At 42.9% G+C, this 66,140-nt stretch overlaps 10 protein-coding genes across 10 annotated transcripts; 4 read left to right on the top strand and 6 right to left on the bottom strand.

Moving 5' to 3' along the window:
* The first annotated feature begins 3,950 nt into the window (after positions 1-3,950).
* Positions 3,951-8,535, top strand: cdab (cytidine deaminase b). Its single transcript, XM_080729028.1, has 4 exons — positions 3,951-4,270; positions 5,986-6,097; positions 6,754-6,811; positions 7,701-8,535. Exons 1-4 carry the CDS (start codon positions 4,072-4,074, stop codon positions 7,839-7,841), a joined length of 510 nt encoding a protein of 169 aa, XP_080585154.1. The 5' UTR covers positions 3,951-4,071; the 3' UTR covers positions 7,842-8,535.
* Positions 8,536-12,103: 3,568 nt separating this feature from the next.
* On the bottom strand, positions 12,104-33,535 carry LOC308287759 (dnaJ homolog subfamily C member 16-like). The gene is made up of 15 exons (XM_080729012.1): positions 33,057-33,535; positions 30,388-30,454; positions 30,082-30,230; positions 27,879-28,054; positions 26,921-27,105; positions 26,404-26,508; positions 25,784-25,942; positions 25,294-25,424; positions 24,242-24,419; positions 23,000-23,182; positions 22,607-22,683; positions 22,364-22,444; positions 20,663-20,752; positions 15,364-15,534; positions 12,104-13,445 (listed from the first exon to the last, which is right to left on the bottom strand). Exons 1-15 carry the CDS (start codon positions 33,284-33,286, stop codon positions 12,932-12,934), a joined length of 2,496 nt encoding a protein of 831 aa, XP_080585138.1. The 5' UTR covers positions 33,287-33,535; the 3' UTR covers positions 12,104-12,931.
* Positions 33,536-34,843: 1,308 nt separating this feature from the next.
* Positions 34,844-36,118, bottom strand: LOC308287764 (dnaJ homolog subfamily A member 3, mitochondrial-like; the record flags this gene model as incomplete). Its single annotated transcript, XM_080729019.1, has 1 exon — positions 34,844-36,118. The coding sequence occupies one exon, from the start codon at positions 36,116-36,118 to the stop codon at positions 34,844-34,846; it is 1,275 nt and encodes a 424-aa protein (XP_080585145.1).
* A 3,052-nt stretch (positions 36,119-39,170) lies between these two features.
* Positions 39,171-39,806, bottom strand: LOC308287772 (Golgi SNAP receptor complex member 2-like; the record flags this gene model as incomplete). Its single annotated transcript, XM_080729027.1, has 1 exon — positions 39,171-39,806. One exon carries the CDS (start codon positions 39,804-39,806, stop codon positions 39,171-39,173), a length of 636 nt encoding a protein of 211 aa, XP_080585153.1.
* Positions 39,807-40,228: 422 nt separating this feature from the next.
* Positions 40,229-40,981, bottom strand: LOC308287769 (phosphomannomutase 2-like; the record flags this gene model as incomplete). The annotated part of the gene is made up of 1 exon (XM_080729024.1): positions 40,229-40,981. One exon carries the CDS (start codon positions 40,979-40,981, stop codon positions 40,229-40,231), a length of 753 nt encoding a protein of 250 aa, XP_080585150.1.
* Positions 40,982-41,942: 961 nt separating this feature from the next.
* Positions 41,943-42,926, bottom strand: LOC308287767 (26S proteasome non-ATPase regulatory subunit 7; the record flags this gene model as incomplete). The annotated part of the gene is made up of 1 exon (XM_080729022.1): positions 41,943-42,926. The coding sequence occupies one exon, from the start codon at positions 42,924-42,926 to the stop codon at positions 41,943-41,945; it is 984 nt and encodes a 327-aa protein (XP_080585148.1).
* A 2,927-nt stretch (positions 42,927-45,853) lies between these two features.
* Positions 45,854-46,606, bottom strand: LOC308287770 (ribosome maturation protein SBDS-like; the record flags this gene model as incomplete). The annotated part of the gene is made up of 1 exon (XM_080729025.1): positions 45,854-46,606. One exon carries the CDS (start codon positions 46,604-46,606, stop codon positions 45,854-45,856), a length of 753 nt encoding a protein of 250 aa, XP_080585151.1.
* Positions 46,607-47,106: 500 nt separating this feature from the next.
* LOC308287771 (NADH-quinone oxidoreductase subunit B 2-like) lies at positions 47,107-47,766 on the top strand (the record flags this gene model as incomplete). Its single annotated transcript, XM_080729026.1, has 1 exon — positions 47,107-47,766. The coding sequence occupies one exon, from the start codon at positions 47,107-47,109 to the stop codon at positions 47,764-47,766; it is 660 nt and encodes a 219-aa protein (XP_080585152.1).
* Positions 47,767-48,990: 1,224 nt separating this feature from the next.
* Positions 48,991-50,854, top strand: b3galt6 (UDP-Gal:betaGal beta 1,3-galactosyltransferase polypeptide 6). Its single transcript, XM_080729020.1, has 2 exons — positions 48,991-49,129; positions 49,673-50,854. Exons 1-2 carry the CDS (start codon positions 49,092-49,094, stop codon positions 50,706-50,708), a joined length of 1,074 nt encoding a protein of 357 aa, XP_080585146.1. The 5' UTR covers positions 48,991-49,091; the 3' UTR covers positions 50,709-50,854.
* A 3,081-nt stretch (positions 50,855-53,935) lies between these two features.
* On the top strand, positions 53,936-59,457 carry tmem167b (transmembrane protein 167B). Its single transcript, XM_080729029.1, has 3 exons — positions 53,936-54,082; positions 56,892-57,023; positions 59,322-59,457. The coding sequence occupies exons 1-3, from the start codon at positions 54,073-54,075 to the stop codon at positions 59,402-59,404; spliced, it is 225 nt and encodes a 74-aa protein (XP_080585155.1). The 5' UTR covers positions 53,936-54,072; the 3' UTR covers positions 59,405-59,457.
* The last annotated feature ends 6,683 nt before the right edge of the window (positions 59,458-66,140 follow it).

Here is a 66,140-nt window from a genome sequence, read left to right as displayed (position 1 = left end):
GCTATCTATGAAGCTATGAAAGGGTTTATATATTTTATAGAATATGTGGTGGGGGGGTCCCTGCCTCATCGCTTAGGGGGTCCTTGGGCTGAAAAACGTTGAAGACCCTTGCTCTAAAATGCACCAAGGAGGACTTTGGAAGTTTCTATTCATTATCATGGGATATTCTGTAGGCCTATGAGGATCAATTGTAGGGCCTTTTCTGTTCTCTCTATATATATCGTCGTTGTCGGGTGTAAACCTTGAATGTCCAAAATCGTTTGTTTTGTATTTATATTTTTTATAATGATTTAAACTAGTGAAAACAGACAATCTACAAGCACACAACGCCTCTCTAGCAAATCATTTTAACTGCCTGGAAGCCATCAAACGCTGGATGTCAACTAACTACCTCCAGATGAACAACAACACAACTGAGGCCCTCCAACCTCAACCGCCCGTCTCTCCCAAGCACTTGGCCCCCTGCATACAAACTCACAAAGGTATATTTGTTGCTCCTGTCTTTGGAATGCACTTTGGGTCAACTGCTGTTGTTTTTAAATGTGCTGTATATAAATAAACTTGACTTGACTGTGAACTGTATACTGTATTCAATGTGGTCACATAAGAATGCCTGGTTTTCACCTGAAGTTAGCCACGCCCACAGCTCTTGTAGTATGATAAAAATTATGATTTTAGTGTATCACTAAAGCAGTGTATTTTGATTGGGCCCTTTGTTTCAGAGGCTTTCAGCTTTCAGGAATAGAAAAACACACAGGGACAACACATTTGCATATTATAACCACACCAGGGTGTCTATTAGACTTAATGTTAACTCCATACTGCAGACACATACAAAACAGAAAAGGTACTAAACTATGGCACCACCTCTTTAAAGGTATATTCAGTGATTGTATTTCATTCAAAAAATATATAATTGGTACATTTTCCATTAATTCTCCTCACTAGAATGTGTGATGACCATATAAGGACTTCTAGATTCCGTTTTCAGAGGTGGCCAGCCAGTCCTCGACCAATCAGGGTAGAGTATGGCCGTAGTTGTTATGATGTTTAGTTATGATGGTCAAAATAAAAGTTTTGAGAACGTCTGCTAAATGCCTAGATTGTAAACTACTGAACTCATAAAATGCCACAGTCTCGTAGTAAATCAGTATCATACATATCCTGAAGCTGGAGACGTAGGCCTACCGATATTCAGTGATTAGGTCTAATGATCAAAACGAGAACATTATAATGTTGTGTAGAAAATATATAAAAAAACTAAACATTTCCACGCTGTGACAAGATGGTGTGTGTGTGTGTGTGTGTGTGTGTGTGTGTGTGTGTGTGTGTGTGTGCGTGCACATCGCGTGTGCGACTGTGCGTGTGTCTGTGTGTGTGTGAGTGTGTGTGCACAGGGCACACCTTGACCATCAATGCAGTTAGTTTTACAACTTAAACAGTTTGCTTTGTGATAAAAAGTGCCTTACCCAGTATATACAATTGCTGATAACCCTGGGGGGGGTAAAGCCTACCTACCGTATACTGTATATTCCAATGAACTCCTAGCTTCTGACAAGTTATGTAATTCATAACACATTTCCCCACAGCCGTGACAGCACACTGAGCACAGAGATAGCAGCACATTTACCAATACACCCTGAGCCAGTGATGCAAGAAGTACTCACATGTGTACCTGGGGTCCACCACACACAGAAGGACAGGACTATGACAGGAAATCTGGAAATAAACATGGCAGTGAGCTGCATCAGGGTCATGCAGAGGGAGACCATGGAGGGACAGGCCCTCACAGATCATTAAGGCTCACAATTAGGAGTCATCGCCACGTCCATGTTGGCTTGTGGTGGACATTTTTGTAAAAATTCAATTTTTGCTCTGGAAAATTAGTGGACAATAATGTTACCAGAAACACAAAAGAGATAGCCCTGAATGACCATAACAGGTCTGAAACTATTGTGGTTCAATTTGTACACTCAGAATTATAATTGGGTACTATGATCAAAATAAGAACATTATAATGTTAAAATGTAAAACAGAAAATCTAAAATGTGCCACGGACAAGGCCAAATCTTTGGACACCTTTGTCGATGTAGGCCTACAGACATATTGGGGTCTTTTGGGGTCCTTTTTTTGGGGTCCATCGTGCCATTTCACACATATGTAATACATAATTGGAAGCAGGATGTTCCACAATAACTTGGCCCATGTCATGCCTGCTATTACCCAGGGCTATGTCCTCCACCTCCCGCATCACTACCACAAATAGCCTAACATATGTCAAACTAAAGCCAGCGGACAGTTTACTTAATTATCACATTGATTGGAAATTAGCCTGAGTCTGTACAAACCAAGCTAACAAAAGCTCATGAGGTGAACATATCTCTGTTTTATTATAGCTAATCTGCACAAAATCAAGTATTAATGTGTGAGTGAACTTACCATGCTTGCTGAGTGCATATCAAGTTGTTTGCAGCTGCAAGAGTAACAGGTGGGAGGGGCACTATGACACCCAAGCTTTTATTTTGGCCATCGGGAAAAAATAAAATAAAGGTGAAAAGTGAAACTAAAACTGACTAGCAGCCAGCTCACTATTGTGGTTGACCTAACAGAGCAACCAGAATATAGTACTTGTCTGACTTTCTTTCCGGATAAACGTTATTTTGCCAGGCTATATCCCCACATGCAGTTTTAGCACGCACATAGGCCTATATCAAATCGACCGGCTTCATCGGGACTTGTCTGCTTGCATTTTTCTAAGAGATACGTTATATTATAGTTTAATTTGTATACATTTATTCGTGAATGAATTTTCTCCATTGACTTGAATGGGAAAATGCTACAATTCAACCTTTCCCAAATATGGAGATGACTGACATCATAGATGTCTGACGTCATTAGACGACATGAAACTGACACATAATGGGCATTCCAAGATATGGTCTTAATATTGATGAGGGAGCTCCATATATGGGTATAAAGGGACAAGGACGGAATTGTGTCACTGCAACCACACTTACAATTTCCCAGAATTGCATCTTTCTAGTTTTAATTATAATATCATTATGATAGGCTACCAGAGGACACAACAAGATAATGTGAATTTACCAGGGCAGAACAAGAGTTAACGATTCTCAAAGAACTGTAAATGATTGAATCTGACACAATCATCTTGATCAGCTGAGGATTCTCAGCTGATTTACTAAGACAGGCCTTCAGGGCAGGTGTTAACTCAGAGTTACCATATAGGACAGCATGACAAAGAGCACTGTCAATGGAAACATAGCCTCGGTACCCATTGCAGGCCGTTCCACTATGACCACCATGTGTCCAAATAAGGGACACATACTATCAAAAAATGTATACTTTTTTACAAACCCTCGGGTCCTTTTGGTTCCATTTGTACATTATCAGAGTTAGATACAACATTGAGGATTTCCCAGTGTAGACTGGGGTCTCAGGCTGCATTCACACTAAAGAGTGATATACTCTTTAGTGTCATAGTCTTAAAAAGACTATGACTTTACTGTGTGTAGGAAGCCTCAGAGATAAAATAACATAAAAAAGTAGCAAAATCCGCAGAACTGTGACCTTGTAGATCTGCCATGTTCATAGGATTTGAAAACTTTCGAAATGGGACATTCTGCGTACGGATGAGTAGGCAGTTTGGGTACTGGCCATATGCCTATACTTTCTTATCAAGTCAATTTTGAATAAACTTTTACTTGTAACTGACTAGCCTATTTCTACATTGTGGTAGGCCTACTTTATTTACTCAAGTAGAAGAAAATGTGAGTAAGTAATCACTGGAGAATCCTTTGCATAAAAATAGGGATGTCATTTCAGTACAAGGGTTTGGCCTCTGGTTTGGCTCTGCCGGCCCCCATCCACTCCCCACCTCCTCTCCCGCCTCCATTCCTCATTTACTCATAAAACTTGAAGAGGCAGGCATAGTTACTCATTTTTACTGTCAAAGAGACAGAGAGAGAGAGAGACGCACCACACACAGCAAATTGACAGAACAGAAGAACACAACAGAACTGACACAGAACCAAAACATTAGCAGCAGCAGTTATGGAGGAAGTCCAGTTGAGAAGGAAGATGATGGACAGCAGCACAACCACGGTCCACCTCCGCTCTTCACCAGTGTCACAGGACAGGATCGAAGCACTGATCCACCGGTCCCTGGAGGCCAAGGAACATGCTTACTGTCCCTACAGCAAGTTCAGGGTGGGAGCCGCGCTCCTGACGCAGGACGACAGGGTGTTCACAGGTAAGGACATTATTCTCCAAGTCTAGTACAGCATGATGATTGATTTTTGGTTGATTTGGTTTATTTCAGACACTGTTAACAAGACTAAGAATTACATGAAATAAGCATAATGAACGTAAAATAATAAGTCATGTTATGAAAACAAATAGTATGTAGAACTCCAAAGTGCTCAAAAAGAGCATAGCTATATGCTCACCTTATTGCTGATGGTTATTCATCAATCAAATAACATTTAGAAATGCAATTAATATGTATATATATATATATATATATATATATATATATATATATGCAAAATGTAATGAGAATACTATGGAAACAAGAAACAAACAGAAACAACAAAACAACTTCTTGTGTTCATCTTCAGAACTCATTATGATATCCTTTCATGTCTAATAATTAAAGCATCTACTTATTTACATTAAATATAACTTCTTCCTGCTTGACCTTTCACACCTGATACACTTTAATATGGAATGCAAGGCAGAATGAATGACAAATAAGAATGATTCATTTAAATGTGCTCTGGGTAGGCCTACTATTTGTACTAATGTGTGCACGTCATGAAATGTGGCAATGAACCATTCGTCATAGGAAAAGAACAAGAACAAAGAACAAGGATGAGATCATATTCATAACGTAATGGATTTTGTAACTTGTATGAATCATGTCTGTTCCTGGAACGCCTGACCAAAGTCTCTTAAAAACCCAAATTAACCAATAGTTTTGAATCTTGTTTTTCTTACAAAACACCCCCTACGCCCTAATAATCATTATCTTCATCAGATCTTGTTTTTGCACAGTCGTGTTAATGATTAATGATGGAAGACAAACCGACCATTTCACCTGATTCAAACTAAATGAGGAGATGTTCAGAGTTCAGTTTTTAATTATTCTTTGCCAGTTGGGTTGTTTATTCACATCATCATAACCTCTGTAGCACACTTTCTTCTTCTTAGTTACACCTGTAAACCTGTGATGATCTAACAATAAAGTTGATTGTTGATTCTTCTTAAATTAAGTTTTTATAATTATTTTATTATTTAAAGTTAGCTTCTTTCTTTGCCATGCCATAATCACAAATGAGACAATATATTATTAGTAGTATGTGGACTGAATGTACATGTACCGGTAGCCTACATGTCATTATAGTTCAAGGGCAAATTATGTTTTTGGACAGAGAATGGTGCAATGACAACGTCATTCTCTGTCCAAAAACATCTGTAAATCTGTTACATTGCCAGGTCAAAGATTGTCAGCAGCAGACCAAATACAAGACTTTCCAGACCGTTCGGCTTGAGTTGTGCAATGTTTAGCTTTATGTTTGACTTATTATGTCACAAAGGGGACAAATGTCTGAGAACATCGGTTGACAAACAGCTGAACGTGCCGAGGGCCACAAAAGCATCAAATCCCTGTTTATTCAGCCCTGAGTAAATGACGCTGTTGCTTTGGTGGCCATTTGTGTTCTCAGACATTTGTCCCCTTTGTGACATAATAGTTCAAACATAAAGCTAAACATTGCACAACTCAAGCCATACTGTTACCTGTCCTGTGCGTTTCATATTCCCTCATACGATCAATAATGTCTATGTCTATCAGATAGAGACATCCACTACTTTTGATACTTTTAAATTTGAATCCTGAAAAGTAACAGTTTTGGACATAGGCTATATGATATAGATAATACTGTATATGTTATGTGTCCTGGACAGGTTGCAATGTGGAGAACGCGTGTTACAACTTGGGCGTTTGTGCGGAGAGGAACACAATCTCCAAAGCAGTTTCTGAGGGCTACCGAAGCTTCAAGGCCATTGCAATCGCCAGGTACTGTATGTCCCTCTCTCTCAGTGTTAAAGAGTGTAAAACAACAGCAGCAAACACTGGGCAGGTATCTCAGAGTTCAATACTTCAGGCATACATTATGCCTGAAGCCACTTCCCTGAGACAGGTCTAAACCTGACCGTATAGCCTATACAGTATGCCAGAGACCAGCTTACTCTGTGTTTCTTCAACAAAGGACATTTTCCCAATACATAGTATTATAGCCCAGCTTGCATAAACTCCCAGACAAGCTATAAGGTTTCCTCTTATAACCACAAGTTGAGACCACCTTTCACCTTTTCACGCTAATATTATGTAATGTTCCATTTGCTACCTTTTTATTAAGCTGTATAACAAAAAAGTAATGATTGAATTAGCTGAAAGGGTCTTTGATCAGGCTGTAATGGTCAAATAACTCTAAATGAATGAATCAGACTATCATTTACTCCAATTTACTATTGTCTTCTTTGTCATGAGACCCCTGCAGCCCAAGTCCAAGCCCTGGATGCAATTGGTGTCCGACCTGAAAATGCAATTTGTGTAGTTCATCAAAGATCTGTAGAGACAGGGAGATATCGCCTAATGTATCAATTGATTTGTAAAAAGATTTATATATATTTTTTTGCTATAATGTAATTCTTGTAATATTTCTCTTGTAGTGACTTGAATGACCAATTCATCTCCCCATGCGGTGGCTGCAGGCAGTTCATGAGAGAGGTATGGTTTTGTTTGAGCTAAGGTCCCACCCAATATAATGGTCTATGTCAAGGTTGTGACCTAAGCCATTTTATGGCCTAAGTCACAAAGACAAATATGTGACTTAAACACTTGGCCTATGTCTACTGTCTGGAGTAAGTCACTTACTCCATTAATAATTTGTCAGTTTAACAATTGCCAGGTCAAGGCACAATTTGCCATAAGTCTTTTAAAAATGTTATGTTACATAACTGACAGACAACATTATGCGTAGGTCAGTAGTCATATTGCTATAAACGTCATTGTTGAAATGATTAAGAAATATCAGATAGGAATTGTTTTTGGTTCAGTTTTTCAGTTTTCTGACATAATTAAGCCATTATTTTAGCAAGGTGTCCATTATCTACCATAAAGATAACATTGTAGTCATTAAAATAGGTTCTGGGATCGCAGCTATAACATTTATTACTACAAGTAGCCTTGACATCGTAAAAAGGTTATAAAAATAAATATGTTAACTTGTTCAATCACGTCTGTTCTCGAAACTACACTTAAGGAAACCTCCTGTTTCCCAGAAGTAGTGTGAATGAGTCACAGGTTTCATGTGACAAAAACGAAACAAAAGAAAAACACAAAGTTACTCAATTACTTTTTATGGTGTAATTTTTAAACAGTTTTTCTTGCAAAACACACCTAATCATTATCTTGATCAGATCTCATTTTTGCACAACAACCCTGTAAATGATTACTGACGGAAGACACACAAAACCATTTCACCTGATTTTCACCGCCTACCTAAATCACAACATGTTCAGAGTTCAGAAAAAAAGGTTTTTATTGTATTCTTCACAGTAAGGGGATTTTAGTGATGTTATCCTCATTGTAATTGTGTTGTTCCATCTCCCTCCAGTTCGGGTCCAACTGGGAGGTGTATCTCTCCAAGCCTGACGGCTCGTATGTCAAGATGGACGTGAGCGAACTGCTACCTGTGTCCTTCGGCCCAGAGGACCTGTCCATGAAGAAAGTCTTCAGCATCCCCAATGAATACTGACCTGACCATGAAGAAAGTCTTCAACATGCCCAATGAATACTGAGTCTATGAACCCTATAGCGTTGCCTATTTCTGGGGCAAAGATTCTGCGAAAATAAGACGATCTACAATTTTGTAGATTGGCTATTTTTCGGTGAAGAGATTATAGTGGAAAAAGGAGAGGGCCTAGTATAGACCCATGGGGTACTCCGGTCAACGAAGGGTTTAAACCATTGGTTCTCAAAGTGGGATCATTCGCGGGGACCCTCAAAAGTGTAGACTGGTACACCATCCCAGTCCCGTGAATTCACTTTATCATGGCGTCTTCTGGAGGTCCCTCCAGAAGATCCCTCTACAAAACATTTTCCCTTGACAAGAAAACTGTTTGAGAAGCACTGGTTTAAACCTTAGGTGGTCTAAAGTGTCATGTGAACATGCATGCTGAAGGTGCATACTGTAAATACTGTATTTAAAAGGTATGCCAAATGTTTGCTCTCGTATGACAAGTTGGTTGTAAATAATGTTACATATTTAACTTCATTAGTGTCTATAAGTAAATTGTTATGTTGTCGCATTGGAAACTTTGCCCATCCTGTGCCTCAGATTCTTGATCTAATTGCATACAAGATTAACTTGAATACTTGTGTTGCTGATTTTACATTTTTATTAATTGTTACAGAGATTGTGGGTAAAATTAAATAAATATCAAAGCTGATGCAATTCTTTATCATCTTACATTTCATAAATATACTGTCAAACCGTTTCAAATAAAACGGTTCCTTTTCACAACAGTTCAACCTTAAAGAATTCAACAGGATTATTTACCTTCATAAATCACACACTTCCACTCCCAACAATGGCATTGAAACATTCAAAGAAACACACAAAGGATTCATTAAGTTATCGTTCTACTGCAAGCATTATCCACTGAGAATCCATTCATTCAGTAAAGGGTCAAAATCAGGCGGCATTTTGCAGCCAATAGACCAGGAAAACATCTGTGTCATTTTAGATTTGAGTTACAGTATATATTATGTAGCAACAACGGGTTTACAGAAAACTGTTAGGATTTAGACGTGTTTTCTGGGGGCAGAGACTCCCGAAATCTCCATTGTCTAACCTTTCGTGTTTTTTCATAAATGAATGCCCTACTTGATCATACTACAGTGTCAAACAAAGTACCTAAAGTAGCAGATCTGCACATTTTGTTATTGTAGGATTTGAAACCTGAGTGAAAAGTAACAGTATTGGACATATGAGGTTTCCACCTGACAACAGATGATTTCAGGTCTAAATGGATTAAAGGAGGTTATGTTACACAAAGCTTACAGTGCAATTAACCTTTTATTAGTGAGGTTTGATCTACATTACTTCATGCAGTGAGATTCACAATGATTTAAGGGCACTCAGGATGAAAACAAAAAAAGAAAACAAAACAAGTGGAACAGAGATGGATTAATTCAGTTCTCCCTGATTCAGACACAGACAATGAACAGTGAAAAAACGAATAAGAATAAAACGTTACGGGGGTGACAGGTGTGCAGTGTGTTCATTCTCAAACACCAATATAGCAAAATCTTACTTACAGACCAAGCTGAAAATAGTATACTTAAAAGGACTAGTTGATCCAAAAAACAACTCTATTGATTACACAGACACACAAACCATGAAGCCTTTTGTCGCATTCCTAAACCAACAATCTGATGACCTGCAGAGACTCTCCCACTGACCATATTATTGGCTCAGGAATGCATAAAAACTTTTAATAAAATAATAATCTGTGTAATTGATAAAAAACAAGGTATTTTTGGGGTCAACTACTCATTTAATACCAAAACAAAACTAAACAGATGCAACTTGGCCTGAGAGCACAAGCAAATATTACAAAGAACCCTATTCAACTGTAGCTGACAGCCAACATTTTTAGGACAAAAATAAAATGTAAAACATCTATACAGTATACCATGATTTCCATGCCCACCCCGAGACATGTTCTAAAGCACCAGTATGTAAAAAATGACTCTGCTATGATAGGATGTATGTGTTTAACATGTCTTCCCAGTATAAAAAGTAAAAATAATCTCTGGTAAAAGGAGCTGGAAGCACATCTGCTCTTTAACCCCCAATGAGAAAGATTCTGGATCTATGAATATTTGAATATCACGCGTCACCTTAAATGCACCCTAAAGTTAGTTTCAAGTTTCAGCCTGTGGCTAATTTACATACTTTGGTGATCGGTGACATCACACAGCCACCTCAAATGGAAGTATGTTAACTCACTTAGCGCCGAGCGACTTTCGGGGCGACTAACTAATGATGGCGTTTGGTGCCGAGCGACTCGGAGCGACTTTTATATAAAAGCATTGTTTAAGCTTTTAATTTGGGTTGATAGACGGAGCGGAACGGTTAGCTTACCTTCGACTAGCATACAGATGAAAACCGTGAAAAAAAAGGATACGATTATGACGTCACCTTTAAGCCATAGCTTCCTGTTTACGTAGGCCTCTGTTAGCCGCTAGGCTCAATGCAAACCATCCGACCCTCACGTAGCTTCACTAGGTCGGATTTTGATTCGGAAACTTTCTGTGTGGCATCTATATACGTTCCGATGCCCATACCAATGGTGGTTTGAGACGATCAAGCACGAATTGAGCAGTATTGAGCTCAAATGGCGGCCCGCGGCCTGTCCATTGAATGTCAATGGAGAGCATGTCATTGTACCATCCTGTTATGTCATGAACCTTGTTTTTTATTCTGACTTAACATGGGACCATGGAAAGTCTATGAGCTATGGCTCACTCTAGTGGTCATCTTGTGGCATCCGCAGGCACGTGTACCTGTTTATGTAATGTGATTTTGGGGATTCAATATAGCTATTTCCTGGCGTTATAAGCGCAGATTCATATTGAAATCTGGCTCGCTCGGCGCTAAGTGAGTTAAAGTCCTGCTCTGGTGAATTTATCATGGAGTTGTCATCCATAATACACTAGTAGGATGAATTAGGCAAATTAAGTACCACTTAAGTTTAAAGCATATTTCGAGTATCGCAATTATTTTTGCACAATAATCGTGACATCATTTTCATTTCAACCCATTCCTAGTGGGAAAACCCCCTCCAACAAACCCCTGCAAACTGTATGTGTTAGTAATACTGTATTACATTCTGTCTACCATACAACTTGGTGAAAATTAATGCTTTATTCATTCAGATAAGTTCCCGGATTATAGCTTTATAAATAGGCAAAAAGAAGGATGTCTAATCAATTAAATAACCAGGGCTTGGTTGAATAGGGCTCTCATAATAATTGTATTGTACAATAACAAAATATTTTCAATATATGTAGTCAGTGCAATGGCTTTGCTTTCTCAAGCCTGAAAGTCTTGAGTCCGTAATCTATTCTGCTCCTTATGACGTTGAATGGCGAGATCAGTGCATGAGAAGCAGATTTAACCCCTAAAAAAAGGCTATGTGATTTAAATGCTTTCAACTGTTTCATGGGTTTAGCTAACAACAAATATCTATTAACAATAAGCTTAATTTCAGCCTTGGATTAGCTCAGCCTCAGCCTTTTATGAAAGTAATATCACTTGGAAGTTAGTGGCAGGCTCGCATCAAAAAAACTGAAATTAAATTTATGTTACTTCCTCAAATGTACACGATATCTTAAGTTATCTTGAACCAAAAATAGAAAACACAGCTGATATGGAGTTTCATCAGCCTGGTGGTGGTAAGTCTTTTAGGTCTTATAGGGCACATAGTTAAAATGTCTGCACTGGGTTTTCCACCCATTCTCCATCAATTTATCTGTTCTAAAATAAGTTACACAGAAAACAAACTCATTAATATTATCCTGTAAACAGGGCTTTTCTACAATTCAGTGTTGCAAACAAACACAAAAATAACAAAGAACGTAGGAAACCAAGTGAAGCTACACTCCAAATTAGGGTTGGGATCCGGAAACCGGAGGAATCGGAGGGACCGGATCCAACATTGAGGAACGGGGAATCAGTTCCGTCACATTTGTAATAGGGCATTCACGAATAGTGATTTTTAGTATTCAAATTATTCGACCTCAAAGTATTCGAATAGTCGAATATTCAACAGGACTGGCCAAACTGTCAAATATTAAGTAAGCAAGAGGCGAACATTGTGAAAATAGCCGATCTACATGCTCACAACACCTCGCAACGCGAGGCGTTGTGAGCATGTAGATCGTCTATTTTCACAATATTTATCTGTGGAACCGAGTCACATTAAATGTAATACCTACAAGCTGTATAAACTATATATTTTTTAAAGAGAAAACAATAAAATAAAATAAGCGAATATTCGACTTTGGTGAACAACGTCGAATAGTGACTTTGATATTCGAATGTTCGAATATTCGAATATTTGGTGAATGCCCTAATTTGAAACTGTTTCCAGAACATGTTTTATCACGCTGTTCAGACCTGGTTATGTGGACTACGCCTTGTCTGCTATGCAATTAGAAATACGGATGGTATTATATTTATAATATGAAGGACCACCATAACTCTGAGATTGTACAAATGGAAACCTGATTCCATTTGCACACTCTCGCAGTCATAGGCATAGTTACGGAATCGGACCGTTAAGAGGGAATCGTTTATGAACTGGAAATCGTTTAAATTCCTAAAGAGGATCCCAACCCCACTCCAGATCGCTTACAGAGAATCAAAGAAATAAGAGCACAGCAGGCAGCAACCCCCTCCCTTTCGTCTTCCCTTTCAGCCCTGCAGTCAGGGGCGTCACAGGGGGGGGGACTGAGTTACTAGGGCCCGAGGTGGAGGGGCCTTCATTATTTTACACTTTAGCTATTGAATAGATTTGCTATTTTTCAAAAGTAAATATTTTGAGATGGGGGGGTTTGAGCACCACTGATATAGAAACATAGGTTTTTCAAAAAACCTTCAAAGACGTTTTTTCAGAAATAGCAGATCTACAAGCTCGCAGCACGGTGCCACGCTGTGAGCTTGTAGATCTGCTATTTGTCAATAGTTAAAGCACAAAATAACGCAGTGAATCCTTGTACCCGGGGCCCCGAATTTGGTGCGACGCCCCTGCCTGCAGTGAGCCAGCCTTGCCCTCCTCAGCTCTCTGGGGAGGTGGAGGTGTTGTTAGCGTCCAGAGACGGCCAGGCGGGGATGCGTAGCCTGGGCAGGGTGCCCTCGATCAGCCGCTCCATCCACAGCCCCAGGCGGTCCAGCTTGTGATGGACCTCCAGGCTGGTGGCCCTGGTGGAGCCCCTCCTCGACGACCCCCCGGACCCGGGCCCGTCCTCCCTGGAGCTGGAGCGAGACCGGGAGTGGGACCTGGAGCGGGAGCGGGACTTTCTCGAGGAGGAGGACGAGGCAGCGGAGGCGGGGGAGTCGCCGCTGGGTTCGTCTCCGGTGAAGACCGGTCTGAAGAGGCAAAAGTATTTCTTGTGGCCGTTGAGGGCCAACACGTGGCCGGTGTAGGATTCGGAGGAGGACTCGTCGTCGTCTTCAGAGAGGCCTCCTCCTCCCGGGCCGTGGGAGGCGTCCGGGGTGGACGCCAGGAGGGAGGGCATCCAGTAGCGGTGCTTGTCCGCGTTCAGGAAGGAGAAGTGAAGTGTCTGGCTCCTATTGGTTGGATATAGACAGGGAGCAGGGACAGCCAATGGAACCAGGGTTCCCAGTACACACTTCACAATGCATTTTCAAAGATTTCCCATAAACTTTCTAAAGTATTTCCCCCCATTTCCAGGCCTATAGCACTCAATGTGTGCAATAATGAGTCTCTTACTCCAGTGTGCTACCAATGCCTCAAGACAGTCTTGAGCGAAGGCGACGCGTGCACAACATATCACAGGGCAACGTTGTCGATCGATTATTCTGTAATTTATGGCTTACTTTACTTTTACTTGACTAAAAATGTATTCTATTTGACAAACGACTCCACTTATGAAACTGACAGCTGGTTTGATAAGAAACTAAAATTTCATCTTTGAGAATTGGCCTGAATTTGCAGATTGTGTAAATAATGTCAGGAAAAAGCCACCAGGTTTTTGGTCACAATAATCACAGAAAGCCCTGAAGGGGTGTTCTCCATTCCTATGGTGAAACCCCAAAGCACAGATTAATCTTAATTAAATCCTCTCTAGACTCTAGAGGCAGAAGCAAAATACTGGCAATCAGAACAAAAGTGCAGGGCTTCTTGCTGAGTCAAAGGGAAAACATACGATTCAACCAATCTGATCCATTTGTACACTCTTAGTTATGAGGGTCCTTAAAAATTTACAAGTTTGAGAACCACTGGCGTCGGTATTTCTCACATGTTCAAGTTCACTTAGCCTGGCATGGGAACTTCGGAGTGGAAGATGCATTATCAAGAGGCGGTTACCGACAGATTCAAACATCAAAGAAGAATCCCACTCTGAATAGTGGGCACTGATTGCTCACCCACAACTCTGGGGTGAACGAAATGTAATGCAAACTGAGAGTGCTAGACCAATCTGCCCAGGGCTATTTTTCTTTTTGCTGTGGCAGATTCATCTGATTTCCAGGCTAGAGTTCACTTGGTTGAACTGGGGTTCTGCATGTTAGCCTGCAGTGTTGTCGTCGTCTCCTTCAAGCCAGCCAACTGTCGGCAGTTAGGAAATCAACTGACCTAGTTTCTGTTGTTGCTTTAATGCTTTCTCACCTCCCACGACCTTGACTGCTACAGCTGGACTCTAGAGGCATGCATCTGGGAGCAGATCGGGACGTTTCTACATTGGAACTGTAAACCCCTCACACTACAGGATCATCTGGGCAGATAATCAACCTTTATGTGGTTATCTTAGTTAGTTTATAGTTTGTATGAAAATGTATTTTCTGTTTATTAAAGAGCTGGAGGGACTACCGGTACCGTTACTGAAGTGCTTTAACTTTCTAACAAAAGAATGTTTGGTTTCAAGCCCTTTAAATAACTCGAGAGCAAATCAAAAGTGTCTGGCTTTAACAGTTTTACTGCCAGCCCATTTCAGTGTTTTTTTATGACCACAAGAAAACGCTGTTTACACATCTATCCGTTCTGTCCATTCTTTTCAGTACCCTGGGTGACGCTAAATTCCACCATAGTTACACTCATACAACCATTCTAACAAAATGAGCAAATCGCTACTTTTGCGTCGGGCGCTCCACGCACGCGCTCCGTGCATGTGAACCGGGTTGCCACCAGCTGCTCAGATCTTTTTTCTGAATGAAAATCCGACTTACGGGTGAGGAGGAAAGTGTGTTTTTATGTATAATGCATTCTAACCAGAATCACAACCAGGCAGACCCAGAATGGACCGTGCACTTCCGCGTTTTCGTTCAGTCACATGATCTGCCACTGGAGGCAAGCGTTTAGGTTTCGTACGGAACCCTTGTTTGTTAAATAATGTATTTTCAGTTGTTTTATAACAAAAATAGCCTATTCTCGTCAACCTTCGTCTGTGGCTTGGTTGCCTAATTAATAATTCTCGTCAATCTACCTCTGTGGCTTTGAAAGAGTTAAGCCTATGGAGGCACATCTTACCCGGAGAAAGAGAACACCTCTTTGGCAAACTTCCTGAGCAGGGCGCTCTTGGAGGCGTCGGTGAGCACCAGCACCACGTTGATGTGTCCAGGCCTCAGTTTGACCAGGTTGCTGGTGTACGTGATGTCTGTGAGCTCCGTCACCTCCACAAAGTCCTTCTTGGGAGGCCGGCTGCGTGGGACAGAGGAGAAGGGTACAGTAGATGTCATCATGATGTGTGATGTTGCAAAAGAAGGGTAGAGGCAGGCAAGACAAGAGGGAAGCATAACGCTGCTGAAACCGAGCAGAAAACTCTTATCTCCATATTGTAACTCTTTCAGTGCCCAGAATCACCACTAGAGGGCGCCCAATGGCCATAGAATCCACCATAGACATACGCTGTATATGCACAAGCCGTGCGCAGCCATGACGCGCCTGAACACTTTCCTTTGTGCATGAACAGGAACAGGATGAAGTTAGCTTGAAGTTAGCTATTGGCTACCAAGCATTTTAGAAGCCCTATTTTCGGCGATTTAGCCGTGATTAAACCTTGCACACCTCATGGATATGCATGGAACAGAGAAAATGAGCTCTAAAGATCCTGGATTGCATGGATGGGAAATATCGGCGGCGCGACGCTCTCGCGGGCCGTGTAAACAGATGACGGCCGGCGGCCCGGCTCGAAAATTTAGCCCGGTGCTTTTTTTTTTTTTAAAGCCGAACTAGTTCGGGATCGGCACCCCGAACGTTAACTCATTCTCTGCCAAGTTCAACTTGCCTGTGCAATAGAACTGCCAAGGATTTCTGACGATTTCACTCATCTTGGAGGGACAATTGCGCATTGATGTTGAGGCATAAAATAACAAAACAAAGGCCTATTGGAAAGGCCTATTCGTGTGCTTTCCAGTGGTCCAAACCATACGTTTCAAACATGTTCGCTTATCTCAGAAAGTGGAAAAGTAAGGGCATGGTATGGGGTCTTCACAGGCTGCTGAGAAGACATTTTGAGTAAAAGCATGTTTTAGTTTTGAAAATGGAATAACTTATGAATAAAATATGATTGCTATTATAAACTATACCTTGCTGGAAAGGCAAATTCGTGCTCTTTCCAACGCTCTAAACCATACGTTTCAAACATGTTTGCTGATCTCGTAAGGTGGAAAAGTATAGGGTATGGTATGGCGAAAAAACGGCTTCTGAGAAGAGTTTTTTTTTGGGGGGAAAATTGAATAAATATGAAGGAGCTATGAATACTATATAAACTATACCTCTCTGGAAAGATGAAGTCGCCTTCTTTCCAGTGCTCCCATCCAGATGTTTCAAACATGTTCTGTTGTTTAGAAAATTGGCCATGTATCACCCAAAACACCTCTAGGAACAAACTGAATACATGTTTTAGTAAAGTAGACTCTCGATCAGAACTCCTTTCTGCCTTTTATTTTTGGCTTCAGTGATGCAGAAGATATTTACAGTGTTTTCAAACAAAAGGGAAAAATAACAATGAATAAAAAATAAAGTGATTTTACAGACTTCAAGTGCATTCACAGTTCTCAATAGTGCTTTTTGAAATGACAAAAACAAGTGTTCTCATTCTCTCAGTAGTGGTTCAAGTAAATGACAATGAATAAAGGAACATTTCAACCCCCCCCCCTCTGTAGTGGTTTTCAAGTAAACTACAAAATATGAACATTCCACGCCTTTTCAGTAGTGGTTCAAGTAAATGGCAATGACAAAAGGAACATTTCCCACCCTTTCAGTAGTGCTTCAAGTAAATGACAAAGAATAAAAAGTTCAGTTCTCACGTTCGCTGAGGGTTTCAAATGAAATAAAATAAAAATGTCAGGAACAGAAGAGCTGGGCAGTGAATCCACTGGCTCAGAAGCTGAAAAACACAATATAAAAAATAGGCTAGTTATAGTTTTTGCAAGGTAATATTGTGCACAAAATCAGTAGGCCTACATTGTTTCCATCCCCATCATGTCTCAATGTATGCATTTTGACACTTAGAATGAATGAAGACTTTTACAGTTGCTATGTGGATGTTTGGATTTTTAGATGGATAAAAGCATTGAACACAGATACAATAAATGTAGGCCATCTGTAACAAAAATAACCGTACCTTGACTAAAGCCAACCAATGATTCGCTGTCACCTGCAGATGGACCTGGCTCCTCACACTCAAGTGTCTAGATTGATCACAAAGAAACAAAGCACACAGATTTAGTACAAAACTAAACTGCAACATGCGTGCACACCCACACAGTGGCGCTCTCGCTCAATCTCTCTCTAGAGAAAGATCCACAATACATGTGGGCATACATTGTATATACTGTTTGTTCAGACTTACTGTTTTCTTTTTTGTTTTTCTTTACATATCTACTGCATAGTACTGTGTTCTATTTGTCTGTCATTCAATGTTATATGAGATACTTCAATGGTTTCCAGTGGAAATAAGCTTAGTCTTTTCATGGATAACCTTTTAGTAGACCTTGTACCAGTGAACTGTACCGTCATGAAACTGTACCTTTTCCTATGCAAACTTCTAATAAAGTCTTCAATCAATCAATACATGAGGAAAAACAATGCTGCCATTCGTTCCAAAAGCCATGTAACTATACAAATGCCACAATGTTTGGGCTCATTGCGCGCAGATCAGAGTGGGTATGGCAGGGGTATGCAGCTGCCATACCTTGGCTACAGAGGTAAATAATAAAAATGTAGGCTCTACTTTTCATCGTGCCTGTTGCTAAGGTATGGCAACATGACTGGTGTCTTGCACGCGTGCCCTGCACGCGCGCGTGCAAGACACCAGTCATGTTGCCATACTTTAGCTTGTTCTGAACTGACGCCACTGGGAGAGATGCACTCACTCCGTATGCAGAACACAGCGATCACATACAGTACAGAGAGAGAGAGAGAGACTGAAACACGATACAAATGCTGTTCCCCCCTTCTGATTTACCAAAGTCATGATTTACACAAAATGAACATTTGTATTTTATTCTAGAGCAACGAGCGCGCGCGCACACGCAACCTCAACTAGGCAACACAACGAGGAGCACAGATCCGTTGGGAAAGGCCTGGCGTTGTTTGCCAACGTGTTTGGGCTCATTGCGCGCAGATCAGAGTGGGTATGGCAGGGGTATGCAGCTGCCCGATCACATACAGTACAGAGAGAGAGAGAGACTCAAACACGATACAAATACAAATAAAATGCTTCGTACCACTGGTGTTGGCAGCATCCCTACGGCTCCATGTCGCCGTGGTCCGTCTCTTCCGAGTCGTAGGAACTTTCAGCCAGATCCCTGAACGCAGTGACTCTCAGGCTACGTCTAAGACCTGGAGTCGCTGCCATCGGTCTCCACTCTCCACTGCAGCAGCCGCGGGTGCCACAGGGCGCTGGCTTCTTCTTGGGCGCTGCGCTTCTGGAGCCGCCTGGACAGCAGGGTCGGCGACGCGTCGATCAGTTGTGTGAACATAATCGGCACCCGATTGTGCATTGAAGATGGAAGGTTTAGGAGGATTGTTCAAGTGAGCTGAATCAAACTCGTTCACGCCATGGCCAGAGCCCTAGAGTTGCGTCACTCCCGTTCACTTCATGGGGCCAGGTCTTCTACGCACACATCTATTGGCGTATAGTGACAAACGGCGAACCGGAAGTTTACAAAATGCATTGAAGTCTATGAGGTGTAAAGTGACAATGAACCACGTGACCAGCGCTGTTTCTGACCCCGCGGTGACACCACTCTCTGATTATACTGCTCTGGCCATGGCCAAGCATGCCTGCAGGGAGAAAAAAAAGAGGAGAAACCGATCGCTAACGGTCTGTTTGAGCGACCGTCATGTTTCAGGGTTTATGGATTATAAACTATCAGGTAAGGCTATGTTTTACAACCATTTATACAGCGATCTGTCTGTGTTGTTGTTGTTGTTGTTACTTTTGGCACTGAATTGAAATGATGTTGTACTGTCTGAAACAGAAAGCGGACTGGTATCTGCTTGCTGGATTGCTATAGTGTGTGTGTGTGTGTGTGTGTGTGTGGGGACATCACGATAGTTTTTCACTTCGACGTGCTGTGTTAGTTGTGTGAACATATCGGCAATGTTTTACAACCATTTATACAGCGATCTGTCTGTGTGTTGTTGTTACTTTTTTTTTGTCTGAGAAGGGTAGAGAGAGGTTTTGAATGTTGTACTGAAACAGACAGCGGACCACCCAGCTGATTGGCTGGCACACACACACACACACACACACACACACACACACACACACACACTAGCACGCCCACACACAAGCCACGGCTTTCTGGTTACCCGTCTCGCTCTCATTGTATAATTGGTTTCAGGTTTCTGAGAAGAGGTTTTTCTTTTTGGACAATTTAATGATGTTTAATTTCATGTGAGGCTGTGCACTTTTGTTTAATGTTGTAAAAAACACTGTCAGACTTTGAGGAAGTGTATCATATGTTGTGAGAGGCTGGATAAGGCTGAGATCTTTTGTGTACAGTATGTACAGTAAAAGACGTCCAGAAGACGTCTGGCACCGACATCCCCAGGGGAAAAGACGTTCTGAGGACGTTTAGCAGGGAGTGAGTTAATAAGGTCCAAATAAAGCCGAACTAGTTCGGGATGCGTTTACTTTTTTCGTAAACGAATACCCAAAAGTAGCAGATCCACAAGCTCTAAACGTAATGCGTACTGAAAAGTAACAGTTTTAGACCACCCGACAGAGACAATAAGAGTGATTGATGTTTTACGGTTGCGGGGTGAGGACAGAAAAGAGGGGGACAGATGTGTCACAATTATTACATAATCAGACCTTTCTCTAAGACCTTTCTCAAGCTTGAGAAACATCTGTCCTTTCTCAAGCTTGAGAAAGGTCTTACGACCGAAACGTTGCTCCATTATTAATAAACTCTCTAAAACGGACAAGAGGCAGTGTGCGGGTCAATCTGTCTGCTCGTCACATCTCCTCCTAATGTTTTGTCACCCATGCACCTGCTAGAGTGGAACTGGGTGTGCGAAAGCCTTCTCTTCATTATTCATAATGTTCACAATGTTCCAACGACAGAAACGCAATTTAATGTTAATTATTTGGGCATGAATTAAACACAGTCCCACAGGAAACAGGATGTGACGTGATGGAAAATCCGGATCTCTGTCAGCTTCCTGTTTTTTCATGGAAACGGTGGTCATAAATGCTGTGTCGATCAGTTTGTGAATGAAAAATATTTCTGCAATCAGTGATAGGATGTATTCATTTTGGTAGACATGTACCGGACATTGCAGGGAAGACGGATGGATGAATGGAAGGGTTTACCTTGAAGTACTCTGTCTGCTAGACGCATCGTCCTCATTGGCTGGTGGATCTTTTGGCTTGGGTTTCTGGGGTTTGTCTTCACCCGACTCGCTGGAATGGGAACAGAAAATGATTTTAATGAGAATCAGTGTCCTTCACAACGTGACATGTTGAGAGCTTGAAGATCGTCCCTTTTTTGGTAAAGAGATATGGTGTAGGCGGAAAAAAGCCATTCAAGTAGCAAGCTAACTCGACTTACTCAAGTCTATATCTTTAATAAACTATTCAAGATATCTCTTAGCAAGATGGAAGCACACCATTCCCGATGAAGCCGGTCGATTTGACAAGACATATGGCTTGAGGAGTAGTGTGCCAAACCTTGGGTCGTCTTTTTCGCATCTTCCCATTAAAGTCAATGGGAAAATTGAATTCACAAATAAATTAATACAAATTAAACTATTCAAGTCTAGACTGTTTAAGTGTTTAAAAGCTGTTATCAAAGGGAGACTGGAGAAAAATGCAATGAGAGCAACGTGCCCTTAATCTGAAGCCTTCTGAAACAACGACACCAGAGTTGGATTCAGTTTCGTCTAGAACCCATGGCTGCCAGTGAATAATCACAGCCACAATAAGACAAACCAGACTGTTGAATGTCTCAGTGAGTATGGATGGTAGGGATTAGTCTCACATAGCATCAGAGATCTGCACCTACTGATAAGTCTGTAACAAAGATCAGATTCTACATGTCGTCTGTGTCGGGTGGAGACCTCATATGTCCAAAACTGTTACTTTTTTTAAATTCAAAAGAAACAAAAGTGGCAGATCTACAAACTCGAAACTCTTGTGGATCTGATACTTTTGTGCTTTTGTGCGACACTGTAGTGTTATCAAGTAGGGGCGTTAATAAAAAATAAAATAAAAACACACACACACACAAAAAGTTCAAATATGGAGATAAGAGGTATATGGAGTAGAACAGGGATTCTCAAGGGCCATGGACATTTTCAAGGGTTTCAAGTGACTCCGTCCTATGGGGCTGTTAAGTCTGACATCATTTTGTAGGCAGAGGAGAACTTTTGGGGGCAAAAGGCCCCAGCGCCCGTGAATCTTTTTACTATTTTTACTATTTACAAATTTTTCTTCTCTTTGTTGTTGAAAGGAAAGTGGTAGAATTATACTTTAGTCGTTATTTTTGTCTCGGATCTGTTGAAATAGCGAGGGACAGATATTGATAATAAATCTGCTTGGAGGTCTGACTACAAAATGATGTCACGGCTTAAAAGCCCCATACCAATCCCGACAAACTGTCCCCGTGCTGACAGGTGCCACCCCAGCTCGTACTCGCTGACAAGTTCTACCACCCGGCCCGTACCAGCTCACCCTCTCCCCACCAGGCTTTCCTCCACCAACAACACGCGCCGATAGTGTTCATATCCATCTGTTTCCGTGGGAATTTACTGTAGAATTAGGTGTGGGACACATCCGGGTATTATTAATATAGGCTACTGCTTTGGCTGATTATGATTATGTTACACTCGGCTCGGCGGCGACGCAGCTGCTAACCGGAACTGACGCCCACCTTCTGCGCAATGCACGATGGGACGCTGGAAACTTGTGGATAGACACTCAATTTATGTAACATTTTATGGACAATAATGTTTTCTTATCTTAACGCACTTATTATTCTTGACCACTGCGCCACAACAACGCCCCTCTTCTTACCTGAAGGCCTGGATGATGACGGTGCCAAAGAGGATGAACAGAGCCGAGAAGATCAGAGACAGGATGGGCATCATCTCCCTCCTGGAAGAGAAGACGTACAGAATATACGGATTAACCACACCTTCACTTTGCTGTTCTGGATCCCTGAGTCTTAAAAGGCCACAGCCAGTGACAGAGAGTTAAGACACGTTAGGAGTCCTCCTGTCTGCCCAGAAGTAGTTGTCATTAAACAATGTTTCTTACCAGTTGGAGTAGAGGAGGTCATCATATAGCTGTATGAAGTAATCATACGCCGCGTTCATCCACTGAACCAGAAACATCTTGGAAAAACAGAAGGGAAAAAATAACCAAACTAAAAAGTTCGAAAGAATGACAGTAATAACAGTACTGTGTGTGTGTGTGTGTGTGTGTGTGTGTGTGTGTGTGTGTGTGTGTGTGTGTGTGTGTGTGTGTGTGTGTGTGTGTGTGTGCGCGCTGTATTTCATGCCATATGCTGATGATAAAGATAAAGAAACATCTGACAACTCGTACAATTCCAAGTGCTTGACAGGGTGGGGGTGGTGAGGTCCCAAGTTCAAATATTTTGGGGGGGGGGGGGGGGGGGGGTCGCAGGCGTCCTGAAAGGGTTGTACTTACAGGGGCCATCTCGTTGTTGAGGTCAGGCAGCGTGGCGTCCGTGGTCAGGTAGGCGGGGTCTCTCTGGAGGAGCTCCAGGTGCTCGTGGAGGCGGTACTTATCCTCCTCGCTGCCGTTCCAGCCGCCAGGCAGCGAGCGGTAAACCACCTTACCACTCTGACTGCGTCTCTCCAGGATCACCACCTGTTAGTACATATACACCAGTAAGGTAAGGGCGAGCTTGCACCATGTCTTGGCCATCTGGCCAGTGTGGCACAGAGTCACAGTGATGTCACAGTGATGTGGTCATCAGGGATCTCCATATACAGTATGGGCATAAATGGGTCAGAGTCACAGTGATGTCACAGTGATGTAGACATCAGAGATGTCCATACAGTATATAGGCATAAAGGGGACAGAGTTGCAGTGATGAGGACATATGGGATCTCCATATATGGGCATGAAAGGGATTTGTTCCCCTGCTGGCATCACAGTGAGAGAGCTCCAGTCTTCCCTCTCCTGAGCAACATTAGCCACTTCCTCCTGGGGAAATCTAATCCCCCCCTTCTGGTCCTTGGTCTGCCACTGGGTCTCTTCCCAGTGGGACATGCAGCGAGGACTTCCCTAGGGAGACGCTCGGGAGACATCCGTACTAGATGCCTGAACCACCTAACTACTCGTATTACATTATTTGTAACCATTATTTTATACTTTTCAAAACAAAGCAGAACTACAAGCTCACAGCGTGTCACTTCATGACACACTGTGAGCTTGTAGATCTGCTATGTTTTGAAAAAAACGTGAAAATGTTTTGCAAATCTTTGAATATGTATATATATTTTTTTAAAGCCTTATTTCTTTACTCAAATGGCTGCTTCTGGGTTTCCCTGGAAAAAATATATTTTGAGATGGCGGTCCATGTCCAAATACATATCATTTTGGGGGTCCTTGAAATGAACAATTTTGATACCACTGATACACAGCTACATGTTGCACAACATGCTTCCATAGAAGACACGCTGACTTCTATGACTCATTTACATGTAATCAAACCCGTGTTTCAGTAGCGATTCTCTCAGAATGTCTGAGAGCATTTTTTGTCTGAAGGGCGTGTTATCTTCCGACCTTGGTATTGTGTACATTTGGTATTGTGTACATACCTGTGACAAGTTGTTTCAGAGCTATTTGTTTGTACGGTTGGGGCGAATGACCCGAGCAGACAGTAGTTTTAGATCTGTTTGTTTGTTCCGTTGGGCCACTGACCTGAGCAGAGAGCACAGCGTGGTTGGGGAGCAGGGTCTGACAGAGAGGCTGCTGCCGCCGCTGGTAGACGTAGGTGAAACGCAGCACCTCCCTGGAGTTGGCCGAGGCAAAGTCCAGGAAGGCCTGGTTCCCCGGGACGAAGCCTGGGTCCTCCCCGGTGATCAGCAGCACACAGTACCTGGAGAACGGATATGTTATTATCAAGTTAATACAGGGGTTCTCAAACCTTTTTAGGCAGTGACCAATGATGAAAAACTCCCATACCTACTGGGAGAAATACAACAATGTCCGAACACAGTAGCAAGATTTGTGAACTGTTGCGACAAAAGAAGGCTAGAAACACAACCACCCTATAAACCATGGATTCAGAGCTCATACCTTTAAATGCATTTTGAGAAAAAAATAATGCTGTTATTTGTTCCAAAAGCTTTATACCCTGTATATAAAATGTCACAATGCGACATAGCTATGTTTACACAATGCTGTACCCCCTCCCAATGTATATATGTTCCCCATTTTCAACAGTTTTTATTTTATTTGTGACACTTGCTTTGGCAATGTAAATGTATGTTTTCTCATGCCAATAAAGCTCCTTTGAATTGAATTGACCCCCAAAATAAACATATTTGAACTGGGGACCCCCCACCCTGACAAGCACTTGGAATTGTAGGTATTACATTTAATGTGACTCGGTTCCACAGATAAATATTGTGAAAATAGCAGATCTACATGCTCAGTCACAACGCCTCGCAAGGCCTGGCTGCTCCTGTTATCAATCGTTTGAACTATGCTGTTTGGGCTCTTGGTTTTTCTCATGTTTATCAAAAGGTGGATGACTGAAAGCAGCGGCTCTCTGTATAAAAGCTGCTGCTTTTATCTGCCAGATTGGGACGTTAAAGGCATATTTTGCACCACATCACAGTACGTTCATCATTAGTTTGGAGCCAGCCGACAGCCTGCAGCCACTTTTCTGCAAACACTTGAGAACTACTGACGTAGAGGACTAAGGATTATGACACTGGCAAAAAAAAAGAATAATAAATAAATCGTACTTCCTGCGACGATGGAACTGCTTGACAGGACACAGTTCATCAAACAGCTGCTGGTTCACCAGCCGTGGGACGTTAAGGAACTTGTTGTTAGAGACAAACTCATTCATGACCTGTCGCTTCATCCCTCTGGCCTATGGGGGAGAGGAGAGAGAGAGAGAGAGAGAGAGAGAGAGAGAGAGAGAGAGAGAGAGAGAGAGAGAGAGAGAGAGAAGTGCATGTTACGAGAGAAAGGATGCTAGGATATAATAGTAGGATTTCCAATGTTAATTATCCATGGCCCAAATGAAATAGAATAATCCAAAGAAACTGGTCAGAACAAAGCACTGTACAACATTATTAATTTTGTGCCCAAGCTTAATTATATGATGTAAAAAGAAAGCCATCGCCTGTTATGTCATTCCAAATGTTTCCTGATAGTGTTACAACAAAATATTTAACTTTGAATGGTCAAGATTGCCCTCTGGTGGACAATATCATTCATAACAGGTACCTGGATGATGTCTGCAGGCTTCTCTGTGTTCTCCTTGAACAGCAGCATGGTTGGAGCGTACGTGTTGATGTTGAACTGGCGCAGCAGGCGCGTGCTGTACGTCTCGCCCTGGTCCACGTAACCGAAGCGCACATGGTCCCTGAAGGCAAACGCCGTCAACTACAGGATAGGGAAACAACACGTATAAAGTCCTCACGCAGCAGTGGTATTAATTTATCCATTTGCAGCTCAGAGAGAGAGAGTACACAAATACAGGTTTATTTGGTTACGTTTGCGCCTTCTCAGAATTAAATTACATGGACTTAAGCTAAAGAATCACAGTGATTACAGTGAAGAAACATAAACGCCTCCGTCCGTACAAATGCTGGGGAGATTATACTCTAATTGGAACAGCAATCAAATAATGGCCCGGTGCAAAAATAAATATAAGTCTGCTGTAAATCCTTTTAAACACCTGGGGTCCAAAATCGATTTTGCGTATTAAAGGCCCAGGCTACCATTGGGAAATATACAGTATTCAAATTCAGCAGTCGTGAAAGGCCAAGGAGGGGGAGAGAAAGGAAACAGTTTGCTTTTCTACAGTTTTGGACACACAGCTCCTCCCAGCCATCTGATCTCACCTTATACAGCAGAGGAACCACGGGTACTTGATCAAACAACAGAACGCTGGGCTTGTTCTCCACGTGCCAGCTACTCAGAAACGACAGGTAGTTTGCATCCGAGACCTGGACGAACAACCAAAAAACTAATTAAACTCAAGTGTGTGTCCTCTGTCTGTAATGGACACTGTCACGCACTCAATCTGTACAGAGTAGAACTCTGCACATATAAACAGAGCAGCTACCTTTAAACACAATTTAAATCTGAGCCTTTTTTGTAAACTATTTAAAATCGCTTTGAGAAAGAATGCTGCTATTTGTTTCAAAAACCTTTAAACCCTGTGTGTATATAACATGTATGTAACGACACAATGTGACATAGCTCCGTTTACACAACGCTGTACCCACTCCAACTGTATATACGTTTACACTTGCGTTGTATGTTTTCTCATGCCAATAAAGCACCATTGAATTGAATTGAAGTGTAGCCTTGTGTTTGTTTTTCTGCATAGTGTTTGTCCCGCTCCAGTTTCAATACCTTCTCCACGAGCCTCTGAGGCAGCAGGTCCTCCATGAACTGCCTGAGGTGTTCCCTGACCACCGCCTGGTGGAAGAAGGTCACCCTGCCGTTCACCAGGCCCACGATGGAGGGCGCGCGGTGGGCACCCATCTGGCTGGCCAGCCGCCGCTCCAGGCCCAGGTCCACGATGCCAATGCCAACGCCTGGAAAGAGAAGAGGGGTTCCAAAAAGAATAAATCCTATTACAGGAGAACAAGGCACAATCACCTCCAGTGGTTTAAAGTAACATTTACTCAAGTACATTTTGATTAACAGACTTTTCCTTGTAACAGAGTATTTCTACATTGCAGTATTGATACTTTTACTTACGTAAAAAATGTGATTCCTTTTTCCACCACTGCTCACCTCTCAAGTATAACAAAACAGTATCAACTTCTTTGTCTGATCCGGTCTACAGCGGATATAACCCACGGCCAAACCCAATTGGGGAACCAAAGATCCGCCTCCAAAATGATTCCCAGAGCTTAAAATTTGTTTAGTTTGGTACAATCGTTTTGTTTTTTCTGGTATTATAATTGTTTGGTGTGTCCATCTTTTTATTCTAACTCGTGGCACAACTAGCGAGACTAAACTAATGAATTCACATTATGCGGGGAACAAAAACAATGTGATACCAACTGGCCACCGGAACCCAATTTTTCTTTTCCTTTTTTCAAAACCGGATCACACGGCTCTGTTTTAGAATGAAAACCAGGCGTTCCTCCGAGGTGGTGATGCGAGGTTACTTGAACCCCAGCATCCGTATTCTCGGCGGGGGGGCATTGGCGAGACATTGGCCTACAATAGCAGATCTACAATTTGGACCAGACGGATAAAAGTACAGAACCTCTGTCCAGTTTCCGTGGTTAACGATGGCTAACAACATGTGGTGGAGAGACTGGCTGGTCATCAGCAGCAGCAGTCTTACAGTACTCACCCAGTGGCTCCAGCTCCAGCACTGTCTCCTTCCACACTGGCTCGATGTGCATGCAGGCGAAGCACCACTCTGAGGTCACCTTGATGAGGTACGGCCTCCGGTAGCTGTCTGGTAACACCTCGCTGTTGTACTGGACGTGGTGCAGCAGGTACTTGTTGTCTGAGAAGTCCCTGGACCTGGAGAGGGTCAGGGAACAAGGTTTCTGCGTTAAGACCCATTAAGACCTGAGGCCGATTCTACAAATGCCTTCTGAATTAATCAATAGTTCTCAAACTTTTTCCTGCTAAGGACTCCCCCAAACAGCAACAGGCACAACACAAACACTGTGACCGTACACTCTTTCAGTCAGATGAATGCCACGCTGTCTTTATGTTTCGGCAAAACAGACATGGAACCTTTCTTAGCGCCAATTAACTTACCTCATGTAGGCCTATGGTATTACACTTTCCCATTTCTTTGGGTTCCCTGCTTTAATGAAGCCACACTTTAGAGTGCTTTCCACAATCCATATTTTGCATGCCTGCCTGGCTGTTGCTCGCTACGCTTGCATGTGCTCTCTCTCTGTGTGTGTGTGTGTGTGTGTGTGTGTGTGTGTGTGTGTGTGTGTGTGTGTGTGTGTGTGTGTGTGTGTGTGTGTGTGTGTGTGTGTGTGTGTGTGTGTGTGTGTGTGTGTGTGCGCGCGCGTGCGTGCGTGTAGGAATACAAGTCGCATAGTCACGTAAGTTAGACAGGTCCTGACAGTCAAATACATCTTTGAAAATATATGTAATGTAAACATGAAGCCTTTATTTATTTATTTATTTTACTAGCGTGTCAGCCATGTCTAGGAACCGATAAGCGGTACCGAAATTAAATATATTTTTTGGGTACCCAGGAACCGCCATTTCCGGCTTGGTACTGAAATTCGGTACCCATCCCTAGAGGAAGGGAGGGCAGGGCTGCGATATCCAGTTTCCCTGAAAGGGTCACCATAAGGACATGGCCTGGCTGGCACAGAAATGACTTACAGCTATATTTAACCTCACAGACTGCTCCCCATATTGTCAACATTACATTGCTGTCGCCTGTCGGGCAGAAAACTCTTTTTGTGTATTTTCATAAATTAACGCCCTACTTGATCACACTACAGTGTCACACAAAAACATCAAAAGTAGCAGATCCACAAGCTCAAAACACGGTCTGCTGTTTTTGCTATTTTAGAATTTGAATCCTGAAGAGTCACAGTTTTGGACCGCCAGACAGAGAGGATGACCCATCACCGATGACACAATTATATATTCTGCATAATTGTTAAAGATTTGTTTTATAAACACACAGCTGGATGTAAATGAAATGTCGTCAAAGATTTCTCTATTCCCATCATTAACTTGTGAGCCTCACAGGAATTTATCCAAAAGTTCAACAAAATTCAACTCTTGGCACAGACGGGCATGTGCACTGAATGAAACAAGCAAGAATGTGACAATTTTGCCTGTTGACTGTCAGATTGCCTGCGTAAGCAACCAGGTCTATGAAAACAAGCCAGAGTGACTATTATTATAGGCCACATGAGCACTTTAAACCTATATCCATAGGCTATTCGTGTCACGTTGCGTTATGTGAACATTTTTGAATATTTCAGAAACATTTTAACAACACACAACTACCAATATTTACACCGCACAGACGAACAGTCTGGTGAGACGTAGGAAAACACGAGGCAGGAACAAACAATAGTCCTAGAGATCGCTCAGTGCCTGCAATCCCCCAAGAACACAAAAGGCAGAGAGAGCCTCCTGTTGGCTCTGGCATAAAAGAGAGGACAATAGCTGGAAGCCTGGATGAGAGGGGCAATGATTTGGCCAATCACTGCCAACTGGAAAAATGTTGTGGTTAAGGGTCGAAACACTCCAAGAAGGTGGGGACCACCTGATGACCTCTGTTCCAGGCCAAGGCTTTATCCATTAGAAATTGATTATAATCGCATCTTCGATGTATTTAAAAAAAACAAGCCACTTTTACAGAAGAACAAGCCCAAAGTTGCTTATAATAGGTGGACATGGCAACACTGGCTCCTCACCATAAGACGACGCATGGATACCTCGCAGCTTTTCTCAGAGTGCAGAAAGCTGAACACCACGGTCTGCGAGTCGGCGTGAATTCAGCGTTAGCTAACGGGTCAACGATGTATCAGTATGTGGCCTGCCCTCCTCCATGTACGTACCGGGGGAAGTGCATGAAGAAGGACTCGTCAAAGTAAAAGCTGTTCTGGAAGCCGCGGAATCCCTGGTGCTGGGACTGGCTGAACGGCTGGTTCTCCTCCATCTGGCCATAGCGGTCAAAGTTGGCTCGCCTCTCTTCGTTTGAGAGAATCTGTACGAGAGGGAGAGACATGAGAGACTTTTGCGTCTGTGTGTTTATCCATTTGTAAATCTGAGACTGAACAGATGTCAACCAAATGCACTTACAGGTCCATTTGGTTACATCTGTACTGTACATCTGTCTCGGAGTTAGATTAACTGATACCAACCTCATAGGATTTTGTAATCTTGATGAACATGTCCTCTGCTCCTGGGCTCTTGTTTTTATCAGGGTGCCTGTAAAAAAGGGAAATAATCTATTTATTTATTTTTAAGTTGCAAAACCACAACATAGAAATACTCTGTTAAATGTTGTATATAAAAGTCCTGTATTCAAAATGTTAGGTGAGTAAAAGTACAAGGTACTGTCTAGCATCAAACTCCTCACAAAGAATAGTCTCTTCCACAATCATATTATAATACATTAACTCATACTCAGCCAAATATTATTCGGACACAATTTTTTGGAAATCTCTATCAGCCACGGACACATTCTGACACTTTTTGTAATTAAAACTAGACCAGGTCAACCTGGTTGTGCCAGACCCCCTGTCTGTCATCATCATTTATGACATCATGCCTTTTGTAGGCATGTCATCATCATGTCATCATCATATATACCCTTTATATAGAAAAGGGACAGACCGACATTTGCTTATGTAGGCCTACCCATTTCATGGGTCTGGCAACTAGACCAGGTCAACCTGGTTGTGCCAGACCCCCTGTCTGTCATCATCATTTATGACATCATGCCTTTTGTAGGCATGTCATCATCATGTCATCATCATATATACCCTTTATATAGAAAACCCGGACAGACATTTGCTTATGTAGGCCTACCCATTTCATGGGTCTGGCAATCATTATAATTTTTTTGCGAATAAAAACGATCATTGTTATCATCAACCAGAAATGCAGGATCGCTTCCGGGTCAGCATAGCCTCTGTAGCCATAGCAAGCAATGGAAACATAAAATCCATATCTCCGCTTCTGTAGGTCGTTTTTTCATTCAGAAAAAAATCTATATGGCGTGTGCTTCGAGCCCACACATGCACGTGGAGCACATGAGGGGCGACACTATTTTAGCAGATTTTCCCCATTATAAGTGAAAGAGGAGTTGAGCCATTTCGGTTCTCATATCAGAAAGCCTGATAGTCGGAGGCCTTAGGGAGATAGAATGGTAATTTCGTGCTAATCAGTCTAAAAGCGCCAAATTTTGCACAGATGTAGCCCGGGGCATGCTCTAATGATTTAGCAAGGGCGCCCGAGTCGGCGACCTTCGGGGTCGCCAAAGCGGCCAAATCAAGTTGGGCTTTCTATACAGGAGGAAAATACCCAGAATTTTTTTTTTTTCTGGGTATTTAAGTAGGATGTGAGGGGTCTAACTAGGGGTTTGTCATAATGCTGAATCCATTGCAAGCATTTGTCTTGCACAAAAAACATTCCTTGGGCTACAAATGGCCCCAGAAAATGATGGTTTATTGATGAAAAGTGATGAGTCATCACTTTTGATCACTTTTCGCAGTTTTGTGGGTGTTTTCTGGGGCCATTTGTAGCCCAAGGAATGTTGTTTGTGCAAAACAAATGCTTGCAATGGATTCAGCATCATGACAAACCCCTAGTTAGACCCCTCACATCCTACTTAAATACCCAGAAGAAAAAAAAGAAAAAAAAAAAACGTTTTCTGGGTATTTTCCTCCTGTATAGAAAGTCGATGGGAGCCCAACTTGATTTGGTCGCTGTGGCGACCCCGAAGGTTGCCGACTCGGGCACCCTAGCTAAATCATTAGAGCATGCCCTGGGCTACATCTGTGCAAAATGAGGCGCTTTTAGACTGATTAGCACGAATATTCCCTAAGGCCCCCCGACAATGAGGCCTCTTCAAGGTAACAATAGACTTATAGATGGCACTCTCGTGGTGACAGCCATTTCTATGTTGGCTGTGAATGTGTTCCTCAGGTAAAGATGAGGGTGTCCTATAAGAATACATCATCAGTGCTTGGTGGCACAGTGGTCTGCCCACCACCACCACCAGGTGGGGGCTCCTCACTGGCTGGTGGTGTTTTTTCATACAACAGCAGTGACAGTGTGTGGTGAGGAATTTGGAAAACATTGAATTTAATTAACACATCATAATTTATGAGTTGTGTACACTGTTGCCCCAATGACCGACTCTGGATAAGAGGTTGAAGATGGATGGACGGCGGGTATGTATTTGCATTTAATAATCTGAATCTGTCAGGTAATTGTAGTGGAGCACAAGAGTATATAATATTTGCCCCTGAGAAGAAAACAAAATGACACTGAGCTACATAGGAATGTAGAACAAAAATTGTAATACTAAAGTAAAGTAAAAGAACTTCTCTAATTTGTCCTTTACATGGACAGCACTTCAAGTCAATGTAGACAGCAGTGGCAAGCTACTTTAAATTGAGCCAACTCAAGCTAATACCACAAAACACTCTTTAAAATAATGATATGGCTACATTGAAAATTACCCAGTACAATATCTGAAAGAATCAGTACCAAGCTGACAAGAGCACAATTCAGTCAGACTGTCTGAACACTCACTCTAAACAACACTACTAGCCTTAGATCAAAACATTACAATAAGGGAGGGAGGCAAAAGCAAATAAATGCAACTGAGCTCAATCACACTTCAGAAACCACAGCACAGCCAATATAGCTGTGAGAGCTTGTATGTTGTTTACATTGGGGTCCAACACGTAATTTAGCAGCAATGAAGTGGCCTCTCCCTCTGTGATGTAGGCTACACATCATCATGATGATGATGGAGTCAGTCAGTCAGGACAGGTAGGGTCCCCCAGGCCCCACTCACCATTCTCTGACCAGGTTCTTGTACGCCTTCTTGATCTCTGGCTGACTGGCGCTCCTGCCCACCCCCAGCACGCTGTAAGGGTCCACCTCGGATGCACACTGCACCACCAGAAGCAGCTGCACACTAATCAGAAGGACAACCGTGGTCATCCAGAGTGGAGATGATGACCAGCAGCACCGCCGCCCAGGCCGTCCAAGAGAGGTCCAGGAGGAGACCCCCATCATCATCATCAACGTCACAAATGATGTTTCCTTTTAGCAGCAGCTAATGTAAACCTCCTCCTTGCTGACCCGGTCAGATAATAACCATCATCATCATCGTCATCGTCGTCGCTTTGAATTATGTGTGTTTTAGTCTCTACAGTGTTCTATGTTTCAGCTGACACGGTCGTCATCGTGGCTTAAAAGCAGATCTTCGGAAACGTAAACATTTTATGGTGTACAGTACTGTCTATTGCGGGACCACGAACTGGACTGTCTGCTAGGCTAACGCATAGAGTATATGGGCTAACGGCGGTGTGTGGTTATTATGGACACAACAGCGCATGCTCTGCAAAGTCCCAACCAACCAGCTGACATCCAGCGTTGCCAGGTTTTGCGAGAGAGAAATCAAATAAGCAACCAGTCTACAACTAAAATATCGGATCTACAAGCTCACAAGTTGTCACAACGCGTCGCATCTGCTATTTCTACAGTACACACAATAAATCTTAAAATAATCTATCTATTATTTTAACAGATAGATTATCATCACTGATAATCACTGCTGTTTCTTTAGTAAATAAGCATACTCTTTTGATAAGCAAATGGAAGTGATTTAACCTCGGACACTGACGTTATGTGAATCCACAAGAATGGTGGTCGTATATATTACAATATAGGAAAGAAAGAAAGAAAGAAATGTCTAGTTGCTATGGCAATGTCAGGCAACAACTCCTTCAAGCAAGGCCTATCCTTTTTGAGCGGTGGTCACACCGTCTCCTATACGTGGCCGTGTGTGTGGGTATGCGTGCGTGTCTGTCTGTATGTAGCCTGCACTACCTTTTCTGACCACACATGTTAAGGGAGGGGCGCTGTTGTTCAAGCCAGACACACTCACACTCACATTCACAGCACACACGCACGCACACACGCACGCACACACACACGCAGCCTCCACCGCTCAGTTCACACGAGTGTGATTTTTTATGGCCTGGTTCCTGGGAGTCAGTCAAGCCAGTAGCAAGAACAGTGGTTCTCAAATTTGGGTCCATATCTGCAGAGATCCCCCATTTCCCCAGGGGCCCTTGAAGGGTTCCAGGTGATCCCCAGCAAACATCCTAATCTTAATGTAGCATAAAAATGTAGTTCAACCACTCAACACACATCACAATGCGCCACTAACTTGTAGATTTGCTGTTTTCTTTTGAGCGGTGCTAACCACTCCTACGTCTGGTTTGTGTGTAGGCTATGTATGTATGTATGTATGTGAGCACGGATTCTGATAATAATCATTGCTAGGGTCTATAGCACAATAGGCCTATAGTGCTTTAACCTTTTAACCCTTGCCTTGTGTGTCGATTCACTTAGCCATTAGAACAGGGCAAGACATTATCAGTCCATTATCCACTACTAGTGCATGGTCACTGGGACAGGTGTATAGGGACACTGTGTTGATTAGTCCAGAGACCTTTGCAGGCCTCAATCAACACCCAATACTCTTAACACACTACTGCTGCATCTCCTTGTATGACCATAAGCCTTGTAACTGATCTCCACTCTGCTTCTGTCCCTCTGACGGGGGACAGCTCAGTTCCCAGTGGACCTTCTACCAGTGGCGGTGACGGTGATGCCATTGACCGTCCCCTCCACGTCCGTCTCATCCTCAGCGTAGCTCAGCAGCAGAGCTCTCTGTCTGTCTGTCAGGGTCTTGGGTACTTTGATCTTTACATGGATGTAGTGGTCTCCGAAGCCGTAGCCACTGGCGCGTGCGATTCCCTTTCCAGGGAGACAGATTCTCTGGTCTGTCTGGACGCCTGCGGGGATCGATACGTTGAGTAACTCATCGAGGCCATCTGTTCTCGCTGTGCCTCCTAGAGCGGCTTGGGCCACAGAAATGAACAGGTCAGAGTGGATGTCTGCACCGTCCCTCCTGAACACTGGGCTCTTCTGGACCCGGAATGTGATGAACACCTCCTTCTTATTGCCGATGGGCATCCTAACTGTCTGTCCGTCCTCCACCCCTGCAGGCACAGGGACAACCACCGTCTCCCTCCGTTTGGTCTGTCCTCTCCCGCGGCAGGAGTGGCAGGGGGTGGAGGTCACCGTGCCTTTTCCACCACAATGCAGACAAGGCATAAAAAAGGGCCCTGTGTTCACAGTCTCCCGGCCAGACCCGTTGCAGTAGTGGCAGTGCTGGACCTTGGTCCCAGGCTCATGGCCCTTGCCGTCACAACGCTGACAAGTGTCGTCCAAACTGACACACAACTCTTTTTTCAGTCCCTTTACCGCCTGAGTGAACGTCAGCTCCATGATGTACTCTTGCGGGTGAGAATACTTGCGAAATATCTCCCGGAAGAGCTCCTCTGGGTCCATGTTGGTGGTCTGTTCCCTCCAGGAATACTGCTGGCCTCCACCATGGCTGGCAAAGCCTGCTGAGCCGTATGTATCATACTGCTTCCTCTTCACCTCGTCCCTCAACACCCCATAAGCTTCAGCCAGCTGAGCAAATTTCTCCTTCGTCTGAGGGTCATCTTTGTTTGTGTCAGGATGATACTTCTTGGCCTTCTGATAGTATGCCTTCTTGATCTCCTTCTGGGTGGCTGTTCGCGGAACCCCCAGGATCTGATAAAAGTCCTGCTTGTTGTTGGAAGAGACACTTGTGTGGAAGGACAGCGTGGAGAGAACATGAGGTGATGTAAAGCCTGGGGATGAGACTCCTCTCAATCGTCTTACGGTGCAAACAGTCCGCACTCCTCCATGAGCAGCGCGGAGAAGCCCACTGCGAGCAGCCCACTGCTGTCCGGAGAGCACAGCGACTGTCATCCAACGTGAGGAACTACAAACGACTGAGGATGCCATCATTCCACCTACTCCCAGTGCCTTCCACATGGTTGCCTGTGAATGTGAACATTTTCAACAAAAGACATCTTCTCTTACGGAGGTCCCAGGCATAACATCCTTTCAGATGGGGCCCGCGACCAAATACATACACTGTAGTATCAGGGTCCCTGACATGAAAATGTTTGAAAACCACTGATCCAGATACTGCCGATGTCACCTCGTCTGCACTTGACCGTATATGGAGCTTAAGTAATTCCTATATCCTTATATGGTATGTTACGTTCATGACGTCAGCTCAAATGATGTCAACCTCCACACACTTCGGATTACATCCGTTCTGTCCTGTCTCGGATGACATAGGTCTCTTCGACCCTGCTCCTTGTATGGGTATCGATCGTCCGGCTCCATATCTTGGTACATCTTGTATTATGGTCTTTATCGAGTTCCAGAGCAGACAGTTAGGTAGCTCTACCAGACAGGACAAACCTTCTTCAACATAGGTCATGTCAGCTTAACCGTTAGTGTAATGATGATCTAATGTGTTTGTTCAGGTTATGTGGAATCCTCTCTTAGCTGGTCAAAAACGGTCAAAAAATGTGTTAAAGAATGTCCGGGCATGTCCAGTGCTTAAGTAAACTGAAGCATGTCCTACATCTGGCCTACCTACATCTTGGAACAAACAGCTCAAAGTTTGTTGTACGCCAGGGTCTCATGCAGAAATGTTCAAAAATGTCCTGGGCTTAAGTAAACTGAATTGTGGCCTACATCTAACCAGATATGGCCTACATCTTTTTCACAAACAGCTCAAAGTTTGTTGTACACCCAGGGTCCCATTGGCCAAGCTTCGCAGGACACACTGTGATTGGCTAGCGGGATGCTTGATGACATTAACTCATATATAGCACTGCTCACTTCACACATGGTAGATTTTCTATTGTTGTTTTCTCCTCCGCCCCATTGCGTGCCCAGAAAAGCTCTATATAAATGTGAGATATTGTTATTGTGAGACCAGTATGTTATACCAAATCGTAATGTCAAGTTTATTCTCCTCGAAAGACATTACCGACAGTACAAAGGCAGGGCCCTTAGCCAATGAGGAGCAGCCAAAGGGTAGATCTTTGTGCCCATACATGGTGTTCCATGCAAGTCCACACTGTTTCGTAGGAACAGTATTTCTAGTTATTATTATTAATTATTATATTTAACATAACCCTATATTTAACCCTAACCCATTGAAGCTAAGCACATCACTGCCAGTCACTGATGGTAGAGGGAGTATGGGAATGCCCTCTCCATCTTATGTGTTGCTCTTTCCCTCTCCTCTTTAGACACCTGCAACCTTATAGTGTTGCAGTTGTCAGAAAGGGTTGGCAGGTGTCAGAAAGGGTTGGCACGTGAGAAGATGGCATTTTATACAAATCTGAACTTTTATAACTGTCATTAAATATCTGAATCCAGTACACACTGTGGGGAACGGGAAGCCAGACACAAGTGAAGTTCACAGTTTAAGCCGCATACAGGGCATTAATTTAGAAAAGAATGAGACAGCAAAAGGTAACTGAACGGTTTCTAAATGTTCAACATAAAAGAAAGCACAGCAGCAGGCAGTCTTTGGGCGGGGCAGTGCCAGGAGGCACTGGGGCTGAGTACTCAGGTAGGATACTCTGATACTCAGGTCGGATACTCAGGTAAGTAACCGGTACTTTTCGGGTCAGCTGAGTAACAGCAGGCAGGTACTTGGATACTTTAGCAGGTAGGGCCACGGTAAGTAATCTGATACTTTAGCAGGTAGGGCCGGGAAAGTATTTAGGTAGGCTGCTGAGGGTACTCAGGACAGGTGCCCGTAAGGTAGATACGAGGTAAGTTACTTTTACTCTTCACAGGTAGGGAAGCCCAGGTAAGGCGCTGCTGAGTAGGGCTTTAAAGTAATCGAGTACTTGTAACCAAACTTAAGTTTTCCCTTTTACAGGGAATTAATGCGGTCCATTTCTATGCCATCTTGTAGTCAATCATGCATGCCAGGCTTGGGGTTCGGAGCGGGACAGCCATTCGGCCTGAGAATTAAAGAAATAACATTACTATATGACATTTCACAATATCAATGACTTAGAGGAATTGAGTGTGGATAAGAGACTCTTACCACTGAAACTGTGTCCCACTTGCGGAGAGGAGAGGAGGAATGAAGGTGAGACAACCCAGTGTGCCTGCTTTATACGTTTGGGGAGCGGCACCCACAGGTGGGCTCAAATCAAGCTGATCAACCAGGCTCATTGGCAGGTAACGCCCTTCAGTGACAATGCTCCGGGGTGGGTGCGGCTTCCTCTGGGTGTCTCTGCCTCCTTTTCACCTCTCTCCTGTACAACTCAGTTTCATAAAAGAGCGGTTAGGCCGGCTACAGACCTAAAGGCACAAAAACGAGTGCGTGTCGTGTGGGGGAGGCGGGGGGCAGGCACAGCGCAATGCATTCCGGATGGGAGTCGAGTGGTTTGAAGTCGAGTGCGAGTCGTGTGGTGTTGTGTGGTTGCGTCCAACTTGCTCACGACTCGCACTAGACTTCAAAGCACTCGACTTCCATCCGCAATGCATTGTGCTGTCTCTGCCCCCCGCCTCCCCCACACAACTCTCACTCAACTTGTGCGTTCCAGTCTGATTGCAGCCTTAGAGACCAAAACACACACACACACAAAACTCATGTCATGTAGTCTGATTTCAGACTAATCTTCCTGAGACAGTCTGCTCTGCTCAGAGAGTGGGCGGGGTCTATGGGCTGGAGCCAGGCCACACGTCTTCCTCAATGCTGAGGAAGACCATCTGGTCGAATTGTGTCCGTTGTATTCTGTCCAGAAGAGGTAAATAGACCATGTGAAAAGTAAATAAATATGAAAAGGATATTCCTTGTGTGCTGGCTACTTTTACACTTTTTTCATGTCATTATGGAGCCATGCTTTTTTCTTTTTTTCTGTGTTGCGGGCTTTCTGCTTTGCTGCAGTCATCTCTCTCTGTAGATTGGAAATGTCCCAATGTCCCAGTATGACTAATTGAAAAGTGCTGTGTGTTTGTGAAAGAACGGTAGTTAGCCCAGGTACCACTTGACTAGGAACAGGAACAGACATGTCAGCAACATGCCTCCAATCATAAGGAACTTATCCTGAGTGGCCCGCCTCTCGATGAACCTTATGATCGTATTAGATAGCCCCAGCATGTTGAGCACATTCAGCATCTTCTTCTGGGTCCCCTTTAGTGTCCTTCTCTGGTCCCTGAGCCCGCTGAGGATACTACCGCCACTGCCGAGGATGTCATCGATGCTTTTGTGTGTGTTGTGCAAGTCAGCGTTCAGCTGTAAGGTCTCATCTATGGGGATGGAGGTGTATGCATCATTGGTAGTGAAGGCTCGGTCCAAGAGTTCCTCCCGCTCCCTTTCCTGGGCTTCTCTGACGCATCTCTCCTGGAAGGTTTGTAGGACCGCCTTTAGGTACTGGGCATCGTACTTGAGCTGATCAACCAGAACCTTTGCGTTCTGCCGCCGGTTTGGCGGTTCTCTGCTCTTCATGGTTTCAAGACGCTCTAGTTGATGGAAGATTTGGACGATCCTGGCGTGCAAGTCATTCTCCAGTAAGTGTACTGACTCACGATCTGTTGACTCCAGACTACCCATATGAGACTGCACCTCTTGAATTTGCTTGTTTGTCTGATGGTAGAGTGCCTCCATTTCTGCGTTTTGATTCAGACATTCGCTGTGGCCTGCACTGTGAAGGAGATAACACCTATCAGCTTCACCTAATCTAATCATCTCTGATGTTGAATCGGCAAGTCACATCAAGAGAGAATGAATACTTTCCTCCAACTCATTTGCAGAGAAAACTGGTAAAGGCGGTCTTAAAAAAAGGTTTTAAAAAATAAGTTGCCGAATGACATTATGTATTTGACCATTCACTAAGTAGTGACGACAATGTGCTGTCATTGCATAATGTCAGCATGACGTCATTACTGTTTATAATCACATATTTTTCATGTTGCACACAAAAAGACATCAACACAAATGTACTAGCAATGACGTAATTCCACACAATTAAATCTATATCACTCCATTCTGAAAAAAACAGTTCTTGATAGAATTCATCCTTCTTTCTCTCATGAGAAGAACAGCTGTTGACAGAGTTGCCGTGTGTCTTCAGGGCAGGAGACTTCGTGGCCAATGGTACGCGGGTCAGAATAGATCTCGTAGTCGTTTCCGCCAGGTTTGGTCTGGTTTCCAAAGAAGTGAATGGTGGTGAAGTTGTCCTTTTCCACGATCCCCAGGCAATATCTCTTATCCCAGCCTTCTGGAAACACATCGAAACTAATCTGACCTCCGATTGAGAAAGAGAGTCCCTTTCCTTTGAACTCTTCCCTCAGGACGGACACAAATTTCTCTCTGACTCGTTCCGTCTTGTCAAACTCAGAAAACTCTTTTCTCTCCTCTTGCGTACAGCTTCGTCCGATGGGTGAAATGTTCAGCATGCCTTTACGGAACTCAATGAATGTTCCCCTTTTCTTGGGGAGTTTAATCTTGGCCAGGTAATTCAGACAGAAATTTGTGAAATCCTGAAGAAACTCTTCTCCCATATGGGCCTCGATGGACTGTGCTGAGAGTGGTTCTCCATTCTTCAATGCCACCAGACCATTCTCTGCAAATACATAGTCCATACTCTTGATCACATCATCTCCTAGCTGCTCTTTGATCTTATCCAGGTCTGACCCCCCGACCACCCCGATACGAACCCGACTCGCCAACCCCTTCAGGAGCTCTGCCATTTCTGCAGTCACACGCTGTCTTGCTGCGGTAAGCGTCTCGTCTACATCAAACAGACAGAGTACACTACTGTCCAACATGGCTTCACCCATTGTTTATCCTTCTTTCTTTCTTTTCTCCGGGTCTTACAGCGTCTTATGTTCTAATGTTCTTTTTATAACGTGTCACTGAAGAGTTCAGCTGTCTTGAACAGTGTTTGTATGCATATATGTATCTAGTTTCTGCCCAAATATAGAGAGGACTGATCAATATAGCATGACTCCAGACTGGTCTCCAAGAACTGATGTCATATTGGTGATGTCAGCCTTGACCAAATATGGAGTTCTACAGTATATGGCTTCCAAGTATTCTGATAGGAAATATCAGGCTTGTAGCCCAGACAGACACACCGTACACACGTCCTTCAAAAATGTGCACATTTTGCAAATCTCTATCTATAGATATAATTTGTACAGGGAAGCCACACCTGTTTGTTATAAGATGTGTTCTCATCTCACAAAACGCAATACACTGTGAGTGTCAATGTAAAAATGGAACCATATGGGTCCCTAACAGTACATTTTGTTTTAACTCAAGAGCAAAGTCAACACCACAGATTCTATTTACCAGCAAGACCGTGCAACACCAGTAGCAGACTAGATTGTTCTACACAGGTAACAACACAACAGAAAGATGACAGTGATATAAAATAAGCATAAAAACATGAGTAACAAGACAAAACATCCTGTGCCTGTGCAGTGACAAATGCACGTTTTGAGCATCTGATCAGGATTCCCACAGTTGTTTATTTTTTTTAGCAATTTTTAGTTGCAGCTGCAGGGAAAAACTTTTTGAAGGGCTGCATCACACCCAGGGCTGTGATGCAGCCCCAGCACTTACCATTTCTTCATCAGACAGCCCGTTACTAGGATGATGATTGTCCTTCATTATTCTTTTTGGCATCTTCCCGCTCCCCATACAGAACATTATTTTAGCGGCATACCCACATACTACTGCCATAAAGCTGAAGGGGGCATAATCTGAGAGGAAAATGGTAACCACAAAAGGCGATACTCATTTCTTCTTCTCCTCTTTGATGGTGGTATCCCCTTTCTCTTTCTCCTTGTCGTCCTTCTTGTCCATGTCTTGTCCAACTTTCTTCTCCTTCTTGCTTTCGTCCTTCTCCTGTCCCTCCTTTCTCTCTGCATCTCGGTTGGAGATCTTGTTGTTGATCAGGTTGTGCAGAGCCACCACTGAGCGGATGAGAGAGGCCACATAGACGACCAGCATCTGATCGTTGGTCTTCAGGTAGAAGGCTTTGGTGAAATCCAATAGATTTACGTCCGGGAGCAAGTTGAAGACGTCCTGCAACTGGTAGACAATCTGATGGTTGATGGGCAGTTTGCCTGCAGCCACTCTCTCCAGATAGGATCTGATGTCCAGTAGCTTGGAGTGAAGCCCCTTCAGGCCATGCACCTGGTTGGTGACACGCTGGGACAACGTGCCCACCGTTGTGTCCTTGATGTCCCTGAGCAGGTGCTCAACTCCTACTTCCTCTGCCTCTTCTGCTCCGATCTCACTGGTGATGTGCTCAAATGTCTTTGAAGTTGGAGTTCCGTCATCGTGCACTTCCTCCACTGATATGTATGCTTCTGTGGGCAGGCCCAAGTCCTTGGGCTTTACGTCAATGATGACCAACACTGAGTTTGTGCAGTACTGCTTGACCAGCTCATTGATCGCAATGTCATTCTTGTGTATTTTTGGCCCTGTGTGGTACCAACCAACTATTCTTTCTCTGGCGTTGACTTTCTTGAACATGCCGTACATGTTCTCCAGGTAGTCATGGTCCAAAAACCACACAGAGTCATCCTTGTCATCCTCGTCAAATGGAACAGCAAAGCTGTTTGAAACGTCTAGGACCTTCTTCTGCCAAGACCCAAGAAGAACACCGACGACCCGTTTCTGGTTTCCAACTTTGCCTATTCTGTTAAAATGGTCGACCACACTGAGCAACACCAGTGGGTGAACAACCACATTTTCTACTGATAAGTCTGGCATTTTAGGCGCGGGAATAGACGCAAAGCACCAATATATTCTTTACTGTTCCGAGTCTGTTCCTTCTGTTCTGTTCTGCAGATGGGAAGAGAGAACTGATGTGGAATGTACAATGTCACACCAGGCCAACAGAGATCGTTTTGCTGAAAGAAGCTGTAAGAGTCACCAGTATTGCAAAGAAATGTTCAAGGAGATTTCGGCAGCGAGATAGATTTCTTTGCTATAGACATTTCTTTGTATGACATTTCCTTTTAAAGCAAAATGACTGTGCATGGTTGCGATGATGACATTGTGATGTCACACACAATGACGTTAGTCAAACTGACTGGCTCGGCAAAATAATATAATTTGAGAAATGTACAAAGTCTGCATGGCGCCGGGGGCAAGTTGTGGTTACACCTGATCACATTTGTCTTTTTTTCGGATCGCCAAAATAAAAGTCTAGGTTTCCGAGGCTACATTTGGCTACACTGCCATTTGAACAAAAGAGTATTTATTGTAGTGTAAATAATAGCAATACAGCAATACAGTGCTTGCATGCAGTTTTGTTTTTAAATTAAGCCTATTTGAATAAAATTCCATTTGGTTTTAGTTAATTTTAGTTAATTTTAGTCTAGTTTTGGTTGTCTAAATACCTTAAGATTTTAGTCGACCAAATCTACAGTTGATTTAGACGACTAAAATGTATTTTGGCCGGCAGTGATGGCGTTGAAATTCCTGATTTATACTGAGCTGTACATGTGTCGAAAATAGCAGATCTACAAGCTCACAATGTGTTGCGCTGCGACATGTTGTGAGCCTGTAGATTGGCTATTTTTGGAGAGCGACACCTGCACACAACCAAACCTAACCCTAACCCTGTTCTCCAGTCCCTGACTCCCTCATAACATTTTAGTCTAGTTTTTATTTGAGACGGAATTGTAAATTTAGCCGTTTGGTCAGTTTTTATTTAGTTTTTGTCTGTGAAAAAAGGTAGTCATCACATCACAGCACAGATGAGTGATGCATTTGTATGTGACTTTTTTGTGGCCCAAAAGTAACCTCTTTGATCTTTTTTAATTGCACACATTTGAGCATGGCTAAAAATCCCCTTTTTACTTTTGCTATATTTTGTTCTTGAGCAGTGCAAACTTCTCATTTCAGCCAAATGTATTAGAACGGATCTCATCCGTGCTCATAAATACACATAAACAATGAATAAAGAAATATTATGATTAATTTTATTAAGCTTGGCCAATGAGCCAAGTGCAGGACGGTCATTGATCCACATACAGAGAGACAAATCGAGATGTAGGAGCGGTTATAGCACCGCTCAAAAACGAGTTGGTTAGCACCACTCAAAAACAAGTTCTAACAATTTTCAAAACAATTCAGAAAATCAATTATTTAAACCTTTCAAGAGACACCCTTGGTTGTGGTGCTGTTCAAGGTTATCCAGGTATATTTCATTTGTTCTCATGTTTGTATGTATGGTGCGGCTGTGGACCCCAATCCTTTGACTGCGCTGTTTGTTGTGGTTCCGGTTTCACCAGAGACAAATAAAGGCCATCTCTTCATTACTATAGCCAAAAAAGGATCCCTGGCTAATAAGCCACAATACTGTAGGGCCTACTCTGTAGGCTAGGCCTATATAATATAAATAGGCAACCACACTTGCAATTTCCCAGAATTTCACCTTTCTAGTTATACATTCTCTCTCTGTAAGCAGCGAGACTTTGATTGGTCTATAAAAAGGTGGGGAAGTCAGTTGGAACAGCGGATCTCCCAAAAATAGATAAATCCCCATATATGGAGTACACTGTCATCAATATGGTGTCATCAACTTCATATACCGGTATTGGCATAGACTCTATATTTGGGCATATTGTCTTTTGTTCCTCCCCTACCTCAGTCCCATTTTTAGAATCCTTGATTATATTTATATGAATAATGCAATATAATGGATATTATATATAATGGATACTTCTGGGTGGTACATGAGGGGCACCGCACCCCTATAGTGCCTGTTGCCATAACGTATATAAACTGTGCGTTCAACAGGAAACCAGCAGCTAATGTGTCGCGAAGAGAGACCATGGACCCCATTTTTACCTTTTATTGAAACTTTCAAACCAAACAACTGTATTAATGTAGTTAACCTTTTAACTCATTGCATGCCAGGCCCGATAGTCCCGAGATTATTTCAATGTCTTTCCCTGCCAGGCCCGATAGTCCCGAGAATTTCCGCCATTTTGAAAAAAAAAAAGATTTTTTTTTCAAAAAAAAAAATTTTTCAATTTTTTTTTCTGACCCCAAAAAATGTAGTAGGCATGATAGAAATCGCGAAATTGCATGTTTAACCCCCATAGCAACTCCATCTATCAAACATGGCAGCCATCTTTGTTTACATTTTAGGAAAACATAATGGCTTCTATCTCATGAATGCCTGAACGGATTTCCATTCGGATTTTTTTGTTTGAAAGCTGTGAGCAATGTGGACACACGTGGTGCATTATCTAGGCATGGGTGTGCATGATCCGTGCACTATGAATTACATGGAAGTCTATGGAGACCAGAGGCACCGTAGAGTACGAAGGTATGTTAAAATGGCGGGGAATGTGTTAACAGAAGTTAAACATAATCAACAACATAACCAGACAGGGTTGGCCATTCTTCACTATCACAATATACAGGTATAATATAAATGCTAAGATGGAATTAATTTCCCTCGTGTCATTGCAACTACACCTGCAATTTCCCAGAATTGCGCCTTTCTAGTTTCAAATGAACTGTGTTTAAATGAATTGACCAGAAATGCTTTTGCTCCCTAACAGTCAGGCAGCAATAATGATCTCTGCTGCTTTAGCCTGTGCCTGGCTGGCTACTGAGCTGAGCCATCACTACTGCTGACGTCACTCACAATGCAATGGGCTCTATGCACAGCTCTAGCTCTACTCTAGCTTCTCGTCTCCCTCCTCCACATCCTTCAGACTGAGCACCTCCAGAGAGCCTCTTCCTTTCGTTTCGCAGCGGATCAGCTCCTCCATCTCCCTGTAGCAGCCCGGGTCCACCAGACACACAATCTCCATCTGATCGTCGAAGGACTCGCTCTCCGCCACCTTGATCAGTGGCTTCAGCTTTTCCTTGATCCTCTTGCCCTCCTTGGCCGGCAGCACCAGCCGCAGCCTCATGTGTGCCCTCTGGATCTGCATTGACTCCTTCAGCTGCTTGATCACCTCGAGAGCCTGTTGCTTGGTGCCCCTGTTGGCCTTGACAGAGAAGTGGATGTCCCTCATTGCCCGATCAATGAGCTTGACCGTGTATGGCCTCTTGGTCTCGGGGTTGACACACTTCTCCGCCACGATTGTCGCAATGTCCTGAAACATCATCTCCAACTGATTGTGCCTCTCCTTTTCTGAGACCTGCAGCTCACCTTTGGCTAAGATTTGTTTACAGATCTCTGTCACGTTGTCCGTTCCAAAGGCTTTGGACAAATCATCCTTATTGGCCGCTTGACCCTTGGACACGTTCACAAAAACGGAGTTTGTCTGCAGAACCTCGTCCAAGTCCTTCTCCGCACCAGATCTCCAGCTCACGACTTTGTTTTTGTAGCAGGCAATTTCAAATCGTTTCCCTGCCTTTTTCATCCTCACCACTGCTACATTTGTCAGTCGGATTTGGTTGGTCGGTGTAGATATATACATATTTATGTTAATCTACTGTATAGATAGATGGTCCTTGATTGTGATGCTGAATCAAAGTTATGTAAATGAATAGTGATACAAATCCCTCCAAGTGTTGTAAACTAATCGTCTGAGGAAGTCCCAAAAAATATAACTATCTGTTGGCAGCAGTTGCTAAATGATGTTTTGTCTGTGTGAATTCATTTTTAACTACAATACCATGGTTGTGAAGTGAAACTCCATATTTGGGCAAGACTGGAATCATATTGATGACGCCATGATGTCTGTGACATCGTTCACAACCTCCTGGACATTTGCTATCCATAGCTACAGATTGCACAGGGATGCCTCGCCGTTCTGAGACTCTTGAGTCTTGTTTTTATGGCGTGGCACCTCTCTCAAGATCCACTGTCACGCTGTCCATCCATATTTGGGCAAGGCTAGCATCAGTATGGTGTCATCAGTGTGAGACCTTGAGATTTTGACCTGCCGACAGCCCTCGAATAAACAGAGCTTCAAAGATGGCGGCGTTCGTTGTACCTCGTCTGGCCTCGCTTAGATTCCTGTCATCGAGGCCCATTTTGCTATTTGCTATCCAACAGAAGAGTCTTCATCTAAACGCTAAGAGCGACAACGCCTCCACAAGTGTAGCTCCAGCCAGGGAGAAGAGCACACAAGTGGCTGCAGCCAAACCAGGAGCAGCGGTCAGCAGTAAAGGAGAGTATGTCATCACCAAGCTGGATGACCTGATCAACTGGGCTCGCAGAAGCTCCTTGTGGCCTATGACCTTTGGCCTGGCGTGTTGCGCCGTGGAGATGATGCACATGGCGGCACCTCGGTACGACATGGACCGCTTCGGCGTGGTGTTCCGCGCCAGCCCCCGACAGTCCGATGTGATGATCGTGGCCGGTACCCTGACCAATAAGATGGCCCCGGCTCTCCGCAAGGTGTACGACCAAATGCCGGAACCCAGATACGTTATTTCCATGGGAAGCTGTGCCAACGGCGGCGGGTATTACCACTACTCCTACTCTGTGGTCCGAGGCTGCGACCGCATCGTGCCAGTGGACATCTACGTTCCAGGCTGTCCCCCGACAGCGGAGGCCCTCCTCTATGGCACGCTGCAGCTGCAGAAGAAGATCAAACGTGAGAAGAAGTTAAAGATCTGGTATCGCAAGTGAAAAGCACACACTGCACCTTGTGTGTGCCGCCGATTCCACAGTGACACTCGCTCTCCGTATACTGTAGCTCTTTGTTATCTTGAGTCTCACATGAGAGTGAGTGCGTTGTGAGAGTGTGTGAGAGAGAGCGAGGGTCACACGCAGTGTTGTATTGGTCCGGTCACGCGTGGACTGGGGTTGGTGGGGACCAGACAGTAGTAGCCCCCCATGGCCCGCCTATTGGGGAACCCTGCTGTATGCATATAAATAGACCATTTTCTGATCTGTTTACTCCTGTAATGTAGGTGACAATCTAACTTATTTATTTATGAAAACTGAACCAGGGGTAGGGCTCGATAAACACTATGCTTATCCCTATTCCCTTTTTTTTGGCACATTGGACACTTTATTATGCTAAATGGACTGACTTCACAACCTGTCCCAAAATTATAATAATTATGAACAGGGCTGGACTAACACCTCAGAGGGCCCCTGGGCACTGAAGCGCCAAGGGGCCCCCGTGTGCGCGCAAAATGTTTTGTAGGCATATGTAGGCATGTAGGTCCAATATAACATCTGCAGCAGCAGTTGGCTCAGTACGGCCCGGCGAGTTTTAATCAGTTGACTTGACTTTTTTCTTTTTGGGGGGGGGGGGGGGGGGGGGGGGCCTCGATGCCCAGGGGCCCCTGGGCACGTGCCCAAAGTGCCCATATGGTAGCTCCGGGCCTGATTATGAACATAGCAGATCTACAAGCTCACACAACATGCCACAATGCACAATGCTTAACTTCAGGTGGGTCACCACCCACCATGACAACCAGGCATACTTAATGAACTGGTGTACACTTCTGTACACTTTTTTGGAAAATAGAACTATATCTGCAGTGATCTCCATATATGGGCATAAATGGACACAGGCAAACAGATGGTCAAAACGGGTCCTATGACAACAGGTATAATGGGGTTTGCATTAAAGGGCCGGGGCATTCATTCCCTATTTACATCGTTCCCGAGTTGGCCAGGTCACCGACTAGACGCAGGTTCTAGTATATTAAATTGGGACTGATTTTAAAATCTTTTATAAAAACAAATCTTCTGTCCCTCGCACAAAATATTTTCAGATGGGGGTCCGCAATGACTTTTTGCGGGTCCTTGACATGGAAATGTACAACGTTTAAATAAAGTTATTATTGCGTCATTTGACTCTTTTCCGTTTCCACGGCGCAGGCGCAGCCAGTCAGTCAGCAGCCACCAAAGAAGAGAACAAAATGAGCGTAGCAGCAGGCTATACTTCATCATAAAGGCTCTATTTGCCACTATTCGACCAGGATGTGGATGCAACATACATGTTTGACCTTCAGTGTAGCAGCAGCAACCTTTCAAAGTAAGCAAATAATGTTAATACCGCTGTGTTTCCTTTGGGCTTTTGTTTGACCATTCACATCAATGTCTGCACAGGGTGGCGTTTTAAAGTGTACCCCGGTCCGACTCCAAACGTCAGCAAATCGTTCTAAAATGATAATGCATGGATGTTATGAAGCCAGAGATAATCAAATATTGTGATACCTCAGGGCTATTGGCGATCGCCGCATAATTTACTGTCAACGTGTAAAACGATGTATGCCCGGTGTAGACGCTGCATTGAATGCTTTGTGTATGTATTGTTAGCCTAGCCACCAGAGAAAGGCAGCCCCTCACTGCTCAATGCAATGTAATAGAACTAGAAGGGAATAAGGTGCAAAATCTATTAAAAGTAAAACGTTACAACAATGTTATGGCTGTGTGTAGTTCTGCATTGAATGCTTTGTGCGTGTATGTTAGCCTAGCCACCAGAGTAAGGCAGCCTCTCACTGCTCAGTGAAATGTCTAGAACTGTAGAAGAAGGGAATGAGGTACTAGCAATTAAGCAATTCATTTTTGTTTATAGGTTCAGCACCATGAACCTGCTACGTCTCGTGTGTCGCCACAAGACAGCCCTGGTCATAGGCGGTGTCTGCGCATTCGCTACAGTCCTCCTTTTTCTGGCCAAATGCACCTCAGAAACTCTGAGGCAAGGCCAGTCGGACCCTCCGGGCCGAGCCCCCCGCGCCCATGTCCCCCAACAACCCCATCAGGATCACCCCGATCCCCCTCCGCCCGGATCGAAGGACCTAGCGGCCTTCCTGGTCGTCCTCATCACGACCGGACCGAAATATACAGAGCGCAGGAGTATCATCCGTAGCACCTGGCTGGCCAAGAGGGATTCCGACGTCCTGGCCATGTTTGTGGTGGGAACTGAGGGTCTCCCTGCCGAGGACCTGCAGAACCTCAACACGGAGCAGGGGCGTCACAAAGACCTCCTCCTGTTGCCCGAGCTGCGCGACTCGTACGAAAACCTGACGCTCAAGCTGCTACACATGTACTCCTGGCTGGACCAAAAGGTGGACTTTAAGTTTGTCCTCAAGGCAGATGACGACACTTTCGCTCGTTTGGACATCCTGAAGGAGGAACTGAAGGCCAAGGAGCCCAGCAAGCTTTACTGGGGCTTCTTCTCTGGCCGAGGGCGCGTGAAGACGGCGGGGAAGTGGCGTGAGAGTGCCTGGGAGCTGTGTGACTACTACCTGCCTTACGCGCTGGGTGGCGGCTACATCCTCTCGGCCGACCTGGTGCGCTACGTCCGCCTCAATGCCGGCTACTTCAAGACGTGGCAGAGCGAGGACGTGTCGCTGGGCGCCTGGCTGGCGCCGGTCGATGTGCGGCGGACACACGACCCGCGCTTCGACACAGAGTACAAGTCACGCGGCTGCAGCAACAAGTACCTGGTGACGCACAAGCAGAGTCTGGAGGACATGCTTGAGAAGCACCAAACGCTGCAGCGCGACGGCAGGCTCTGCAAGGAGGAGGTGAAGCTGAGGCTGTCCTACGTGTATGACTGGGGCGTGCCGCCGTCACAGTGCTGCCAGAGAAAGGATGGCATACCCTAACCTTTCTGTGAGAGAAAGGATAACATCTCGTCCTTTGCAACCCTTTGCTCCCGTTCTTGTTGTTTTGGACCTGTGGTGATGTCGGTGTTCTCCCTATCGTAAAGATTAACACGTTGGTGACCTGATGCTCTCTTGTTTTGTTTTTTTACTAGTATTACCTCCAGCTAAATATTTGCAGACCATGTCATGATAAGAGTGTGCCATGCCATTTCAAGTGATATGATGGAGGCAAACTGAGTTTCATCAGGCCATGATGATGTGTCCATCAGTTTGTGTTATGTCTACGTTTTTTTCTTTTGTATTTTATTTATTGTTAATTTATTTATTCTGGACCTGCGGCAAGCACAGCACACACTGGTACTGGTGTTGAACATTATGTACTGTGGACCTACAGTGAGTTGTTGATGTGGCCTGGGAGTTCAATTGTTGTAATTTATAATATGTTGAGAAAGCATTTCTTCTAGCTTATGGACTGGCTAGACAAAAAAATACATATACTTACATACATGTAAGTAATTCCTTTGGAACAAACAAGGTCTTAGCATTTGCAGTTACACTGAATGAGTCTTGGGATAGGGGCTGAATGTGCTACTCTACTGTATGTTGTAGCCCTTTTTTTTGCAGAATAATGTGCAGGACGTGTGATTGTGTGTGATAATTACCAAGGTAACTAACTAGGGATGGGATGATAATCATTATCGTGATAAAAAAAACATAAATCGTACCGCAGAGATTTTAATTTTTTTTTTTTTTTTTAAAGTTGTCCTCTGTCATACACTGGGATGAATTCCTCAATAATGAGCTGCAAATTCAGTACCACTTAAACCCTCTATACCCTGTAAGTCGCCAAAAATAGCCCATCGAGCTTGTTGATTGGCTATTTTTGGTGAACATTCCGCCCAGAATAGAGATGCTGGGGGTTCAAGTGGTCATAGCTTTGGCAATGTAAACGTATGTTTTCTCATGCCAATAAAGCTCCTTTGAATTGAATTGGTTGACAAAAGTGCCATTTTAAGTTTAAGCTTATTTTGATAATCGCAATAATATAGTTAATCACAACCATTTTAGCTACAATAATCGTGATGTGTAATTTTCATATCGTCCCATCCCTACAACTAACTGCCAGACACAACGAGCTATTGTCATGAAAAAAAAAATTGATGTCCTGCACACTGTCATTGCTTAAAGCAGTAGATTATTACAATGTTAAACGGATACCTGGTGAAGGTCGTTCAGACTGTATCGTTGTAAATGGTAAACCTATATAGAGTTTTTATCTAAAGTGCTTTACATTGTGCATTATTACATTCACCCATTCACACACATTCATACGCTGATGGCAGAGGAAACCATGCAAGGCACCAACCTGCACATCGGGAGCAATTATGTCTTGCTCAAGGACACTTCTACACTAATTCTGGGGAAGCCTGGAATCGAACTGGGAACTTTGCGGTTCCCATCCGGCCACTCTACTCCTCCTGAGCCTGTAATAGACTACTGCTGTAAGTGAAGATGCTGTGCAGGACTTCAATTATTTTCATGTTGCACTGGTTGCCTGCTCCTACGCACCTGTCCCAGTAGGTGGTGCAAAAGGACCTCTCAACATTGTCATGTTCATGACATACTGTAAGCTGGGCAATGTCAAACATGGTACAGCTTCAACTGGGGAACTTAATGTAACCTAGCAGCTGGCACTTGGTCACTTTTTTCCAACAAGCAATTCAATTTCAGTATTCAAAAATGTAATCATGTAATTCAACATTTATCAATGTTTTAAGATGCCCACCCTTAATTTAAGTGTCAATAACGGCATTCCAAAACACTGAGGTGTTTACGACAACTTGAATTGGAAAGAATGTTTTGAAATATGTGTCAAATAATTTGCAGATCTCATCCTTGTTTTCCATGAATGTCAATGTAATTTAATCCGTTCTAACACACTAACTTAAATACCAGTTGTTTGTTTCCAAACAGTGGGCCCCTTGAATGTTTGATTAAATGTTTTTTTTTATGCATTCTGATTGACTTGAAGTTTCATTGTCTATGTGTGATTGTTTTATCAAGATTGCAATTTGATTAAACACTAAGGTGTTATACGTGACTAAATGCTTTATAAAGGTTGCAATTCACTATTATGACTACGATATCAAATATAACTACCTTACAATATATTACAGTCTATTGTTTGTTTCACAGCAATACAGTATTAAATCAATATGACAGCCTTGTGATTGAGTCCATTTCATGTCCCACAGTGTTTCCCAACACTGTCAACACTCATTTGTGGGTCGCAAACCAATTTTCTATGGTTCCCAGGTAAATATTTCTTATCGATAATAACAAAGAAATTACATAAATGTGAAAGACAAACAGATCTACAACACATTGTGAGCTTGTAATTCAGCTAATTTCACTATTTGGGTCCTGGAGAGACAAGACATAACATTTGTATTTTGGAGCTAAAAAGTTTGGGAACACTGGTGTAAATGCCTGGCGAAAGCATTTAGAAGAAGTTTTGAAATTGAACTTGCTCTTTGCTGCATGTAAAACATTTTATGGAACAAAGACAGTACTGGGGTGGCATAGCTGAATGGTTAGGGAGCTCCTGGTTGTCCCATAGTAGGGCGGCGTGGCTATAAAATCGTTCAATTTTGCGATAAAAGCGCCAAACTTGGTAGATATGTTGATTGATATATTAGAAACAAATCTGGATATCGGGCCATCAAAAATTTTGATTTTTCAAAATGGCCACTAGCGGTTTGTTAAACCTTCCGAAATCACCCTCTAGGAGCGACAGTTTTAGTGATAGGAAGCTGAAATGTTGCATGCTGTGTGTGCATGTTCATGTCAATTGGTTAAAAGGGGTGTGGCAATGGGAGTGGCCTATCATAAAAAGGTGCATAACTTTGATATAGATGCACAAATTTGCACAAAATGTTGTAGAAAGGTTGGTCATGACCCATATAACAGCTGAGTAACTGTTCACACCATCTTCCAAAAAAGGGTTTTGTCATTAGGACCAGATCTATAGGGTCCATTTGATTACCAACTCTCCATCATTTAGCTGGGGGCCAACTTGAACCCCCTCAAGGACCACTGGTGATCACCACTGGTTGAAAACCACTGCTGTATTGCGCCCAGTAGGTGGCGGTAATGCAACGTTCATGGACGCAAACTGCCTTAAAACACCAAAAAGAAGAAGAATCCATAGCCGCCCAAACCGGAAATGTCATCCTCCACTGTGTTTGCTGCGAAATAGATGGCTTCAGTTCAACTTGTTCAATAACAACAACAACAACACAATGGACTGCTGATTAAAAACATTATTTCTCATAACGACGATATAAACACTCAAGTTGCGAAGATGACAAATGGTAGGTTTTCTATTTTGTGGCTTACCAAGAACGAGACGTTTTGGGACTAGACTAGAGAGACTTCATAGCTTCGCTAGCATTAGCTTTGATGCTAGCTGTAGACGTGGCTCATTGAAAGGCCAATAGTGTTGATGTAAACAAACCATGATGTAAACTATTAACACTACTTTATACTAGTACTTCTTCTAACACGTTAACATCAGGGGGTTTAGTTAACTGTCCCTTTTTTAACGTGGTCACTTACTCACTTCAGATGTCTGTCATCTGAAATGAATGCACACATCGGCTGATTCGGCTCTGACCTGTTCTTCACCCCCAAAATGGCTTTTTCCTATTGATGCCCACTCCATGGAGACTTGAATTCATGGACATTTTTTTTGGTCACATTCCTTTGCCATTAATAAGAAGGCTCTTTATGTCTCCATAGGGAAATACTGCTGGTCTTCAAATTATATTAACTTGGGAATGCGACAAAAACAAACTATCCATGAATTCAAGTCTCCATGGTGTCAGTAATTGAAAGATAAAAAGTAACAATTTACAATTTAGACATTTAGCAGACGCACTTATCCAGAGCGACTTACAATAAGCAGGTAATACAACATCAATCCATCAAATGCATAGCAATATCGACCTAGAAGAATTACGTAGGTAGACCAAGCACCTAATCAGTACTAAAAAACATTATAAAAACCTAAAAATGCTATGTACCTCCATGTATGGTCATTAAGGGTAGGCGTGTGAGTGCTTCAGTGAAACATCCCATTAAGCAAGAGTCTTATGAAAACCTGTTCATCGAACAACTGCAAAAATTACGGTTACACCCCGCCATTCCGAAACACCGCCATTCTGAACATTGACTTCTAACCCTAACCCTAACTAACCCTAACCCTACCCCTACCCCTAACCCTGTTTCGGAATGGAGGTGTTTCGGAATGGCGGTCTGACACCAAAATTACAAGTATGTTCCAAGCAGAAAAACTAAACCAAACAGGTTGTATAATTATGGGTTCAATCTCTCCACTCCGACATGTCTCCTTTCCGACATGTCTCCATTCCGACACTAACCCTATCTCTACCCCTAACCCTAAACCTTAGGCCCATGGGAGTGTCGCCACTCCGACAATAAGAAGTCCATTTCGGAGTGGCGACATGTCGGAATGGAGAGAGCCTCCCATAATTATGTAATGTTATGTATGCTAGTCCAGCTCTGTATTTTGGCCTTGTTGTCTTGTCTCCTAGCCAAGCGGATCAAGACTATTAGATCGAGTCTAACTTTTGCTTTGTAACTATTAGATACGAAAGCAAAAGTTAGACTCAATAATAGTCTTGATCCAAGGCTAGCTTTAAATTGCAACAGAAAAGTTTGGATCACATGTCTACAGTGGATCTTTATCAAACAAACACTTTGCAGATAGAAAGCGGATAATTCAAACTTTCCATACAGCGGCGAATGTTGGTGAGCTTAACATTGTTTAATACAGTCAGACAGCAAATGTCTGTTTGGATGTATGGGCTGTCAATGGTTGGTGTTGCAACCCTAGATTCAACATATTTAAAAACATCTAGAGTTGCAATTTGCACTGGCATCTTTCTTTTATTTTTTATAATGACTAATATTTAATAGATAAGCTACTGGGGGCTTAAATGAGCAAACATGTACGTATGTTGTGATGGCATAGTAGCTACTATAGGTACTGTAATAGTCTTAATGGCTTTTGCACTCATTCTTGACTGGCACCCAAGTCGAATTAATCAGAATCTTGATCTTTTATTGTCAGACATGCAGTGTAAATAGCTCTTCAAGAAGTCAAGCAGAACAAACATAAGCAAATAGACAGGACTTCATGCAAATAAGTATGTAATCAGGCAGTCAGTGACTGATAATATAGGCAAGGGTGGAGTGTTTACCTCTTTTATTATAATTTTTTATTAAATCATAACAAATCATAACAGTGCTATGCACATTTGTTTGTGGCCAGTCTACATCTTTCAACCCTAGTGTCAACCCTTTTGCCATGTCATGTCATAGGCAAAACATGACTTAAAGGTATATTCAGTGATTGTATTTAATTCAAATAAAAATATAATTGGTATATTTTCCATGCATTCTCCTCACTAGAATGTGTGCTGACCATATAAGGACATCCTCCATGGCCCATGTTACGAGCATAGCTAGATTCGGTTTTCAGAGGTGGCCAGCCAGTCCTCGACCAATCAGGGTAGAGTATGGCCGTAGTTATGTTATGATGTTTAGCTATGATGGTCAAAATAGAGTCAAAATAAAAGTTTTGAGAACCACAGTCGCTCTGAATTAAGAACATCTGTTAAATGCCTAGATTGTATACTACTGAACTCATAAAATGCCACAGTCTCGTAGTAAATCAGTATCATACATATCCTGAAGCTGGAGACGTAGGCCTACCGATATTCAGTGATTGGGTCTAATGATCAAAACGAGAACATTATAATGGTGTAAAAAAATCTATAAATAACAGATGACCCCCGGCCACTTTCATTATCACTGAATACACCTTTAACTCAACCGAGATCCCCTAGATATTCCTGATCCTGTCTTTTTTCGCTGCCACGCCTGAGATTCCTGAGATATTAGTTTTATTTCAGTTAATCCAACACCGGTGTTTATCTGCTCAAAAAGTATCGATTCTTGTTTTGACCCAGAAACAGTTCAAACCGGAAAAAAATTATAATAATCAGGTACATTTTTAATGGTGGCAGAGTTAAAATGTTGTAGAAAACTACCTGCACAGTCTTGATCACAAACTGAACCTGCTTTCCTAATTCCTAGTATACTCTTTCGATGGCATCCTGGTTTTCGGGCTGCTTTTCATCTGCACGTGTGCGTACCTCAAAAAGGTCCCGCGGCTGAACAGTTGGCTACTTTCTGAGAAGAAAGGGGTATGGGGCGTCTTCTACAAGGGTGAGCATAATGGACCATGTTATTTTGACTTGCATATAATGTCATCTATCAATGATTTAAACACAAAATACCCACACATAACACATAATGCTTTTTAACATGTTTTAATTGGGAATGGATGTGGTGTCATGAAAATGTGACTTTGTACCAACTGTTTTTGAATGATGATGAACTACATTCCATTTCATATGATTACGTCAGTATGCTAAACTCATAAATGACTTGCAAATATAAAGTATAATGGCTGAGCATAACAATAAGGTCAGGTTTGGCATACTCGTACTGCAATCATCATGACTCAACCGTTCAAAAACAATAGTACAAAGCACATGGCCGCATTGGCCAGCACTATTGAAGAAAACAAGCATATCCATTTTGGTTGCAGTTTAACCTGGGCTGCAGTCATTTTAAAGTTGAACTCCTCAAAGCAGCAGTTTAACTGAAGTCATTCTAAACCACATAACCCTAAGCTAAGTAGAGCAACAATTCCTTTTGGTCTACAGAGCATCACACACCACTTTAACTCATACAGTGCCAAACGACTTTCAGATCAACTTTCTCACTAGGGGTGTGCGATATTATCGATATGGCAATACATCGCGATCAAGTATTTGGCGATACTGTATCGATCATTCAGGCCGCCCTATCGCGATACTTTTGGAGGGAAAAAAAAGAACATAACATGCGGTAATCAATGGGCTCTAATCCTCGCTCTGTGTGTGTGTGAGAGAGAGAGAGAGACAGAGAGAGAGAGAGAGTGGAATCAGTGGAGGGAGGAGTGTGTGTGTGTGTGTGTGTGTGTGTGTGTGTGTGTGTGTGTGTGTGTGTGTGTGTGTGTGTGTGTGTGTGTGTGTGTGTGTGTGTGTGTGTGTGTGTGTGTGTGTGTGTGTGTGTGTGTGTGTGTGTGTGTGTGTGTGTGTGTGTGTGTGTGCGCGCGTGCGCGTGTGCGTGCATGCGTGCGTGACTCACGTTGAACAAGAACAACAAACGATAATTCCAAATAAAGTCCATGGGAGTAGTAGATATGGACAGCACTTGTTGAACCTGGCACTTGTTGTCCAGGATAGCATTTTTAGTTCCCTTAAAACGACAAGTTCTACCGGAGCTAGCTTACGCTTAGCATTAGCCTGACTGACTTCTTCTTCTTTCGAGTTTATTGGCGGTTGGCAACCCTTTGAGGGTGCATTACCGCCACCAACTGGACTGTATAGTGTGGAACTAGAGCTTGTACAGCAAACCAATAAACAAAAAGGAAAAAACAGGTATATAAAACATCTTTGGCAGGCACTAACACATTTCTTGACTCTCTTTTCTCCTCCAAATAAATTTGCCTAAATTAAATAGGCCTATTATTGATTCTGCTTTTAAAGAAATATGCTATTAACCAAGTAAGCAGAAATGTTATTGAATATAATTGAAAGAGAGTGACATGGTGTGTTTTTTGCCTTGAAAATAATCAATGGCAATATTGCCTGTCTGAATGGGAAACTTTTTTTTCATTAGGAGGAATTTCCAATGTTCAGTTAATTCAATGTATGTATTTTAAGCTCGACAATTTTTTTTAAATTCTTTAGAATTTTGCAATATATCGCAATAGTATCGTATCGCAATAGTATCGCAATGTATCGTGATGTATTGTATCGTGAACCAAGTATCGTGATGAGTATCGCATCGCGAGATTCTTGCCAATATCCACCCCTATTTCTCACTATGGACTTCCCTGCCAGACAACTTAAATCGACTTTTACTTTGAAAAAAAACAAAAAAATTTTTTTTTTACATGATTTCAATCGCGATTTTGCATGTTCCACCAGACGACTTAAATCGACTTTTACTTAGAAAAAAAACAAAAAAAAATGTTTTTTTTTAACATGATTTCAATCGCGATTTTGCATGTTCCACCCCCATACAACCCCATCTTTCATACAGGGTAGCCATCTTTGCTTACATAACATGTAAAACATAATGGCTATTATCTCAAGAATGCCTGAACGGATTTCCAATCTGTTTTTTTTGTTTGAAAGCTGTGAACAGCCTGCACAAACATGGTGCATGATCTGTGCATGGGCGTGCATGATCTGTGCACTATAAATTACATGGAAGTCTATGGAGAGGGCTGGCAGGGAGAACCCAAAGAAGGCATATTTAATTGGCAGTAACTGAGTTTTTAAGATGTCAGAGGAATTTGACAGGGGGGCCTCCAAATAGTTGTGTGCCAAATGCATCAATTTGGGGGTGCTAGGCAAGAAAAGGTTTGGAAAAACCCTGCTCTAATTTATTTTCTCTTGCTTTTCTCAGCTGCAGTGATTGGGACACGGCTTCACTTTGCTGTAGCACTGTCCTGCCTGGCCATGGGATTCTACCTTGTCTTCTTAAAGTGACTCCTGTCTGGCCATGGGATTCAAACTAGTTTTCATGAAGTGAAAACCTCTGACTGGACTGGCCTGGAATGGCTTGGACAATAAAGTCTGGGGAATGGACTGAGCTGAACTGTTCAGACACTGCTTGGAATATAGGAAATGAAGGCCTATTATACTGTTATCTCCCCAAGGGACCCATTTAGAAGACAAGCTGTTGCTGCCCCCTTCTGGTGAATGGATGAATGATGTTTCATTTCCTCTCACAACAGGCGAAACCAGATGATCTTGTATTATTTACTGTACAGATTATGATGACAGGGGAGCCCATTCTGTTACTATATTTCCGGGTCACACATCGTTGTTTTCCCTCCATTAAGATTAATGTTTTTTTTTTTGTTATCAATTATTTTTATTTTCCATAACATAAAATTAGAGACATACATATGAATAGAACAAGAAAAAGTAAAACATTAATCAAAAGAAAAATGCAATTAACAGACAAACACAAACAATAGCAAAACAAGAAAAGGAAAAGAAAACCCACCCACCCCCTTTCCCCGGACCAACACGGAATGTACAATAGTGCATGCCTGTGCTAGGCTGTTACCACTATATAGTGATTTCTTGAATCATAGCCTTAAGCTTATCTGCAATGTCCGACCACATATTAATGTTTTCTTCTTTTGCTCCGTGTAACCTTGCTATCGACTGCTCTAAATATACTATATCTAGAAAGGTTAAGGCCCACTGGCGAAACGTTAACGTATGAGGAGGTTTCCACCGCGTAGCTACCATCTTCTTCGCCGCCGTTAATCCAGCAAAGAAGATGCGCTTGCGTATATTGTTTAGTTGCAACTGTGAGACGTCATTTAATAAAAATAAAGAAGGAGAAGATATGATATTAATACTAAAAATAGTTGAAAGTTTTGAGGCAACCATATTCCAGAATGACGACACATTTGGGCATTCCCAAACCATGTGAAGGAAGGTACCAATACTATTTGAGGCGCAGAGAGTGCAGTTGGGATTATTCAAAATCCTCATAGCACATAGTCTGCGGGGAGTTAAATAAGTCCGATGAACAAAATTTAAATGAATTTGTTGATGGTCTGGATTTCTAGAAGATAGCCTAATGTTAGACCACACTGTGTCCCAACAAAAGTCAGGGTCCAAATTTGGTACATCATTCCTCCAAACAGTATCAACAGATAGGGGCCCATAACTACAGTCTAATAAAAAACCATAGAGGGTGGAAACCAAACCTCTTGTTCTGTTACCATCACAGATAAACTCATGGAAGGGGTGCAATCTAAGGGGAGCTTGCCATGGGACCCCATAGGTCCTCATGGACAATCTCAGTTGGAAGTAGAAAAAAAGGGTATTTCCAGGCAGATTGAAGATGTCACACAAATCTCGAAAAGGTCGTAAACCATTTCTATCAAATAAGTCCCCTAATGTACGAATCCCCTTAGCCCTCCACCTTGGAAAGCGAATGGGGCGATCCTCGATTAAAAGTCTTTGATTATTGAACACTGGGGAAAATAAGTTCCATTTACAATCAATCTTACACATCTTTTCAGCTGCTCTCCATACTGCCACTAAATGAGAAATGATAGGTCCAAAGCGAACTTTGCATTGATGTGTAGTTATGTTTGAATAGATAAGATCTCTCAATTCAACAGGCTGCACTAAACTCTCCTCAAGCTCTCTCCAAGAAACCTTATTTGCTGGGTTAAACCAATTTAAAAGGGGGCGGAGCGTGAAGGCCCAATAATAAAATTTAAAGTTGGGCAATGAAAGGCCGCCATCATCTCTAGCACGCTGTAATAGAGAAAGTTTAAGACGAGGGCGTTTCCCTTTCCACACAAACTTAGATATCGAAGAGTGAAGCTTATTCCAGTATTGCGGCGGTGGTGGCAAAGGGAGCATAGAGCTTACAAAGTTAACCCTAGGAAGAACATTCATCTTTATGATTGAAACTCGAGCTTGGAGAGAGTTGGGCAAAGATGACCATCTATCTAAATCAAGACAAATCTTATTTAGAGTGTCACCATAGTTGTTCTTAACAATAGCCTGAAGAGAGGGGAAAATATCTATGCCAAGATATTTGAATTGGCTTACTACTGGGATTATGGGCGGCAGGATAGCAGATCTCATCTGATCATTTAGAGGTAGAAGGGCTGACTTCGTCCAATTAATTTTGTAGCCGGAAATGGAACTGAACTGATCAAAGATTTGAAGGACATGAGTAATTGACTGTGGTGCATTCTCAATGAACAGTAGAATATCGTCAGCATATAGGGAAATGCGATGCTGTGTGTTGTTAATCGAAACAGGAGTAATATCTGCAGACTGACGCACTGTCTGAGCCAAGGGTTCGAGTGAAAGTGCGAAAAGGAGAGGACTAAGGGGACAACCCTGCCTCGAAGATCTGCCAATCGTGAATAGCGGCGAACAGATCTTACCGGTTAGGACCATCGCTGACGGATTAGAATAAAGTACTTTAACAAAATGTATGAATGAAGCACCAAATCCCATTTTATCTAGTACAGCCCACAGGTAAGACCATTCCAGACGATCAAATGCCTTCAACGCATCGAGCGACAACACTGCGGCGGGGGTCCTCAGCTCCTTAGCCCTATCGATGATATGCAATAGTCGTCTAGCATTATCAGAGGCTAGTCTAGTTCCTATGAAACCTGTCTGATCACAGTGTACTAAGGTGGTCATAAAACCCTGCAAGCGACGCGCAAGCACCTTAGCAAAAACTTTTAGATCAGAATTCAAAAGTGAAAGCGGTCTATAGCTTGCGCAATCTGTGGGATCCTTGTTCTTCTTCAACAATAATGATATAATAGCTACATTCACATCCCTGGAGAAAGAGCCACTTTCAATTGCATATCGAAACATGTCTAGCATCAGCTGACCTAGATCTTCCCAAAAGATGGCATAAAGTTCAGGGGGTATCCCATCCAAACCAGGCGACTTGCCCCTACGCATTGCGAGCACAGCTTCCTGTAATTCCGCCAGATGGAGCGGTCTATCTAAGGCTTCCGCATCCGCCTCGCTAAGGGTTGGTAACTGTATGTTGGATAAAAAATTATTGCATACTGCATCATCGTGAATGACCTCGGAGGTGTAGAGCTCATCATAAAAAGCACGAAACGTGGCATTGACCTCTTTGGGTTCTGTAACCATGGCTCCCGTTGTTGATTTGACACTAACAATATCAGCAAAATGCTCATTGGATCTAAGACGTAAAGCCAGTAAGTGACTGGGTCTTGCACTATTAAAATAGTAGTTTTGCCTTGTGCGTTTCATTTGAAATTCTGAGCGGCGCTTGAGAATGGAGTTAATTTCTTTCTTAACTAGCTCCCTCTGAGTTGCTGTACTAACATCAAAGTTATTTTGGAGAGAATTATCCAAAGTAGAAAACCGAGATTCCAATTCCACCAGTTTGGCTGACCTTAATTTTCTCTGAGTGGACGCATAGAGGGTTGTATTACTCCTGATAAAGCCTTTAATTGCATCCCAAAGAATTCTGGGATCCTCAACTGAGCCTGTATTGATATTTATAAATTCACGCAAACCAGTTTGAAACTGAGCTACAAATGCCGCATCGCGCAGCAGTGTGGTGTTAAACCGCCATCTAGGAGCTCTATCTATAACCTGTTTCAGTGAAGCAACACACAGCACCGCCTTGTGATCCGAGAGTGACATTGGGAGCAACTCTACCTTGGCAATTTTATGAAACAAGCTAACAGGGGCAAAAACGTAATCGATCCTAGAGAATGAAGCATGCCTACCCGACAGAAAAGAAAAATCTCTAACCGTTGGGTTCATTAAACGCCAGATGTCGAGTAAGCCAGTTGAGTTTGCCCAAGCACGTAGTTCTGCAGACGCTAGTGCTTGTTCTCTGCTTTCTACCCCAGTGGATCTATCTAGGTTATGTTGCCATGTTGCATTGAAGTCAGCACCAACAATGATTTTGAAATCCGTCAGTTCCAATAAGGTTTTAGTTAGTAATTTGTAAAACTCTTTGTCTAAAACATTTGGAGCATACACAGAGACTAGTGCTAGCATTTTACCCTCCAAGCGGATTTTAGCAACAGCTATCCTCCCGTCACTGTCAGACCAATCACCCAAAGAATCCAACCTAAGGTTACGTCTAGCCAATATGGCTACTCCCTTGGTTTTGGAAGAAGCAGCTGAAAAGGCTAAAACACGATAATGTTTATTAGCCAATCGGTTGGAATGCTCTTTTAAAAGATGAGACTCCTGTATAAATGCAAAGTCAATTGATTTAGATCGCAAAACCCCCAAAATGCTGGTTCGCTTATGCGGTATATTCGCTCCCCTTACATTGAAACTTAGAAATTTATATTCTGTCATAATTGTGGTTCAAACCATACGCACAGCAAGCACAGTAGAACATTTTAGAATTTCCTAGTTGGTCCCTCACAACAAACCTTCCCAACAGAAAAACAAAACAACCCCAAAAGGAACAGAAAGGAAAAAGCAACATCAAACGAACATAAAAAAACACATAACATTGAAGCTTGAGGGGGAAAACCCCATTAGCATCAGAGTGCACAAAAACAGTTCCCCACCCCATCAACCTATTAGTCAACCTTCATTTCACTCTGTCAGAGAGTGCAAACAAGTAACTGCCCAAAAGTAACCATACATTGCCCTCTGGTGGTTATGTAAATATATAACAGATCACCAAAGTAAAAACAACAACAACAAAAAAGTGCCTTCTTGTGGCTGAATAGCTCTCAAACATTCCATCAGCTCAAATTATGATCAATCTCCCCACTTCATATCACTTAAATAAATGAGAATGGTATGTTAACATTTCTAGTAAAGAAGGGGGAGAGAAAAAAGAAAAGAATAAAGGGAAAAAAAAAATTGAGGGGACTATAACAACTGTAATAATAATAATCAGTCCAGCATTAGGCCCACTTAGAATGTGATAAAGCCCTATAAGCCACGCTAATGCAAATAACCAAACACTTGTGACAGATAAGTGGAAATAAGGCTGTCACCACGACAAGGCACTAATATAATATTAATAATAAAAATAAATAAAAAAGGAAATCAGTGTATATGATATAAAAATATATGCACTTACATATGTAGTTAGAAATAGAAATTAAAAGCACATCCGGGGGGCCATATGCAGCAAAGCACACACAGTGTTAATGCATACTGCGCCACATACAGCCCCCCCATGCATCCATGCATACAAACCACAATTACTAATTAGAAGGGGGAAAAAAAGGAAAGAAAAGAAAAGTCTGTATACATAAGTATTTACATAAAACACAGTTATGTATGATCAGGAAACCATATACAACACAGCACACATAATGCATACTGCGCCATATACAGCTCCCTGTACATGCCCAAAAGGCCAGTGCAAACTTAGATAAATGTCAATCATATTAGTTAAGTCTGTTTCCGTCTTAAACAGTAAACTACCATACTTCAAACAGTGAACCTACCCAATCACGACTACAAAATAAATATCCCAATACAGAGCTCCCCTCTCCCCCCATCAAGAAATTAACATTTTAACAAGTAAATTAACATTTTAACAAGTAAAGTAGGTAAATAACTACCCCCCCCCCCCCCCCCCAGACAGCGGATCCACAAGCACGTAGAGCCAACGCGCCACGAGATCGTACATCCGCCAGCTATTGAGATTAGAAAAAAAAGGAAAAAAAAGAACGAGTCAATGAGCCAGGGAGAGAGAGAGAGAGAGAGAGAGAGAGAGAGAGAGAGAGGAGAAGCAGAGATAGGTAGAGAGACATAGAGAAAGGGCGGGAGAGCGAGTGGTCTCTGGAACCGCGGAGCCTTCACAGTTTAGACCATATTATTTATATCTGTTTCACCTTAAACAGTAGGCTACATTACTCAATACAAAGGCCAAAGCCCAGTCTCGCCCTCCTACCCGAAAAAGTAGCGTTTTAGGCGGCATAAACGAACCATAAACTAACAACCAACATAGCCGCCATTACCTAACAGAAAGAGAGAGAGAGAGAGAGAGAGAGAGAGAGAGAAAGACACACACACACACACACACACACACACACACACACAGCGAGAGAGAGAGCCAGAGAGAGAGAGAGAGAGAGAGAGAGAGAGAGAGAGAGAGAGAGGGAAAGCCGAGATAGATAGAGAGACATAGAGGGAAGACGATAGAGAGAGCAGGCTCCGTCCGAACCGCGACACGGAACACGTTAGACAAAGCCTAACAGAGAGAGATAAAACCCTCTAGACCTATATAGTAAGCAGCACAACGCTCAATAAGAGCAAAGAAAAGGAATACAATAATAACAAGAACAATGTCCATTATATTCAAACAAAAAAGACAGTGAATTATGCTTATAGCTTTAGCAGCCCTAAATCCTCTCTCCTTGCGGTAACCTAAATTAAAACGAGTAACACCCATCTGCTTACAGATCTTGTTAAAAAATAAAACAAATAAAATAGGTATTATGAAACGAAACACTTGAAAACACAACGTCAAGTCAGATGATGAGTCCAAAACAATAAGTAGGCTTACATTAACAACTCACCCTTTGGGGAGGAGGAGGAGGAGAGAGTGAGGAAAGAAAGACGCTGCGTAAAAGTCATCTCCAAAGTCCCAGCCAGCTTACCAACAGTCCATTAAAGGCAAAAGGATATCACATCGGCAGAATGTGTTTGAAAGCACGCGATCACGAAAGCAAAAGTGTCCCTGGTAAAAGTT

The sequence above is a fragment of the Nannobrachium achirus genome (genome assembly GCF_963921795.1).
Source record: "Nannobrachium achirus genome assembly, chromosome: 6".
Lineage (NCBI taxonomy): Eukaryota > Metazoa > Chordata > Actinopteri > Myctophiformes > Myctophidae > Nannobrachium > Nannobrachium achirus.
Note: the sequence above shows the minus strand (reverse complement) of the source record. Positions and strands in the feature narration are given on the sequence as shown.

Coding starts and splice junctions, on each gene's coding strand:
- LOC308287759 (XM_080729012.1), bottom strand. CDS start 33,286: ATGATGATGATGGGGGTCTCCTCCTGGACCTCTCTTGGACGGCCTGGG. Junction 30,455..33,056: donor AAGAACCTGGTCAGAGAATG/GTGAGTGGGGCC, acceptor CCTTTTTTACAG/GCACCCTGATAAAAACAAGA. Junction 27,106..27,878: donor GCTGGAGCTGGAGCCACTGG/GTGAGTACTGTA, acceptor TTCTCTTTCCAG/GCGTTGGCATTGGCATCGTG.
- b3galt6 (XM_080729020.1), top strand. CDS start 49,092: ATGTTTGACCTTCAGTGTAGCAGCAGCAACCTTTCAAA. Junction 49,130..49,672: donor AGCAGCAGCAACCTTTCAAA/GTAAGCAAATAA, acceptor TTTTGTTTATAG/GTTCAGCACCATGAACCTGC.
- tmem167b (XM_080729029.1), top strand. Junction 57,024..59,321: donor ATGGGGCGTCTTCTACAAGG/GTGAGCATAATG, acceptor TGCTTTTCTCAG/CTGCAGTGATTGGGACACGG.
- cdab (XM_080729028.1), top strand. CDS start 4,072: ATGGAGGAAGTCCAGTTGAGAAGGAAGATGATGGACAGCAGCACAACC. Junction 4,271..5,985: donor GGACGACAGGGTGTTCACAG/GTAAGGACATTA, acceptor TGTCCTGGACAG/GTTGCAATGTGGAGAACGCG. Junction 6,098..6,753: donor AAGGCCATTGCAATCGCCAG/GTACTGTATGTC, acceptor TTTCTCTTGTAG/TGACTTGAATGACCAATTCA.